Source organism: Thamnophis sirtalis, unplaced genomic scaffold (assembly GCF_051295495.1).
Source record: "Thamnophis sirtalis isolate CommonGarterSnake01/CBP01778 unplaced genomic scaffold, rThaSir2_p1.2 scaffold_11, whole genome shotgun sequence".
Classification (NCBI taxonomy): Eukaryota; Metazoa; Chordata; class Lepidosauria; order Squamata; family Natricidae; genus Thamnophis; species Thamnophis sirtalis.
Window position 1 is genome coordinate 25,844,174 of NW_028261391.1, and position 72,089 is coordinate 25,916,262.

At 40.6% G+C, this 72,089-nt stretch overlaps 3 protein-coding genes across 3 annotated transcripts; all 3 read right to left on the minus strand.

Moving 5' to 3' along the window:
* Window positions 1-5,181: 5,181 nt before the first annotated feature.
* On the minus strand, window positions 5,182-20,523 carry LOC148043568 (arylacetamide deacetylase-like). The gene is made up of 5 exons (XM_087725376.1): window positions 20,340-20,523; window positions 11,900-12,122; window positions 10,784-10,853; window positions 9,612-9,783; window positions 5,182-5,790 (listed from the first exon to the last, which is right to left on the minus strand). Exons 1-5 carry the CDS (start codon window positions 20,475-20,477, stop codon window positions 5,182-5,184), a joined length of 1,212 nt encoding a protein of 403 aa, XP_087581502.1. The 5' UTR covers window positions 20,478-20,523.
* Window positions 20,524-42,010: 21,487 nt separating this feature from the next.
* LOC148043569 (uncharacterized) lies at window positions 42,011-46,985 on the minus strand. Its single transcript, XM_087726071.1, has 7 exons — window positions 46,947-46,985; window positions 44,490-44,545; window positions 44,120-44,245; window positions 43,839-43,979; window positions 43,435-43,572; window positions 42,657-43,094; window positions 42,011-42,224 (listed from the first exon to the last, which is right to left on the minus strand). Exons 1-7 carry the CDS (start codon window positions 46,983-46,985, stop codon window positions 42,011-42,013), a joined length of 1,152 nt encoding a protein of 383 aa, XP_087582197.1.
* A 1,254-nt stretch (window positions 46,986-48,239) lies between these two features.
* LOC148043570 (arylacetamide deacetylase-like) lies at window positions 48,240-60,512 on the minus strand. The gene is made up of 5 exons (XM_087726141.1): window positions 60,375-60,512; window positions 53,284-53,506; window positions 52,114-52,183; window positions 50,739-50,910; window positions 48,240-49,320 (listed from the first exon to the last, which is right to left on the minus strand). Exons 1-5 carry the CDS (start codon window positions 60,510-60,512, stop codon window positions 48,712-48,714), a joined length of 1,212 nt encoding a protein of 403 aa, XP_087582267.1. The 3' UTR covers window positions 48,240-48,711.
* Window positions 60,513-72,089: the final 11,577 nt, after the last annotated feature.

Below are 72,089 nucleotides of genomic sequence, written 5' to 3' on the forward strand. Positions count from 1 at the left end.
GGTCAGGGCCTGTAACACCTTAGGCAAATCCCAGGTGGGATAGTGGTGTACCATAGGGGGGTGTAAGTTAGAGGCGCCCCTGAAAAAAGCTCTAGCCATAGGATGGAGAGCTAGAGAACTAAAACCTCCTATACTAAGAAGAGAGGCCAAGGCCACGACCAGTACATCTACCCGCAAGGCCAACGTGGGATCTACCTGCCCCTTCTGACACCAGGTACTAAATACCTTCGAAGTTCAATTGTAAATGTGGGTGGTAGAAGCTTCCTGAATGGTCCTTATGACCTTATTAGAAAACCTTTCTGTTTTCAGCAATTTCCACTCAACTGCGATACGGTCAAGCATAACCACTGGGGGTCTGGATGGGCAATGGGTCCCTGACTCTCTGGGGGAATTGTCCACAGTCTGGCCACTGACAGTCTGACCAAATCAGCAAGCCATGGTCGTCTGGGCTAATGGGGAGTCACCAACAAAACCTTTGCCCTCTCCCTCAATACCTCCCTGACTACAGCCAGGATCAGAGGCAGTGGGGTAAAGGCATAAAATAGATCTCTGGGCCATGAACATCAAAGACCATCTACTCCTACCAGTCTCAGAGCTGGAAACCTCGAGAAGAACCTGGAAAGGTGAGAATTCATTGGAGAGGTGAAGAGATCCAGGATGGGATTGCCAAATTGTTCTGACAGTTCCACAAAAAGATTGTGATGCAGATGCCACTCTGCCTTGTCTACTGTGGCCCTGCTCAACCAGTCTACCTGCATGTTGCATACCCCCACAATGTATTCTGCCCTGATCGAAAGCAGGTGAGTCTCCATCCACCAGCACAATGTTTCGGATTCTGTCATGAGGGACTTCGATCAAGTCCCTCCCTGGTGATTGATGTGAGCCTTCATTGCTACATTGTCTGTTAGGAGGAGGACACGGTGCTCAGACATCTGCTGGTGGAAAGCCCTGATGGCTAGCCCTGAAAAGCAGGTGATGATTATGGAAGAGATGCATGGAAATACTGTAACCAACTGACACACATTTCTACAATTTGTAATGGAAGATGTTTTTTTTCTAACTTTTATTTTTATGTTTGTTTGTTCAAAAACAAATAACAATTATTTTAAAAAAAGATTGAGAATTGCCCTCTACCCTCCTGAGGCCTTCAGTATTAGGAAGAGGATTGAATAGAATCCCTGTCCCCACTGTTCTAGCAGAACCAGTTGAATGGCCCAAATATCCAACAAATGTTGGATTGCCGATTCCATGAGTCCTCTTCTTTCTGGGTCCCCAGATACAGTGGAGGAAGAACCTCGGAGGAGGGGACCGAAATTCCAGGGAGAGACCTGATCTTACAATCTCCAGAATCCAGGTGTTGGTTGTGATCTACCCTCCTCTGTAAGAGAATCCCAGCTGACCCCCTATAGGACGGGAACCTTCCAAGTCATTTCTGACTTCTGTAGGGCTAATTGCTCCCGCCACGAAAGGGCCACTTGCCCTGTGACTACTGTCTACCTCTGGCCCCATTCCCAAATCCATATCTATCAGACTGGTAATTAGAGTGTCCAAGAAATGGTCGCTGGCAGGTAAAATTAGATCCCACTCTGTCGAAAGGAAGACTGCCTAAAGTACATTGAGGGATGAAAATCTGCCCTCCTGCCCTGAGAAGGAAACATCTTTATCTTATCCTTGGTCTCAATCAGGAAGGGTGCAAAATAATCACCAAAAAGTTGTCCTCCCACAAAAGGAGAAGATGCCAGCTTCCACTTATGCATAGCATCCGTACACCAATGATACAGCCAGAGAATGCAATGGGTCGTAACGTTTGAAACCATGGCTCTAGCTGCAAACTTAGCTGTATTCAGCGATGCATCTGCAGTGAACTCTGCAGCAGCCATTATTTTAGAAATGTCCTGGTGTGCATCAATGTTGTCTACTAGAATCCTGCCTTGAAGCTGCTGGTGCCAATGCAAAGATACCCTGGTAAAAAAAAGAAGCAGCAGTAGTGGTCCGAATGGCCCAGCAATCAGTCTGATGGGTCTGTGCAAAGCAATTTCCTCTGTTCCCCTTTCAGCCTTCAAGGCATCCTCAGCATGCCTTGTGGGGTGGGGGCAGCACAGAAGATAAAGTCAAAGCAGCCACTGGGGCATCCAACTTAGGTACCTGCGCTAGAGTCAAAAGGTCAGATTCAATTGAAGAGAGAGAGTTTTCAAAAGTACTGGGCCTAGAAAGGGTAGCCAGAGCAATCCACTGTCTCTTAATCACATCCAGGAACATTCCTGGTATGGAAATATTATCAGCTGAGGCCATCTTTTCCATGAAAAGAAAGTCGTCTTCTACCAACAAACCTTGGGTAAAATCTGGAACAGCTGAGTCCTTCCATAGGCAGGCAGTTGTCTTCACCTTTGACAGCAGGAATTTAAAGAGAGAAGGATTAAACAGACCCTTAAAGACTGGCAAGGCTGGCTGTTCTTCTTCAGAAAACTCACCTCCCCCAGAATTTTCTCTTCAGATAAAGGAGATTGACTCTGAGCCGAAGGCCCAGGAGAAGATGGTTCAAGCCATGGTCTCTGGTAACCTGTGGGATGCCCCCCCCCCAACATGGTGCATGCTATCCTGCTGCAGATCTTGACTAGTCTGAGGCCCAGACTCCTGAGTTTGATGGAATTCAGCCATCTCTTGCCTAATCGCCTGAGAAATCTATCTCCTGAAACAGACAGGCATCTCCTGCTCTGCTAGGTCCACTGGAGGGGTCCCTGCCTCAGTGGGAATAAATATTGTCTCCTGTGGTCTAACAGAATCTTGTGAAGTAGATGAGATAACCAGTCTAATCATCACTATGTTCTCTCCCTGCTCACTAAGAGTCTCAGGTGATGAAGCTCTAGGTTCAGAACAGGATCCTAAAGATCTTGAAGGACCAGCATTGTCAGTTACTACACTTAACAGAGATTCATCTGATATCTTAGGTTTAGATCACTTATGACTACCAAATTGTTTGCTGGCCCGAGTAATTTCCTGATCTAATGTTTTCTGTCTCTGTTTGGCCACTTTTTCCTCGGCTCGAGAAGCCTTCTTCTGAGCCCTAGTCTTGGCCTTAATTTTCGCTGTCACTGCTAGGCTAGTTGATCTAGCATTACTAAGCCCCCTGATATTATATTCAGACCCCAGAGGTGGTGACTCAGTCTGGGCTGGGCCTGAAACAGTACTGTTCTCCGCCAGATCATTACCAATCAGTCAGCCAGATAAAGGTAAGTGTAGCTGTCAACAGCAATCAGGCAAAGTTATGATGCTGATGGCAGACAGCAATTCAGCAAAAATGAGGCAGTTTTTGTCACTGCAATGCTCCTGAGGCAATTCACAATACAGGTTAGGCCCAGATGACCTGAAAGACTGTAAGCCAGCGGTGATTACAAAACACAGGGCTGGCCCAGATGACCCTTTCCCCATGTTTATTCAGACTCGAATAAATCCTGTGGAAAGTAGAAACAGTGCTGATACAATTTTAAATGGTTCTGTCTAGCCGACGTGAACAAAATGGCCACCGCTGTTGTCAGGATTCTGAGGCAACAGTCTGCATCCCAAAATGAAGTGGTGGGAGAAACCTTTGGGACAATGGAAGTCAATGGAACCCTTAGAGTCACACTTTACAGGAGTGGTGAGCCTGCAAATGGTCAAATTTATCACTGGACTCCTAAGCCTCGCTGCCACCTATGTTAAAAAAAAAATGCCGAAACTGCTAATTTGAAAAGCGAGTAGAGCTGTCAAAAGAGAAAGTTTGCTTTAATGACTGCTTCATTGCCACATTCCTAAAAAAGTGGTGCACATTGTCTCCAGAGCCCAATAGACCTACGGTTGAAATTGAAACTGCAATGATTTATCTGCCACAACTATATTCAGCTGCTACCTCTGGTAATAACTAAGGAGGGAAAGTCTGGAGCTCAAACAGAGCGAAGCCTTGGAGTGCTAGAAACTGGGCTAATGGAGCCCCACAGAAGCTCCCGCAGTGCTAAACTCACAGTGCAGTATAAGGTACCTTATACTGTCTTCCTTACCAAAGCCAAAAAAAAACCCACAATCCTGATAATATTACAACAAATCTTTCAAACTCTGAGCTGGGAGCTCAAGAGAAACCAGTCTTGTGAGCTGAGACTGAATTGAAAGACTGAGAACCGTTACCAAGGAGGCGTGTCTTCAGACTTTCAATTCAGTTAATGAGCTAGCAGGCTAGAATAACCCCATCTTGGACTCTCACATCGATACCATGAAGAATAGGAAGCACACATATTTGTCTTACACATCCAAAGTCCAGCACTTCTATTTATCATTCTTCAGTTTGGGTCAATCTAATTGAATATGGTTTAAAAAGGAATCTTTAACACATATCCAAGTCAGAAACCTGTCTGAAATGGATCTAGATAATCTAATTTCCCTATAGTGCTCTAGATGCAGTCACACCATTTTTGGATTGTCTCTCCTAAAAAGGGAAAATTGGAGATTTATTAAATAAGTTGAATCAAAGGAATCCTCCTCAGGAGCATATATACCTAACTAATTCAGAAGCTCACTATAGGAAGTAGTTTGGATATATACATTTGTGGCATAATATATCTCATAGAACATTTTATTTATTTATTTTTCTGAATCAACAAGTCAACCTGAATCAAAGATGAATTTATAGGCACTATTATACCCATTTCCTTTGACACAATCCATGCAAAATCCAATCAAGAGAAACCAAGAGGTTTTATTCATGAAATCCTAATCAAAACTTACAATAATCTGTAGCCGGATATTCATACTGGCTGCTTCCCAAAAGGAACAAGTTACCTTAAAAATCCCACTGGAACACATTTCACTGGTACCAAAAGTGTATGGAAATGAATCATGACTTTTAAAGCAATCCTAAATAAAATCAAGATTCAAGTCTATAAATTCACATGAAATAGTCAAAAGAAGCTTTATTTTTCATTTTAAATTATTAATCATTTAATGGCTATACAACTCCCCAAATATTCTACCAAGCTTCTCATACTTATTCAAACAGCAGGAAACAAGAGATTCTATATCAAGTATAATAACTGCAGACTTGGAGTCTCAACTTTATTCACCAAAAGGATAATGTCCCTGAAACAAATAATATAAATTGAATAAAACCGAATGAATCCAAAGCAACCATCTTCAGGTGGTATAGGTGTGTTTTCACAGGTTCTTATTTAGCCACTCAATGTAGTTGTTAGCCATTCTTTGTGCTATATTTAAGGCAAAGGGGCCTGTAATAAATGATACAACACCATGAAAAAAATTGTCAACATGTTCATGTGTTACCTCAACTCCTGCTTCCCTAAGACGGGAAACATAAATGATTCCATCATCCCTCAAGACATCATATTGACAAGTGAGGACATATGTAAGTGGTAAGCCCCGAAGCTTAATGTCCTCAACTAAAAGTGGTGCCAGCTTTGGATCCAGTACACCTGGATATTTGTGCCCAGTTTTGGAATTTCTATGTGATGGGTCAGTATAAACGTGACCTTTTTTAAATCTTTCAGGTAGCCACTTACTCCAGTTTACAAATTTAAACAAATGGTTGAGCTCTGTAGGAACATGTTGGTTAGTCTCTAAAGCTTCGGAAAAAAAGTCATCTGATGGAAAATATTCACTGAGGAATCTGATTAGTATTGCTTTAGACAGAAATGGCATGTTTTTATTATCCTGATAGGATGGCAATTCGGCATCAATAGTCTGAAGACCAGGGTACAATAAAGCTTGAATCTTGAATTTAGCTTTGAGGTCGCGGTCATCTAGAATCTAGAAAAGAAAAGTATTTATTAGAAATATTTTTTTTCCTATGAAAGATGGACTATTTAATATGTTTCATATTTTTTAATGTAAGCCATTAAAATTTCAAAGCTTATACATTTTATATCTCTTTTATTCAAAATTGTAAGGGAAGAACCTTAACTGAAACGTTTTTCACAGTATTTGTTATCTGGCAATTTTCTGCACTAATGAGTTTTGAAGAAAATTGCAAATAAAATACTGAAAGATATCTCATTACACTTGCTACCAAAAGATATCTTGAAAACTTCAGTATGTTCCAACCTTATTCATCAATGGCTATAATTTAACTATTCTTTATTATTACTCTGTATAGTTTAAATGCTTTAGGAATTATTTGATTTTTTTCCAATTCATTTTTATAGTCAAAATAGGCTGGATAGAGAAAAAGAGCAGAGTGAGGGAAGATTTAAAATTCTTCTCCGTGTAAAGTACAGGTCATGTCCGACTCGGTATACTAACATTGTCCCAAAAAGTGACCTTTTATTCCCCGAAAATTATTTCCTCTTGATAAATTTTTGGGTTTTTGTCTTCTGTCATGCACAGCTGACATGTAGGTGTTAAATTTACTTTGATAGTGTTATTAAGCTTGCTTTATTCTTGAAATGGGGCTGAAGTTACATTTTTCACAATGAAATAATCATCGACAAGTAGCTATCTAGTGAATTTCCTCCTGAATCAATTGTCGTCTTGGGCTTCATTGCAAACATGGTAGATGGCCTGCATGCCACTTCTTGCTCTGGACTAATCAGCAAACTAAAAATCTAGGGCGTCTAGGTTCAATTAGCATGCATAATTCTATGATTCTCCATTTTGGACTCCTTAGAAGATCCTGCATCTTTCAGCAGGGGTGGGTTCCTCCCGGTTCGCACCGGTTCTTGCGATACGGTTCATCAGTGAACCCGGAAGTAATTAACTTCCGGGTTCCTAGCTCCTAGCCCCTGTCGCTGGGTGCCTGCAGGGTTTTTCTTTTTAAAAAATGCCTCTCCGGAGAGGAAGCCTTGTCAAAGCGCACCTTTCCCACCTCGGCGGCTGCAGGGACCACCCCCCCGCTTTATCTTCCTTCTCCTCCTCCTCCCCTTCTGCCCTGAGTAGCAGCAATGGCAGCTGAGCCGGGAAAGGGGCGCTTTGGCAGGGCTGTGGAAGCCCTGTCAAAGCGCACCTTTCCCACCTCGGCGGCTGCAGGGACCACCCCCCCCGCTTTATCTTCCTTCTCCTCCTCCTCCCCTTCTGCCCTGAGTAGCAGCAATGGCAGCTGAGCCGGGAAAGGGGCGCTTTGGCAGGGCTGTGGAAGCTCTGTCAAAGCGCACCTTTCCCGCCTTGGCGGCTGCAGGAACCTCCTCCTCCCCTTCCGCCCTCAGCAGAGCCGGGAAAGGGGAGCTTTGGCAGGGCTGTGGAAGCTCTTTCAAAGCGCACCTTTCCCGCCTTGGCGGCTGCAGGAACCACCCTGCCGCTTTATCTTCCTTCTCCTCCTCCTCCCCTTCTGCCCTGAGTAGCAGCAATGGCAGCTGAGCCGGGAAAGGGGCGCTTTGGCAGGGCTGTGGAAGCTCTGTCAAAGCGCACCTTTCCCGCCTTGGCGGCTGCAGGGACCACCCCACCGCTTTATCTTCCTCCTCCTCCTCCTCCCCTTCTGCCCTGAGCAGCAGCAACGGCAGCCAAGCCGGGAAAGGGACGCTTTGGCAGGGCTGTGGAAGCTCTGTCAAAGTGCACCTTTCCCGCCTTGGCGGCTGCAGGGACCCCCCCCCCCGCTTTATCTTCCTTCTCCTCCTCCTCCCCTTCTGCCCTGAGTAGCAGCAATGGCAGCTGAGCCGGGAAAGGGGCGCTTTGGCAGGGCTGTGGAAGCTCTGTCAAAGCGCACCTTTCCCGCCTTGGCGGCTGCAGGAACCTCCTCCTCCCCTTCCGCCCTCAGCAGAGCCGGGAAAGGGGAGCTTTGGCAGGGCTTCCGTTGTGCCCCCAAGGACCGCTGACCTCACGCCGCCACTTCTTCTTCTTCCCCGGCCTTCCCAGTTAGCTTGCTTGAAGCTCCGAGGAGGCGGGAGGAGGGTCGCAGGAGTGGAAGTGGTGGGAGGTCTCCCTGGCCGGGAAGAGCTGAGAGGCTGCCGGCCCCTTTCGCAGGAAAGTTAACTTTTCTTGGCGAAATCCTGCCCCCCCCCCCCGTGTGGGTGAGTGGTCGGCTGTCCTCTTCCCATAAGCCGCCCGGAGTTACCTGTGTGTGAGGTGGGCTGCCCTATGCATTTGCGTGTGTGTGCTGGAAAGAGAGTGAAAAAGAGAGGGAGAAATAATTATATTAATTAGATAGATCAGTCTTTCTCCACCTTGGAGACTTGAAAATGTGTGGACTTCAACTCCCTGAAAGGGAGTTGGGAGAAAGGGAGAAAGGAGGAGAGAATGAAAGGAAGATGGGGAAAGAAGAAAGAGGTAAGGAGAGGAGGATGGAAATGAGAGAAAGAGGGGGAGAGAGGGTAGAAAGGGGAAGAGGAAGAGCAGGAGTAGGAGAAAGGTAAGGGAAGAAGGAAGGGGAAGGAGAGCAGGAAGGAAGAAAGTAGAGAAGGGAGGAAGGGAGAAAAGAAAGGGAAAATAAGGTGGTGTTATAACAGGAGAAAGGGATGGTAAACAAAGCAACCCAAACTGTATATTATAACCTATTAAATGAAATAATAAATGTATAAGAATGATAAATGTTAAAACACTTGTAACCAAACGACATGCTATATGTGATGATGGGTTTTTTTCTTTTTGTTTTGTTTTGTTTTTATTGTTGTGGGTATGTGTCGTCTATGTAACAAAAAATAAATTAAAAAAATTATTTTTATAAAAAGGTGGAGAAACACTGAGATAGATGATAATGAGATGAGGGAGGGAGAGGGAGAGAGAGGGAGAGACCATAACTAGATAGACAGATAGGCAGGCAGATAGATGGATGGATAGAGAGAAAGAGAGAGAGATAGGTAGGCAAGCAGATAGATGGATGGAGAAAGAGAGGGGGAAAGAGGGAGAGGGATACCATAACTAGATAGGCAGGCAGATAGACAGACAGATGGATGGATAGAGAGAGAGAGGATGTATATAATTAAGGTGACCAGACGTCCCTAGCGAGGTCGCGGGCTGGCAGTAACTGCCGCGGCCTAGCTCCCCACCCTAGGTCAATGGTGTCCCTCTTTACCAATCTGAAAATCTGGTCACCTTACTTGTTTAGGTAATTCTGAGGTGGTTGATGGTTCTGTGAGTGCCTGTCCTTTATAATTTTCCACATTGCCTTGATGGTTTTTATTCCAGTGACTTTGTCTTTCCTGTTCTTAGGCTTAGGAAAAAAAAACTGGTTTCATTGGCAGTCTTTTTTTTTTGGGGGGGGGGGATTTTATTTTTTTGGTGTTTTCCTAGCACTGTCATAGTTTGTGGGTGTGGGTGGGTGTGTAATGTCCCACAGTTATCTATGCATTAATAATGATCTAGTAATATTAATAATATCTAGTAATTAGTAATATCTAGTAATAACATCATCTTGGCCACTCCCACCAGGTCACATGGGTGGCAGGCCACTCCCATCCAGTCACATGGGCAGCAAGCCACTCCCACAAAGGAGGCCACGCCCACAGACTAGGTTCGAACAATTTTTGAAGCCCACCCCTGTCTTTCAGGGTAATTAAAAATTATGACTTCCTATTCTTAGGTATCCATTGTGAAAAGTCCCAAGGTAACTAAACTAGTATCAGGAGAGCTTCAGATAACAGAGATCAGTAACATGTATAAATCCATTTTGGATGTATTACTCTCAAATGGGTAATTCTTACCTGCTGGGTTACAGCTGCAGCTAAGTTACCTCCTGCGCTGTCTCCTGCAATGGCGATGCGGCTTGGGTCTACATTATATTTCTCCAGAATGCTGCTTTGTAGAAAGTATTTTGATACTGAGTACACATCTTCAAATGCAACTGGGAACCGATATTTTGGAGCTAGTCTGTAACTTTTGGAATTAATTAAAAACACAATGAAAGAAATATATAAATTACTTTGGTTGGTAAAACAAAATTAATTTATCACTCGATTTACACTATTGGTACTAGATTTTAAAAGATGATTTTCTTCTATATAGAATTTGCTTAATTTTTTTTAATTCCTGACTTACTTGTGTGCTAAATGATCAATAATTTTTTTTCCATTTTACCAACTAATTCTAATATGGTCTGTTTTGTCAATATAATAATTAAGCTTCATAGGAAGATATGCTTTATGGAAGCTATGAATTATATGGAATAAACTGAGACAGAATAATCTTTTACTTTGAAAAATACCATTAGCTTTTTTTAAAGCAACAGGTAAGCAAGACTGATGTAATAATATGTGGAAATATCCTTAAGGAAGAGAAGGAAGAACCACAGACCACAGATAAGAGATAGGAGACATCTCAGTCACAAAAGGAATTGGGGTGTGGAAAGCATCTCAGAAGGGACCATGCTGGTTCCTTAGAAAGTAAAGGAAACGGGGCGAAAAAAGAAAAAAAATTTTATTATAACTTTGCAATAAAGGTAGCGTTACTACCAATAGTGTTGGGTAGTTTCCATATAAGAAACAATAGTTTGTCTGGATTACCACAAATCGCTGACAATCTTTACATTTTTATATTTTGAAATGAAGTTTTTAGTCTTTTGAAATAATTTGTGCATTTCAGTTTATTTATTTAAATATTATTACATCATCTTCCAATCATATTCTATTTGTTTACAATTTGCAAAAAGTATAAAAGACAGTAAATATAAAACTACATTAGCTATCCATTATAAATACGAAATAATACTTATAGCACAGTATCTGCAAGGAAGTATAATTTAGCAACCAATAACAATATATATGGCTTCAATGTGCCAGCATGTGCTATTAATAATCATTAATTAATTTTTCATTTACGGAAAAAGATTAGGAAAAGATTAATGAATGAAAATGTCTCCTTCAAACCCCATTCTTACTCGACTGACACCACAACAGCATTTAGTCTTTCTGATGTCCATCTTGATAAGAGGTCATAGGCTTTCATGCCTGTGAAAAATAAGTGGCAAAACATGTTTTATTACTCTTGCAATACCAATACACAGTACATGCGTTAAAAACAATATGGGACAAGTCTTTAGACTACCACAAGAGTGAGACTAGCATGTTACCATAGAAAGCTAAGAAACATCAAGCTCATTTTATTAATAGCAGAAATCTTCCTGCCTTGTGTTCATGTGAAGTTTGAAGTCCTAAGCCTACAAATTCTAATGAGCTGTTTACAGTTTCTTTTGGGAGGGACTTTCTGGAAACTTTCCATGAATCGCTAATCCAACGTTTCCCAATCTTGGCAACTTCAAGATTTGTAGATGCCAGTTCCCAAAATTCTACTGGCTGAGGATTTCTGGGAGTGGATATTAATGTTGGGAGCATCATAACATTATTGAGGAAGGGATAAACAGCTCTAATCTCTACCATTCAGGGATTCCTTGGAATGATACGGCTCCTGATGAGGCTGCCAAGAAAGACTACCAAAGAAGAAAAGCAAGTAGTCAACAGGATGTGAAGATCTTTTAAAATGGGTTTTGAACATTCCCATCTTTAAATTGGAGTAGGAATACTTTTTTATTGATTAAGTACAGTTTTAGTGTGCCTGGGTATGTCTTCCTTCATCTTTGTGAAGTTCAATGATCTATCTGATTTGAAAGAAGTAGGATTTTTTGTTTTTTCTAATGGGAAACTAACATGCTACAAAAAGCTAATGGGATGGCGGCAAGTTAGTACTTCATTTTCCCCTACTGCTCAGATTACATTGTAAATTAAAATTGGCAAGCAGATAAACTGGCAAGAGCTGGAGAGGTTAGGAGGCACAACCTCATCAATTTGCCTTTTGACAATTGTGTATCTTGTACCTTCTATGTGATTCATTTTGTGAGAATCATCAGGATGGTTTTAAAAAATTAATTAATTAACCACCAACTCAAGAACATTGGCTATCACTGTTTTAACTCAATGAAAGCCCTGGGACATCAGAATAAATAGCCACATTTATATATTTGAGACCCACAGTAGTGGAATAAAATACTTATGCTTACTTGCTGATGCTGAACACCATCCACCTCCATGGATGAAAATCACTGCTCTTTTCAAGACATCTGACTGCTTTGTAGGAATGTAAAGACGTACTGGAACATGGCTAAATTCTGTGTCTGCTACAATAACTTTTTCGTCAGATGTAGGTGCTGTATATCCAGTCATCATGTACAGATTTATAACATCTATATAGCGTCCAAGACCCAACTTCTCCACAATTGTGGCCTGCAAAACAAATGTTAACATCCTTTTTTTTTTTTTTTTGCTTCAAAGAAATATCAGCATCTGTTGCCTTGGAGATACTCCATGAGATATTCCAAGGACATTCTGAAAGAAATTCATGGTTACAGAGCCCATCATTTCAGGTACCTGCAGATATTAGAAATAGCAAGCAAGAGACTCTGTAAAGGGAGAGAAAACAGGGAGGTAATAAAGTAATAAAGACGTAAATAATATGAAATATAAAAGGAAGACCTTAGACAGAGAAGGATTCAAAGTTAAAAGTTAAAAGCTAACGATACAAATTGTAATTATATCAAAATTTAATAGGATAGAGAAGGAATTAAAAATATAACTGTTCAGTGATTCATGGTCTAATGACCACAGGGGGTCAATAGAAGATTAATAATTTACTCTATTATACTGATTTGCCATCACTTTCCCTATTCTTTGTCAAAGAAATTGCTAACATTTTTGAGTATTCCTATGATAGGATATTGTTAACCAAGTGCTACCATTTGCCTTTCCTAATAAAATATTATAATAGTAAAACTTGTTTTACTAATCCTGGCTTAGGTGAGGTTTCCACACAGGAATTCTGAATACTATTTAAACTGAGATTGCCCCTGTGGAAAAGGGGCTATTGAAACTATAGCTGAAATCCTGCTATACAGCATCTTCTACATGTAATCAAATTATAACACCTTACTGAATAAAATATCTGCAACTACTGTTATCAGATCAATATGAAGTAGCTTCTCTGAATGTGGCCAAATTCTACTATCCTGTATGTAAAATTAGGCAAATTGTTCACTGTTAATCCAGCACCAATCTAATATATTATTCTGTCTGCCTATATTTTTATTTTTTACTATTATTGTTGTTGTTTTTAATGCTCATCTGTGACCATAGTAAAAATTGATTTAATACTTTGGAATGCTGACAAGCACACTCAAAACCTTTGGACCTCCAAGAGTTATTACATTTTTAATTCAGGGGTGTTTCAAGAGTGAGTGATTGGTTATGATGTGACCTCCATAGACAAGTGGAATTTTGAATATTATCTAAATCTATCACCTTAACTTTAGCTGACTTTTGGACCTTAGAAGGTAGGTATACACTATAGTACTAAGCACTGGGATAATCACCAATAGCACAGCTGCCCCAAGCATATAGAATATTTTTAACTAGGTGCTACCGTTTGCCTTTCCTAATAAAATATTATAATAGTAAAACCTGTTTTACTAATCCTGGCTTAGGGGTGTTTCCCTCTTGTCCCTACTTATGTTATCCTCACAACAACACTCTGAATTAAGGGGGAGTGATTGGTTATGACGTGACCTCCATGGACAAGTGGGATTTTGAATATTGTCTAAATCTATCTAATCCTGGCTTAGGTCAGGTTTCCACACTTAGGAATTCTGGCTGAAAATGATTTGAGTTGGGACTGCTCTATGGACAAGGGGCCATTGAAACTGTAGTTCAAGTCTACTATATGGCATATTCTACAAGGACTCAATTTATAACACCTTAGCTAATAAAGTATCTGGGAAATACTGATCTTTTTCAAGTGCAACTACGGTTGTCAATATAAAGTAGTGTCTCTTAACATGGCCAAATTGTCTCAGTCACTTGGGGAGATGCCACCCTGAGACACAGTTGGCCCACCCAACTGTGACCAATGCTGGCCTCACTAATATGACAGCTGGTGGAATTGGAATAGGATCCAGGAGGGGATGACAGAAAAGGGCTTCAGCTTTAAACCTTACATGGGACTTTCACCACCCAGAGGACACTTTTCAATCAAAGCCACTGGGGCACCTATCTGCTGAATAAGTAAAGATGCTCAGGGCAGTTGGAATAGGGGGCTGGCCCCATCAAACCTTACATACCCACTCTGGGGGCCTGGCTGGGAGAGCTGGAGAAACCTTGTCAAAGATGCTCGCCCATCAGGTGGTCAACCTATGTGCCCCATGCACCTTTGCTGCACATTGGCTGAGCCCAGCCCCCACTTAAGGAGGGTCTTCCCACTCATGCTTCCCCTTCTGGCCCACCAGAGCCAGCCAGCCAGGGGATTATGAGAGGAGAAGAAGGGCCATCTTTGGGGAAGCCTCTGCCGGAGCTTGCACTCATTCCTTAGTCCTCAGCCAGCCAGGATTTCCAAAAGTTGCCAAGAAGGAAGAAAAGGAGCAGCGAAGAACCCCAAGGACAGCTTGATCAGTTCGCCCAGTCTCGGCTTTCTGAGAGAGAGAGAACAGAGAGAGAGAGAAAAATAACAGAGAGAGAGAGAGAGAGAAAGAGAGGAAGAGAGATAAAGAAAAAAGGGGGAGAAGAGAGATAGAGAGGGAAAGGGGGAAAGAGAGACATAGAGAGACATAGAAAGAGGAGGAGAAAGAGACAGAGAGAAAGAGACAGTGGTGGGTTCCCACCAGTTTGGACGAGTTTGGCTGAACCAGTAGTAGTTTGGCATCCTGGGCCGCTGGAACCTGCAGTGACCCAGGCCTGCCATTCCCCAAACTGGTTCTCCCAGCAGTGCCTATGGCACTGCAATCTTGTTTTTTGCTTCTGCACATGTGCAGAGCAATTTTTATTGTACAGCACGCAACAAGTGTGCATCAAGCGCACATCAATCATGCATCTCATGGCCATGAGCAAACAAACAGTAGTGGCTGCCCTAACCCACCCCTGGAAAAACACATAGAGAAATAGAGAGAAGGTACAGACAGAGTAGAGAGAGGGGGACAAGAGAAAGACATAGAGATACAGAGACATATATACAGAGAGAGGGGAGAGGGAGGGACAGAGGGAGAGGGAGGGAAGGAGAGATATATACAGAGAGAGGGGGAGAGAGAGGGAAGAGAGAGAAATTCATAGACATACAGAGAGAGATATTCACAGAGATGGGGAGAGAGGGGGAGGGGGGGAGAGAGAGAGATGTCAAAAAGGTTTTGTGGTTCCCAGAGTTTTTTTTAATGAGAATTTTAAAAAACTTTTACAAATATTTACTTCCCTCCCCCGCCCAACCTCCCCCCCCACCCGACTTCCCAGAACCAATACAGGGTATAGATCTTGACAAAAATCTAAAATACACTTAAAAAGAAAAAAAGATAGTTGATAACATCTTTCAATTGAACTTTAGCTCATTTCATTTCATTTCATTTTATTGACATTTATAGGCCGCCCTTTTCCCTAAGGGGACTCAGGGCGGCTTACATTTCATAGGAGGGAAGTGTAAGACAGGACACAAAAGAAATGTGAATAAAGGAAAATAACCAATAAAACACAACATTCATTCGGCATTCGGGTGGGGCGAGATTAGGATCTTATCCCCAGGCCTGACGGGATAGCCAGATCTTGAGGGCTGTGCGGAAGGTCTGGACGGTGGTGAGGGTGCGAATCTTCACGGGGAGATCGTTCCAAAGAGTCGGAGCTGCAACTGAGAAGGCTCTCCTCCGCATAGTCGCCAGTCGGCACTGACTGGCGGATGGAATTCGGAGGAGGCCTACTCTATGCGATCTGATGGGACGAAGGGAGGTAATTGGCAGAAGGCGGTCTCTCAAATAGTCAGATCCACTACCATGAAGGGCTTTATGAATGGTGAGTAGCACCTTGAAGCGCACCCGGAGATCAACAGGTAGCCAGCGCAGCTCACGGAGGATCAGTGTTATGTGGACGAACCGCGGTGCGCCCACAATCACTCGCGCGGCTGCATTCTGGACTAGCTGAAGTTGCCGGATGCTCTTCAAGGGCAGCCCCATGTAGAGCACATTGCAGTATTCCAGCCTAGAGATCACAAGGGCTCGAGTGACTGTTACCTAGACCCATTCCAGTCCGGCTTCAGACCTGGTTACAGCACAGAAACCGCTTTGGTCACATTGACCAATGATCTCTGGAGAGCCAGGGATGGAGGCCACGCCTCCATCTTAGTTCTCCTTGACCTCTCGGCGGCTTTCGATACCATCGACCATGGTATCTTTCTGCGACGACTGCAGAGGTGGGAGTGGGAGGCACTGTTTTGCAGTGGTTCTCCTCCTACCTCTCGGACAGGTCGCAGTCGGTGTTGGTCGGGGGGCAGAGATCGACCCCTAGGCCCCTAACATATGGGGTGCTGCAGGGGTCGGTCCTGTCCCCCCTACTATTTAACATCTACATGAAACCGCTGGGCGAGATCATTCGGAGGCATGGGATAAGATATCACCAATACGCGGACGATACGCAGTTGTATCTGTCTGCCCCATGCCAACTCAATGAAGTGGTGGACGTGATGAACCGGGGTCTGGAAGCCGTTAGGGACTGGATGAGGGCTAACAAGCTTGTACTCAACCCGGAAAAGACCGAGTGGCTGTTGTGTTTTCCTCCCAATAATTTGGCCAGTGTTCCATCACTCAGGCTGGGGGGTCAAATATTACACCCCTCAGACAGGGTTCGCAACTTGGGAGTCCTTCTGGATCCACAGCTGACTTTTGATTACCACCTGTCGGCTGTGACCAGGGGGGCATTTGCCCAGGTTCGCCTGGTGCGCCAGTTGCGACCCTACCTGAACTGGGAGGCTCTCACAACAGTCACTCTGGCCCTTGTGACCTCTAGGCTGGAATACTGCAATGTGCTCTACATGGGGCTGCCCTTGAAGAGCATCCGGCGACTTCAGCTAGTCCAGAATGCGGCCGCGCGAGTGATTGTGGGTGCACCTCGGTTCGCCCACATAACACCTATCCTCCGTGAGCTGCGCTGGCTACCTGTTGATCTCTGGGTGCGCTTCAAGGTGCTACTTACCACCTACAAAGCCCTTCATGGTAGTGGATCTAGGTACTTGAGAGACCGCCTCCTGCCAATTACCTCCTCACGACCCATTAGATCGCATAGATTGGGCCTCCTCCGAGTTCCATCTGCCAGTCAGTGTCGACTGGCAACTACGCGGAGGAGAGCCTTTTCAGTAGCAGCTCCAACCCTTTGGAACGATATCCCCGTGGAGATTCGTACCCTCACCACCCTCCAGACCTTCCGCACAGCCCTCAAGACCTGGCTATCCCGTCAGGCCTGGGGTTAAAGATTATAATCCATCCCCGCCCAAATGTTGAATGAATGTTGCTTTACTCTTTTAATTATGTATTGTCCTATATGTCATTGTATGTTTCCCCTTCCTATATAAGTTGTAAGCCGCCCTGAGTCCCCTCAGGGAAAAGGGCGGCCTATAAATAAACTTAAAATCAAAATCAAATCAAATCAAATTTGAATATTTTGCCGAAAAGCCTTCTTATCTTTCTTGGTATCCATAACGCCATTGCAATCACCCAGTAATATGCAGTATCTATAGTCCCAAGGTACTTACTTAGCATGAAGCATTTTATAAAATTTGTCTTGTTGTTGAGTGGGAGCATATATTCCCAATAGCAGTATCCTTTTCCCTTCTAATACCAGATCTATTGCAATATATCTTCCTTGTTTTTTAACAACCAGTTTTCAAAGACGCTCACCCATCAGCTGGTCAACCCATGTGCCCCATGCACCTTTGCTGCACATTGGCTGAGCCCAGCCCCCACTTAAGGAGGGTCTTCCCACTCATGCTCAATCTTCTGGCCCACCATAGCCAGCCATGAGAGTGAAGAAGGACCATCTTTGGGGAAGCCTCTGCCAGAGCTTGCGCTCATTCCTTATTCCTCAGCCAGCCCAGATTTCCAAAAGTTGCCAAGAAGAAAGAAAAGGAGCAGCAAAGAGCCCCAAGGACAGCTGGGGTTGGCCCTATCTTGGCTTTCTGAGAGAGAGGGGGGGAGAGGGAGAGAAAGTGAGAGAACACACACACAGAGAGGGAGAGAGATACAGAAAGAGGGGGAGAGGCAGGATAGAGAGGGAGAGGGGGAAAGAGAGACATAGAGAGACATAGAAAGAGGGGGAGATAGAGAGGGAAAGAGGGGAGATAGGGAAAGAGAGACATAGAGAGACACAGAGAGAGATTCAGAGGGGAAGAGAGGGGAGAGAGAGAAGGGGAGAGAGAGGGACAGAGATATAGAAAGATACAGAGAGAGGGTCAGAGAGAGGGAGAGAGAGACATAGAGAAACAGAAGGGGGAGAGTCAGAGAGATACAGAAAAAGATACAGACAGAAGAGAGGGAGACAGAGATACAGACAAACAGAGAGAGGGAAGGGTAGTGGGGAGAGATAGGGAGGGGGAGAGAGAGACATAGAGAGAGACACAGAGAGTGAAGAGAGAGAGAGACAGAAGCAGAGTAGGGTAGATAGAGAGGGAGAGGGTGGAGGGAGAGAGACAGTGAAACAGAGAGGCACAGAGAGAGGGGGACAAAGAGACTGAGAGAAAGAGACAGTGGTGGGTTCCTACCAGTTTGGACCAGTTTGATTGAACCAGTAGTAATTTGGCAGCCTGGGTCTCCGGAACCGGCAGTGACCCTGGCCTTCCATTCCCCCCAAACTGGTTCTCCCAGCAGTGCCTACGACAGTGCCATATTATTTTTTGCTTCTGCGCATGTGAAGAGCAATTTTATTGTAAAGCGAGAGAGAGATGGGAGAAAGAGAGAGACATAGAGAGGGGTGAGGGAGAGAGGGAGAGGGAAGGAGAGAGAGAGAGATGTCAAAAAGGTTTTGCGGTTCCCAGTGTTTTTTAACAACCAGTTTTCTGCCATAATAACCTGTTGGGTAGGCATGGCTAGGGAGTCATGTGACTCGATGAGGGTGAGTGATGTCGGTGTTTTCTGTGGGAAATGTGTCCAAATTGCTCTTGGAGTTTTTAAGTTTGCAGATCCCTGGCCTAGTAAAATTACTTCAACTTGTACTTAAAAAGCACTGACCTAGTCAGAAAAAAAGCACAAATGTAGAAAAAGGTTTTGTAGTTGGATAAAGCAGAAGTGAACTCTCAAGAAAGATTATGAAAAGATGGAAGAAGCCCTGCAGAACTAATGATTTGTCAAGAGCCAAGGTGGCGCAGTGGTTAAATGCAGCACTGCAGGCTACTGCTAGATCAGCAGTTCAGCGGTTCAAATCTCACCGGCTCAGGGTTGACTCAGCCTTCCATCCTTCCGAGGTGGGTAAAATGGGGACCCAGATTGTTGGGGGCAATATGCTGACTCTCTGTAAACTGCTTAGAGAGGCCTGAAAGGCCTATGAAGCGGTATATAAGTCTACTGCTATTGCTATTTACTAATACTATATCTTCTACTAATAGATAAGGCAAATAGTACTCTGGGTAGGACCAAGGGGAGGGTATTATTGCTGTGGGACATTGTTATTAGACTACCCTTGTAACATTACTCTATAAATTGCACTTACCAAAAAGGTAGAATAAACTTGGCTCAAATCAAATCACTCACTGAAAAGAGCAAGGTACTTGTTTTATTTCCCTTTGCAAGCACCCACAGGCAGATGAAAACTGATATGCCCCAGATTCAGTTCCAGCAAAGATGTTTGCACACCTGAACACAAACACAGAAGGCTGCTCATGCAGCAGCATTCAAAAAGACTAATCCGTTTCAGGGCATTGGGTGGACGTGAACAGCTAAAATGCAGAAACAATGTGTATTAAACAATGAGTATTTACTCCAAGATTTGCCTATTTGGGAGGGCTTGTGGAAGCCAATAAAATGCAAATAAGGGTTTTCCTTTCTGCATGCAGGCACAAAATAAAATGCACAAACAAAATACATTACCTGCATTACTAGTTAAGCATTGCAATCTGGAAAAAATGAGACAGTGAGAAAAAAAAAGTGCAAGAATTTACTCAGTTCAGCAGACAGATACAGACAGTAAGAAGTATCTTTCCTTCCTTCTTTCTTTCTTTCTATCTTTTTTCCCCTAGCATTTTCTCTCAGGTGCAGTGTCTGTTCTTTTTTTTTTGGATCAACCAAGAATTGATCCATTTAGTTACAGCAGGAATTGATCGCACAACTGGCTTTCATGCCTAAGGCTGGTCTAGAATTCACTCTCCCGGTTTCTATAGAAAGGAGGTTGCTCCTGATTTTATTATACTTTTAATATATGAGTTTATATCCAGAAAAGGTGTACAAAAATACATAAATTACACTTATCCCATTCCCCCCACCCCCCAATAATATTCAGTATTTGCTTTTAGTATGAGGAGTCTTCACTTTACAGATTGTTAGTGTTCTTATTTCTTGGTTGTTGTTTTCCATGGCATTATCTTGTTTCCCTAAAAGCACAACTTTCACCTTCAAGCATTCTCAGGCATAAGCACGGGAAATAAATGTCTCAACTTACTGCATGGTTTAGGCTTCTAATGCTAGCTTCTAAAAGGGTCAGCTTCCAGGGCTCCTCCACATTCTCTGGTAAAGGCTGGTAGATGTAGTAGGCTATCAAAGTTGAAGCTACCAGAAGGCAGAAGAATTTTCTTCCCATCTTTTACTTTGTCTGCTTTATTCAACTCTAGCTTTTACTGACTAACCTCAAGAGGATTGAAATACTGACAAGTCAGCTGATCAAGCATTTCACTTGATCTCAATAGTAAAATTAGTGCCAGAGGCATTTTGTTAAATATTCACAAATTTCCAGTTGATAGAACCTATTTTGCTTTGTTAATTACAGGGTCAGGCAGTTCCTCACAGGTAATCTTTTTCTATATTCAAATCTTTAAGGATTGCAACACACTTTCTGCGCTTTGCCTTGGAAATTACCTTCGAATTGCAGAACTGAAATTATAAGTGGCATAATTGCTGGAGAGAAAGTAGAATTGCTGGATTTACAGAAGATAAAACAATAGAAAAATCATATTATTCAGATTAATAAAATAAAAATGCCATTACACTTCTCTTGCCTTTAATTTGTATTTATTTGTATTTATTAGTTTTGTATGCCACCCACTTTGGGAAGACTCCGGGCGGCTTACAATAAAAAAGGGAGGGGGAATATATAAGACAATACAACAATTTAAAATTACAGCAACATTCATACTTGAAGTGGGGCTGGATACTTCAACAGCCCCAGGCCTGCCGGAACAGCCAGGTCTTAGTGGTTCTGCTTTACGGAAGGTCAGAAGGGTAGTAAGGGTCCGGATCTCAACAGGGAGATCGTTCCAGAGGGCCGGAGCTGCAACAGAGAAGGCCCTCCCCCAGGGGGAGTCGCCAGCCAACATTGGCTGGCAGATGGAATCCGGAGAAAGCCTAGTCTGTGCAATCTAATTGGTCTTTGGGAGGTAATTATATACAGTGTGTGTGTGTGTGTGTGTGTGTGTGTGTGTGTGTGTGTTTCTGTTTGTGTTGCATTTGTGCTGATAAATAAATAAATGGAGACTAGTGTAGATTATTTCAAGCTATTTAGCTCTCATCAGCTAGCCATACCCTTACTGGGAATCGAACCTAGGCTGTATTACATATCAGGCAGTTGTATAAGCCACTAAGTCACAGGCTCTCCTCCTTTATCAGCTAAGCCAGGGAAATAGGTATGTATTGTGTCACACCCCTGATATGCCCAAATGTGGGAAGAAGCATACTGCTTCCCTTTTTCTGTCTTTCAGCTTACCTTAGGAGCCATCCAGGCAAATGTTGCCTTTATTACATTTGTGTTGTATTTGTGCTGATAAATAAATAAAAGGAGACTAGTATAGATCTATTTCAAGCTATTTAGATCTCATCAGGTAGCCATACCCTTACTAGGAATTGAGCCTGGGCTGTATTACACGTATACATAAACATATGTATACCTATACATATGTATGTATACACATACATGCATACATATACAAACGTATTAATCTCCAACGGATTCCAAAGAAAAACAATCACCAACCAAATCCAACTGAATCCTACACCATTTCTGACAAATGGCAGTCCAATCTCTTCTTGAAAGTCTCAAGTGATGAAGCCCCCACAACTTCAGAAGGCAAGCTCTTCCATTAGTTGATTGTTCTCCCTGTCAAAAAATTCCTCCTTTTTTCTAGGTTGAATCTCTCATTGGTCAGTTTCCATCCATTATTCCTTGTCTGGCCTTCAGCTTGGCAGTCCCTCAAATATTGGAACACTGTTATTATATCTCCCCTGGTCTTCTCTTTACTACACTAGCCATGCCCAATTCCTGTAACAGTTCTTCATATGTTTTAGTCTCCAGTCCCCTTGCCATCTTGGTTGTTCTCTTTTGCACTTTTTCTAGAGTCTCAACATCTTTTTTACATAAATTATATGATAAAAACTTAAGAGTTTTACTCATCAACTGCAAACCTTTTTATTCTCCTTGGGAGTTTTTCTCATTTATCCTAATTGCCGTGTTTGTGCCTCCACAAGCTTGTGTAAAGAGGCATTATGAACTAGATGATCAGATTATAGAGGCTGAAACCAAATACCAATATTCACTGGCCATTAATCTAGGTGATTTCAACAAAGGTAACATAAGGAAAGAGCTTTCAAAATATTTTCATCATGTCAATGCTTGCCAAAGATACTTTAAACCATTGCTACACAACACTAAAAGCTGTGGGACATTATGATCATTGCATGATTGATCTTGTACCTACCTACAGACAAAGACTTAATAATATCATATGTCAGCTTTGTGAAGACCTATGTGTACCGAACAGGAACTTTTGAACATACAGTAACAATAAATCTTGGTTCACAGCTAAACTTAAGCAGCTGCGTCATTCCAAAGAGGAAGCCTACAGAAAAGGCTGTAGAATACTGTACAATCAGGCCAGAAATGTATTAACAAGGAAGATCAGAGCAGCAAAAAGAATCTACTCTGAAAAGCTAAGGAATCAGTTCTCAACAAATGAACCAGCGAACATGTGGAAAACTATTAAAAATATCACCGGTTATAGCAAACCTCCTTCCCAGGCTGAAGGAAATCAACAACTGGCAGATGTCCTAAACGTGTTTTACTGCAGGTTTGAAAGGAAACTACAGCTACCTATCGCCACAATCCCCATCCCATACACACCAACAACACCCAAACCTTCTACAACTCCTACAACTAACCTCATCCCATTGGCTTCACAACCCCTGGTGATCACAGAACAGGAAGTCCAAGATCTATTTCACAGACAGAAGCCAGGAAAAGCACCAGGCCCAGATAAGATAACTCCTTGCTTAAAAGTCTGCACTGATCAATTGGCCCCCATTTTCACCCAAATCTTCAACAAATCACTAGAGATGTGTCATGTTCCTTTTTGCTTCAAATGCTCCACTATCATCCCAGTGCCAAAGAAGCCCTCCATTAAGGAACTGAATGACTACAGACTAGTTACTGTAACATTTGTAGCTATGAAAACCTTTGAAAGGCTAGTGATGTCCCACTTGAAAGACGTCACAGATCCACTGTTAGACTTCCTGCAATTTGCATATCGAGCAAATAGATCAACAGATGGTTCTGCACGACACCCTACAACATCTTGAATCTCCAAAGACCTATGCAGGGGTCCTCTTTGTAGACTTTAGTTCAGCATTCAACACCATCATACTGGACATTTTTCTAACTAAACTAAATCAGCTAGTGGTACCTGAAAACACTTGTAAGTGGATCACAAGCATCCTAAAAGACAGGAAGTAGCAGATGAAGCTATGCAAAATCACATCAGATATCTGTACAATTAGCACAGTGGCCCCCAGGGCTGCGTGCTCTCTCCACTTCTCTTCTCTCTATACACCAATGACGGCATCTCAAACAATCCATCTGTTAAACTACTGAAGTTTGCAGATGATACAATAGTGATTGGTCTTATTCAAGACAACAATGAGACAGGAGATTGTTCCTGGTGTGACAGGAACAATCTGGAACTGAACACAATCAAAACCGTAGAAATGGTAGTAGACTTTAGGAGAAACTCTACCATACTACCTTCTCTTACAATACTAGACAGTATCAACAGTAGATGCCTTCAAATTTCTAGGTGCTATCATATTTCAAGACCTAAAATAGACACCCAACATTGAAAATGTCATCAAAAAAGCACATCAAAGAATGTTCTTTCTGAGCCAACTCAGGAACTCAAACTGCCAAGGAGCTGCTGATACAGTTCTACCGAGGAATTATTGAGTCTGTCATCTGCACCTCTATAACTGTCTGGTTTGGTTCTTCAAACCAACAAGACAGACATAGACTTCAGAGGATAACCAGAACTGCAGAAGAAACAATTATTGCCAACCTGCCATTGAGGACCCGTACACTGTATGAGTCAAAAAGAGGGGCAGAAAATATTTCCAGACCCCTAGCATTCTAGACATAAACTGTTTCAACTCCTACCCTCAAAACGATGCTATACAGCATTGCACACCAAGACAACTAGACACAAGAAGGTTTTTTCCCCAATGCCATCACTATGCTAAACAAATAATTCCCTTACCACTGTCAAGCAATTCACTAAGGCTGCATTACTATTACTATTAGTCTTTTCATCATTCCTATCAACCATCTCCTCCCACTTATGACTGCAGGACTGTAAGTTTGTTGCTTGTATTCTTACAATTTATATTGATTATTTCCTGATTACGTATTTGGCTATTATTAAGTGCTTTACCTTATGATTCTTGACAAATATATGTGTCTCTTTATTTACACTGAGAGTATATGCACCAAAGACAAATTCCTTGTGTGTCCAATCACACTTGGCCAATAAAGAATTCTATTCTATTCTAGTGTGGTGACCAAAACTGGATGCATTATTCTAGGTGTTGTCTTACTAGGGTTTTATAGAGTAGTATTAATACCTCACTTGATCTTGATTGTATCCCTCTGTTAATGCAACTTAGGATTGCATTGGGTTTTTTGGCTGCTGCTGCACACTGCTAGCTTATATTTAACTGGATGTCCACCAAGATCCCTCCCACAATCACTGCTATTAAGACTGGTTTCACTCAGTTTATATGTGTACTTTTGATTTTTCTTACCTAAGTGTAAGACTTTACTTTTCTCTTTTCTCTATGAGCCAAGGTGGCGCAGTGGTTAAATGCAGCACTGCAGGCTACTGCTAGATCAGCAGGTCAGCGGTTCAAATCTCACCGGCTCAGGGTTGACTCAGCCTTCCATCCTTCCGAGGTGGGTAAAATGAGGACCCAGATTGTTGGGGGCAATATGCTGACTCTCTGTAAACCGCTTAGAGAGGCCTGAAAGGCCTATGAAGCGGTATATAAGTCTACTGCTATTGCTATTGCTATATTGAATTTCATTTTGTTAGATAGGTCCCAATGTTCAAGTCTGTCAAGATCCCACCCACCTGTGCATCCGCAACAGACCATCCTGTGCGTATGCAAACTAACCCCACACACATGTGCGTGCAACTTCTGCATGGGGGAATTTTCATTTTCCCTAGGCTTCAGGAAAGCCTCCGGAGCCAGGTGAGAGTGAAAAACAGGGTCAATGGGCCAACCAGAAGTTTTAAAACAAAATTCCAGTTTGCCCTTTGAACCATTTTTCAACCTCTCTAGCTTCCAGGGGCTTTCCTGAAGCCTGGGGAGGGTGAAAATGGCCTCCCCCTGCCCTGCAGAAGGCTGAAAATCAACTGAGGAGCTGAGGGTGGCCGAGGGCTGCCGAGGGCTGCCATAGTGGCAAATATGGCTCCGCATACCGTAGGTTCACCATCACAGTTCTAGGGTGTTAGCGATTCCTGTCAGCTTAGTATCATCTGCAAACCCTAACCCTAACCTTAACCCTAACCCTAACCATAACCCTCATCTAAGTTGTTTATGAAGATATTGAAGAGCACTCGGCCTAAGATGGAACCTTGTGGTACCCTTCTTCTTATTTCTCTCCATGTAGACATAGACCCATTAAGAACTACAGGTTGAGTATAGTTTGTCAGCCAGTTGCAAATTCATCTGGTAGTGAATCTATCTATCCCACTTTTTTCTAGCTTACGACGCAGTAGATTGTGGTCTACTTTGTCCAATGCCTTGCTGAAGTCTATGAATATTATGTCCACAGTATTTTAATGGTCTACTAATTTAGTCACTATGTTGAAGAATGAAATAAGATTGATTCAGCATGATCTGTTTTTAACAAACCCATGCTGGCTGCTAGTTATTACTTTACTTGTTTCTAGGTGTTGGCAAATAAGTTTTTTTTATTATCTTTTCCAGTATATTGATCTTAGGCTGATTGGTCTGTAATTTCCTGGATCTGGGTTGTTGTTGTTTTAAGATGGGACTCACATCAGTTCTTTTCCAGTCCTCTGGTAGATCCCTGGTGTTCCAGGATTTTTAAAAGATGTGGTGCAGTGGTTCTGAGACAACATCTGCCAGCTCCTTTAGAACTTTCGGATCCTGGTGATTTATACTCATCAAGATCAGACAGGTGTTCTCTTACTGTTTTTGTTGTTGTTGTTGCTTATATTAACTTTTATTTCCAGTCTGGTTTTTTTACAGTTATGTTTCTGGTAGGTTGGGCCACAGTTTCTTTTTGTGTGAAGACTGATGGAAATAATGAGTTAAGCAGTTCTGCTTTCTCTCGGTTTGCCTGTTACTTCCTGGCCATCTTCTCACTTTACTTGAGCAACTGTTTCCTTGATTTCTTTTTCTTGTTATTTATATATTGGAAGAAACTTTGGACACAAGGAAAATCTTGCTTTGGAAAAAAACTGGCCAATAAAATATCAATTTTATTAAAACGTGATCTCAATTTTACTCAGTCTTCATTTTAGATGGCAAATTTACTACACTCCTTTTGTTTTTAGTCTTGCATCTGTCAGTTTTATTCTATGCTGTCATATGTTAGTTCTTAATGAATTTTACAATTATAGAATATCCTCATTTAATGACCACTTCTTTAGCTACAGTTTGAAATTACAGCAGTGCTGAATGAGTGGTACTCCCATGGTGACAATTGTCATTTACAACCTTTACAATCAGAATGCCTAGATCTCTAGACTGACTAGTAGACATTGCCATGTTTCTCACTTTTTTTTAATCTTGCTCCTAAGAATATGCAAGCTCACTGATTCAGGAGTGGAATGTTCAATGGATTTTTATCTCACCTTTAATATTTTATAAGTAATTTCAACTTTCCATCTTTCATGCCTAAAGTGGGATTAGAACTAACAGTCTCTTGGTTTCTAGACCAACATCTTAACCACTACATTAAATGTCCAGAAAAGCCTACGATATTCCATTCCCTTTCATGTCTAGGACAGTACAAACCACCTCAAGTTCAGAGGATTTACTTCTGGAAGCTGTAAGGTACAGCATAGTCTCTCTAAAAAACACCATCATCCGGGGAAGGTTGTGATATGATGTATATGTCCAGTAAGAGTGTCTATAAGTGCTCTTAAGTGCACCTGTCTGGTGGCAAAGAGGTCGAGAACCAGTCTCCAGCTTTAGACTCAGCCAGGATTGGACTAGACGTATAGATGAATTTCTCTGACTAATTTGTTCTTAATTACTAATTGGCTATTGCTAAAAATTTAATAATTCACTCACTCCCCTGTAAAGGGGACTAGATGACATTTGTCCAGATTTACAAAAAAACTATGGTCTCTTAGAACCGGAAGGGTGGTATGATGATTGCTATCTGCCTGCCGGCAGGATGATACCTAAATCAATATGTTCTCTAGGTAATGCTGGATTTGGATGGGCAATGTCCAACGGTAGTGCTGCAAGAACTTTGGTGAAGATCCTTGGGGATGACGCAAGGCCAAATGGAAGGGCTGCGTATTGAAAATGTTGACCATTGTAACAGAATCTCAAATACTGTCTGTGACTTGGATGTATAGGAATATGGAGGTAAGCCTCCATAACATCTACTGAAATCAAAAGGTGCCCGTGCCATATTCCCACCAGAATAGACTGAAGGGAAGGATCGTTGTCTTACCTGAATGGTAGTTCTCTGTGCACTGCAGAAGAATCCAAGCATGGGTTCAACTTCAGTTTGTCTGCCTGGTGATCCCTAGAGTTAATTTTAGAGTCTTTTAGCCACCTCCCAGCTTGACTGCTTCAGTTTTCAATGAAGACTTCAACCACAAGAAGATTTGGATGATGCTGTGTGCTTTGACTTGGTCATCTTCATATAATCTGGATGTGGACCTGGACTTTCGGATGGGATTGGAGTTTCCCACAGTGCATAGAAAACTAACGTTCAGGTAAGAAAACGGTCCTTCTCCCGTGCACTGATTGGAAAATCCAAGCATGGGATATACCAAGCTTAATGTCACATGGGCAGGAAGACGGATTGTCAGTTCTACCACAAAACCGCGGATGGCAAAATCGCGGTCGACGAAAGCGCGTATGTGACATCATCACAGCGCGATGAAAAAGATCGAAAAAGATCGAAAAATGTAAAAATAAAGCTAAAACCTTCCCCTAACCCCCCCAAACCTAACCCTAAACCTAACCCTAAACCTAACCCTTAACCTAACCCTAAACCTAATCCTAAACCTAACCCTTAATGTAACGAAAAACCTAACGCTAACCCTTAACCTAACGCTAAACGTAACGCTAACGCTCTAACCCTAACCCTAACCCTTAACCTAACCCTTACCTTTATGTGAATCGGCTTGCTGTAATTTAATTTTTATTTCAATTTTTCGATCTTTTTTGTCGCGTTGTGATGACGTCACATATGCGATTTCGTCGACCGCGCTTTTGTGGAACGCGCTTTTGACGGGTCACTGAATAGTCTGGGGCCCTGTCAGCTTCATGGATCATCTGTAGAGCCCCCTGCCCATCGTGGAAACGATACTTGGCTGAGGCAAATGAGTCAAGTTTATAATTTATAATGAATGGCAATGGGGGGGGACCATGTGGCTGCCCTACATATTTTCTCCACTGAAGCTTGCATAGCCCAGGCTGCTGTGGTGGCTGCGCTGTGAGTGGAGTGGGCCATGATATGACCTGGAGGTTGTTAGATTGGTGTTCGTAGGACAGCGCAATGCATATCTGCCTATCTTCCTCAACTATCTGAAGGTCCAGGAGAAGATAGTTCAAGCCATGGTCTCTGGTAACCTGTGGAATCTCCCCCCCCCAATATGGTACATGCTATCCTGCTGCAGATCTCGACTAGTCTGAGGCCTAGACACCTGACTCTTGTGGAATCTGTCTATTTCCTGTCTAATCACCTGAGAAATCCATCTCCTGAAACAGGCAGGCATCTTCTCCTCCACCAGGTTCACTGGATGGGTCCCCACATCAGTGGGAATAAAGATTGTCTCCTGTGGTCTGAGAGAATCTTGTGAAGTAGATGGGGAAACTGGTCTAGTCAGCACTACGTTCTCTCCCTGCTCACTAAGAGCCTCAGGTGACCAAGCTCTAGATGTAGGACAGGATCTTAAAGATCTCGAAGGACCAGCGTTGTCAGGTACGCCTAACAAAGATTCACCTGATGTCTTAGATTAGATCACTTATGACTGCCAGATTTTTTTGCTGGCCCAAGTAATTTCCTGATATAATGCTTTCTGTCTCTGTTTGGCCATTTTTTTCCTCGGCTTGAGAAGCCTTCTTGTGAGCCCTAGTCTTGGCCTTAATTTTGGCTGCCACTGCTAGGATAATTAATCTAGGCTTACTAAGACACCCGATATTAGATTTGGACCCCAGAGGTGATGACTCAGTCAGGGCTGGGTCCAAAACAATACTGTTCTCCACCATATCATTACCAATAAGTCAGCTGGATAAAGGTAAGTGTAGTTGTCAACAGCAATCAGGCAAAGTTATGCTGTTAAATGGCAGTCAGCAATGAGGCAGTTTTTGTTGCTAAAATGCTCCTGAGGCAATTCACAATACAGGTTAGGCTCAGATGACCCAAAAGCGCTATAAGCCGGCGGTAATCACAAAACACAGGGCTGGCCCAGATGACCTTTTCCCTGTGTTTACTCAGAGTCCGATAAGTCCTGTGGAAAGCTAATATAATTTTAAATGGTTCTGTCTAGCTGACGTAAACAAAATGGCTTCTGGAGGAAAACAAAATGGCCACCGCTGTTGTCAGGACTCTGAGGCAACCATCTGCATGCCAAAATGAAGAGATGGAAAAAAACCATTGGGACAGTGTAAGTCAATGAAGCCCTCATGCTTTAGGAGTGGTGAGCCTGCAAACAGTCAAATTCATCACTAGACTCCTAAGCCTCACCACCACCTATGTTTAAAAAATGCTGAAACTGCCAATTTGAAAAGTGGCTAGAGCTGTCAAAAGGGAAACATTGCTTCAATGACTGTCCCGTTGCCACGCTCCTAAAAAAGTGGCGCACACTGTCTCCAGAGCCCAATGGACCCGCAATTGAAATTGAAATTACAATGGTTCATCTGCCACAGCTATAATCAGCTGCTCTCTCTGGTAATCATTAGAGAGGCAAAATCCAGAACTCAAATGGCAAGAAGCCTTGGCTCGCTAGAAACTGGGCTAATGGAGCCCTACAGAAGCACCCACAGTGCTAAACTAAAAATGCAATTAAGGTACTTTGTATTGTCTTTCTTACCAAAACCAAAAAAAACCACAATCCAGATAATATTAGAATAAATCTTTAAACCCCTGAGCTGGGAGCTCAAGAGAAACCAGTCCTGCGGGCTGAGACTGAATTGAAAAACTGAGTACCTTTATCAAGGAGGTGTGTCTTCAGACTTTCAATTCAGCCATTGAGCTAGTAGGCTAGAATAACCCCATCCCAGACCAGTGACGTGCAGTGAGGTTTATGGCAGGTGAGGCACTGATGTCATCACAATCATATTTGCAAACATTAAAATCCTACAAATTATCTTATCCAATATTTGATTGGCAGCAGTTAACGGATTATGTTTAAAGTCTCATATCAGCATTCTTTACACATACTCAACTTACAACTGTTCATTTGGTGACTACTCAAAGTTACACCACTGAAAAATGTGACTTAAGACCGTTGTTCACTTATGACCATTGCAGCATCCCCATGGTCACATGATCAAAATTCAGATGCTTGACAACTGGTTCATATTTATGATGGTTGCAGTGTCCTGGAATCACGTGATTACTTTGTGCAGCCATCTGACATTTTGCAACCTTCTGACAGTAGACAAGCAAAGTCAATGGAGGAAGCCAGATTCACTTAACAACCGTGTTAGTAACTTAACACCTGTAGTGATTCACTTAACAATTGCAACAAGAAAAGTCGTAGAGTGGGGCAAAATTCATTTAGCTGTCTTACTGTGCAAAATAAAACTTTAGGTTCAATTGTGGTCATAGGTTCAGGACTACCTGTCTCCTATTAAAACACGAACACAAATGATCATCATGAATTGCATAGAAAATGGGGAGAATTAATATTCTACTTCAGTTCTTCTTGGAAATAAACAGCTATCAGTAATAAAATTTAGCAGGGAATGGCATACACTGTTGAAAACATATCGTCCCCTACAACCCTGGATAGAAGTTTTGGAAAATATTAATAATTAATTTAATATATGTTGTCTGCACTGGATGTTTGCATAAGCCCTTGAATAAGGAACATTTCTAATACAGAAGTATATATGTTGACCTGCAAAAGTTGCTTCAGGTGAAGTTTTCTGCATATTTAATTCGGAATGGAGGAGGAGGAAGAGGAGGAGGAGGAGGAGGGGGGGGAGGAGGAGAAGGAGAGATGAAAGGCAAAGGGGGAGGAGGAATTCCTACTCTTTCCCCGTGTATCCCTCAGCAGCATACTTAAGGTGACCAGATTTTCAGATTGGTAAAGAGGGACACCTTTGACCAGGGGGGGGGGGGGCTTGATTAAAAATTTTATACAGAGCAACAAAATTTTTCATATAACACAAAAATAGTATTGTAATTTTTTTATTTCAACATAACTACAATTTACAAATATAAATTGTAACTGTTGCCAAACATCAAAATTTTGATCACATGACCATGAGGATGCAGCAATGGTCACTAAGTGTGAAAATGGTCGCTAAGTGTGAAAAATGGTCATCAATCACTTTTTTCAATGCCATTGTAACTTTGGTCACTATACCACCTTTCTTTCCACAGTTCTTAAGTGAATAACTGCAGCTGGTATTTTGGATAGAATCTTTTTTTAAATAGTCTAAGACAATTTAAAAAAAGAATCCACACAGAATAAATTGAAGTAAAATTATTTTTAAAAATTCTATGCACAATATATTTCAAAGTATTGTGCATAGAATTTTTTAAAATGGTTTCACTTCAATTTATTTTGGATAGAATCTTTTTTTAAAATAGTCTAAGACAATTTAAAAAAGAATCCACACAGAATAAAACTATTTTAAAAAATCCTATGCACAATAAATAAAATATTATTTTAAAATACATTAAAAAATAAAAGAAAAAAACCCAGCTCACTTACCAGCAGGCACAAGTGAGCACTCCAAGTCAATCCAGAATGATATAGATGTTAATACAAAGAACTGAGCAAATTAAAATGGTGAAATTAGTCCCAGGGAAATATTTTTCAAAGAAACTTTGCCACCATTTTTCCCACATCAGCCGACCTCCAACCTCCGTGCCCCTCCCCTCCGGGAAATCTAGGAAGGAACACTCGCTACCTCTCTTGCCAAGTATTTCCTGCAGCTCTATGGTACTTGGTCATTTTTTCTTATAAAATGAGGTAAAAGGGGCACGGGGGGTCCGTTTTCTTGCTTTAACATTTTAATATTTTCAATGAATGTACTGAGACAGAGAGAGGGTTTAGACAGAGTGTCTTTTGTCTTGACCCAGTTAGGATTTCTTAAGCAAATCCACTGGGCTTTCAACATGAAGCCAGAAAATCGGGACTTTTTTAAAACGCCCCGGGACATGGGACAAATTGTTAGAAATCATGACTGTCCCGCTGAAATTGGAACATCTGGTCATCTTACCATAGTATAGTGTGCAAGAGATCAGGTAGATTTCCTTAAGGTTCCCAGACAAGAAGAATTCTGTGGTATTTTGTCAGCTGGAGGTATTTAATACTTATCTGAGTGCATGTAAGGAAAGAAGTATGATAACAATCAGAGCAAGCTCATACTCTTATCAACCAATAAGCAACCTCTTATTTGCTAGCAGGCATTGTTGCATTATTAGTTGTGGGTGTTGAAGTTCAACAAAGACATTCCAAGGAACTATTTTTATGACTTTTTTTATTTCCAAAAATTGTTTTAATTTTGTTTCCCATTTCACAATCAGGAAAGATTGTGAGATGTAGTTTAATGATAGCCCCAAAAAGCAATTATCCAGAGTATTGTACCTCATTACATTGATTAAATTACTATCCTTTACATCACAATAAAAGCCTTTGGAAATTAGATAAAACAGTTAAAACAAGAAAAGCAAAGAGGATGAAAGAAAAGTGGAAATAATAACATTAGTGGTAATAATAGTAACGATTAAAAAGAGCAAACAGATTCATACGCTAGTAGGGAACCCTTTGAGTCAGATTCCATGTCTTCTGATTGCATTTGGCTGTGGCACAACATTTTGCATCATTCAGAGATAAAAGACAAATGGGCAGGAAGGATTTGTTTACTATGCTCTCTTCATTCCAGTGCTTTGCCCATAACAGGCTAGTGCTAGCCAGAAATAAATAGAAACTAAATGCAAAGTTATAAAAGACATATAAAAGACAAATAAAATATAAAATAAAAGAGTGGTATGAAAGGGAAGAAACAGAAAACAGAATAACAGAGTTGGAAGGGATCCTGGAAGTCTTCTAGTCCAACCCCCTGCTTAGGCAGGAAACCTTACACCACTTCAGACACTTTTAACCACTTCTGGTTATCCAATCTCTTCTTAAAACTTCCAGTGTTGGAGCATGTACAATTTCTGGAGGCAAGTTGTTCCACTGATTAATGAAACTGTTTGGAAATTTCTCCTTAGTTCTAAGTTGCTTTTCTCCTTGATAATTTTCCACTCGCTGCTTCTTGTCCTACCCTTGGGTGCTTTGGAGAAAATAGCTTGACTCCCTGTTCTTTGTGGCAACCTCTGAGATATTGGAACACTGCTATCATGTCTGCCCTGGTCCTTCTTTTCATTAAACTAGACATACCCAGTTCCTGCAGCCGTTCTTCATGTTTTAGCCTCCAGTCCCCTAATCGTCTTTGTTGAAACCTTATGGGGGATACCCATAACACAACCATTTGAACATGGATCTCCACCTACATGAATATTTTACAATTAGCTACTGCAGTTTTACAAGAAGCAATATTTTTTACAGAAAACTTTGGAAGAGATTTAAGATTTAATGATTTAAGATTAAGATTTAATGGATTTGTATGCCGCCCAATCCCGAAGGAGATGCTAATTCCAAAGCAAGAACTAGCCAAATTAAGTGAACTTAACTCTAAACCACCATATATATTGATGCTACATTTGATCATGTCTTGAATATGCATCCTATGCTATAAGCTGATATACTAGAAAGACAAGTCCCTTCTTTGAGTAGTTGACAGTCTACTTTGAACGATCTACCCATAGAGGTCCGGACCCTTACCACCACCACCCAGCCTTCCGTAAAGCCACCAAGACCTGACTGTTCCGACAGGCCTGGGGCTGTTGACTAATCCAGCCCCACTTAGACGGAATGCATGATGTGGAATTTTAATAATTGTATCTTTTTATGTTTAATTTTTTTCTATGTTCTTTTACCCTGCTTGTAAGCCGCACAGAGTCCCAAGGGATTGGGCGGCATACAAATTTATTAAAATTAAACTAAACTAAACTTTGTGTGACAAGAAGCACATAGCAACAAGGTGTAGATAGAAGGTTTCTCTTTTTAAAAAAAAAAGGGGGGGGGAAGCTAATGCACTTGCCATATATTTGTGGTTTCATTTTGGTAGGTGGATAAAGGCATAAGGAATGGGCCAAAAGATTTTAGTGGGAAAATAACAAGTATGTTTAATTGACTGGAGCTAAAATCAATTGAGCTTAAAAGTGGTTTGCTTTAGCTACATCTTGTCTCACATTCATTAAAGGCATTATTTGGGGGAACTGAAGAGTTTAGTTACTGTAGAGGACAGTTATCATGTACAGATGTACTTCCCAACCTCTTCCCTTGGGGATCGTTGCACATCTGCCAGGTAGTAGATGATTTGCAAATTATTATAATTTCCAGTTCTGCTCATGACATGTGTAAATTAACTTAGAAATTACATGCTTAGTACTTTACTTCTGTTCCCCATTAATATTTTTTTTAAAGAACCTTTCTGCAATATGCTACCGCAACTTGTCCTTTTCTGTCTTCCTTTACAAACAAAGTTTCCTTCTGTTAATCTAATTTGGGGGTGAGATGAGAGTCAAACACACAGAATTAACTTCCCAATGCTGCCTTTGGAGACTGTTTTTTAGAACTTCCCAGGTTAACCTTGAGATTTCCACCTAGCAATAGCACTTAAGAGTTATATACTGCTTTACAGTGCTTTATATCCCTCTCTAAGTGGTTTATAGAGTCAGCATATTGCCCCCTACAATCCGGGTCTTCATTTTACCAACCTCTGAAGGATGGAAGGCTGACTCAACCTTGAGCCTGGTGAGATTTGAACCACCAAATTGCAATCAGCCAGCAGTCAGCAGAAGTAGCCTGCAGTACTACACTCTAACCACTGCGCCAGCACAGCTCTAAGTATTGATCAGGCTCAAATTTGCTTACTCTATTTATGAATATCCATGCGCTCTACATGGGGATACCCTTGAAAAGTGTTTGGAGACTACAGCTAGTCCAGAATGTAGCCATGCGAGCGATATTGGGTGTACCGAGATACACCCATATTACACCTATCCTCCGCGAGCTGCACTGGCTGCCAATTGGTCTCCGAACGCAATTCCAGGTGTTGGTCATTACCTTTAAAGCCCTACATGGCTCAGGACCAGCGTATTTGCGAGACCGCCTACTGCCACATACCTTCCAACGGCCGATAAGATCCCACAGGGTGGGCCTCCTTAGGACGCCATCAGCTGGACAGTGTCGGCTGGTGGGGCCTTGGAGGAGAGCCCTCTCTGTGGCTGCTCCAACCCTGTGGAATCAGCTACCCCCAGAGGTCTGGACTTCACCTACCCTCATGGCCTTCAGAAAAGTTGTTAAGACCTGGCTGTTCCGGCAGGCCTGGGGCTGTTGATCTTATTATGTAGGGTCCAGCCCCAATCAGAACGTATGCGTGTTGAAGAATTTTTATTTTTTTATTTTTATTTTTATTTTGTTTGTTTTTCTTTTCTTGTTCTGTGTAAGCCGGCCGGAGTCCTCTGGGATTGGGCAGCCTATAAATCTAATGAATTAAATTGAATTGAATTGAATAGCCAGAATAGAAGTCTATTTATTAACTGAATGAGACATTTTGAGACTCCCACATTTTATCTTAAACACATACACACACATCTGAAATAGATCTGTCTGTCTAATCCATTATATCACAATTAAGTGTATTAAGTCATTGTGATGACGGATCCTACAAATTAGCTCATCGGTTAGCAATCTATTAAAGAAATGGACTGGTAAATACAAATGAAAAAATATGTGCCACAAAAGTATTAACCTTCTGAATTTTTATGGGACAGATTGAAATACCCTTTCCAAATTAACACCTTTCCCGAAAAAAAGAAAACAAAACAATGGAAAGATGTAAATATTAAGTTCTTATAATGATGGGCAAAAACCTGTCTCTAAATAACATCTGCCAGCCAAAACTGAGGGCTTTATAAAAGCATGCAACCTGGACTGCGCCAGTTTATAAAATCATGCTATGCTTCAGGGGTTTTGTACAAGAATTCACTTCCAGTTCTAAAGATGGTGATGTATATTTTACAACAGCCACTACAGGAAGATGGTCCTTTTCCTCTTCCAGTCACAGCTACCATAGGTCAATGGCAACATGTAGGTTAGGGCTAGTGGATTGGGAGATTAATCAATAAAAATAGCACTTAGACTTATATACTGCTTCACGGTGTTTTACAGCCCTCTCTAAGCAGTTTACAGAGTCAACATATTTCCCCCAACAATCTGGGTCCTCCTTTTACTGACCTTGGAAGGACGGAAGGCTGAGTCAACCTTGATTCAGTGTTATAGCAATAACACTTAAGCTTATAACACTAACAATTGCAATAGCACTTATGCTTATATACCACTTTATAGTGCTTTTATAGCCCTCTCCAAGTAGGTTAGAACAGGGGTGTCAAACTCATATTATTGCGACATCATCGTGTGATGTATTATGACTTTTTTCCTCCTCGCTAAACCAGCATGAACATAGCCAGCATGTAATCCGGCCCGCGGGCTGCAAGTTTGACATCCCTGGTTTAGAGAGTCAGCATATTGCCTCTAACAATCTAGGTCCTCATTTTACCAACCCCGGAAAAATCGAAGACTTGAGCTGGTCAGGATCAAACTCCTGGCAGTCAGCAGAGTTAGCCTGCAATACTGCAATCTAACCATATGCTACCACAGCTTTTAATAAACAGGAGGAATGCATTGCCTTCCTTTTGTAAATAGCTGAGATATTTTACTGTATATCAGTAATGGGATTCAGCCAGTTCACACCTATTTGGGAGAACCGGTTGTTAACTTTCTAAGCAGTTCGGAGAACCGATTGTTGGAAGAAATCTTACTTTCGTTTTTTCCGCTTTACAGGGCTAATCCTGTAAGGAAGGCAGGAAGGAAACATTCTGGTGTTGTTTCTAGCCTAATCTTTATTGCCCTGCTTACAGAAACTGCCTCTCCAGTTAACCCTTATGACATTGTAACAGCTAAGGTGAAGAGCCCATCAACGTGAATGATGTTGAGCTGGCCATGCCCACCTAGTCACATGACCACCGAGCCACGCCTACCCAGCTGGTCATTAGGGCAGAGAACCGGTTGTTAAATTATTTGAATCCACCACTGCTGTATATGTTGAGAAATAGATGGGATTCATCTGTGTGATCCCCATTCATGGTAGTGTGATATGTAATGTATTTAGCTCATGTGTATTTAAATTTTGAGGGATCTTTGAGCAAGTAGCCCTCCACAGCCTTCTCTTATTTAATTAATCACAACTTTGTCTTGCAATTGTTACCATTTTGCACTCACTTATTTTCCTCTCCAGGGTCTAGTCTAGTCATCCATCAGCAGGAGATGATTAGATGAGCAAAACAACATACACAAGTGGAAGACGCAAGCAATTCCACGGGTAACTCATTGAATCTGATACTCCAGAGAGGGAGACTGAAAAATACTTTGAACAGTACTGAAAAATAAACACCAAAGAAAATCAATTCCTATAAAATAATAAAATGCCCAAACTGTTTCCCATTGGCAAAAACCTTCTTTGGAGAAAACATGTTTCTCTCTTGTTATGCTTCGAAGTTAATCCTCCTCTATATCATTTGATTTCATATCATAGATCTCTAGCAGAGGTGGGTTCCTACTGGTTCGGACTGGTTCAGCCAAACTGGTGCCCAAATACTAGCTGTCTTTTCTGTGGAATCAGCAAGCAAACACAGAACACTGGTTTCTAGAAAAACATCTTGGGAGAAAGGCTACACCTGGCATGGAGACGGTGCACTCTGTTTCACGTGGGGAGAGCAGAGCCTGGGTTCTTCCCTCACAGACCAAGTGGCAAGGGGCTTGTGCTCCTCTCCAGCATCTTTCCTCAGACAGGGAGGTCACTGGGCAGAAAACCAAGCAACGCTTCCTATCCTTGGCATATGCCATAGTGTGACTTGATGGTTCGGGAGTGCTGCTTCGGGCTGCCAACACAAGGCCAGACCCATTCTGATGGTCCGCCCCAGATACCATATGGGTACAGTTGATTTCTGGTGAGAAACTGTTTTACCAGAGATCCTAGTCTCTTGCCACAATTGCTTCTGAAAGTTTGTCAGGTTTTCTTTGTTTGATTGTAAATTTACTTTGTTATTGAAAGAAAATACATTTGATATGATAAATCAGATATGTTTATGTGTCTGTCTGTGTGTTTTTCACCAAGTATCAGGCAATGGCCCAGGGGCCGGATAAATGAGATAAGATATCCAAACACAATGAACACACCAGTTAATGAGGTGATTTCAGGCTTTATTAAGTACCTGCAGAAGGCAAATTAAATAGAAGAACGAATCAAGTCTTAGAAGATGTTTCCCTTCTCATCCAAAAAGCTCCTTTAGCTCTGATTGGATGGTGGGAATGAGAGGATTGATATTCCTTGCAGACAGCTGGTCATTGGCATTCTTTTAGAGAGTTGTTGAGATGTTTGCCTGATCCTCAGGATCATCTGAGTAGTGCCAACGAGGGTGCAGCCTTTTTGGAACTGCTGAAAGGATTCCCGTAGTCTGCAATTTTTCTGGAAATCCATTCATGCTGCCACACCTTCAGGTCCCATGATCTCCGTCCAGCTGCTGGGAACCCCATAAGTTACTCCCCTGTAGTAATGATGATACTCAAAGGCCCTGAGTGTATAGCCCACACTGTGGACCAGACCATGGTCTGTAACTGTCTGACGGGCATGGAAGTCTTGATAGGTTTCCTGATAATGCACCTCTTCCCTTCCCCATAAGATGAATCGTTATGCCAGCGATTCTGCAGTCAAGGGACCCTTCTGATTTGGGTTGATTCCTTTTCACTTTCAAAGCTTTGTTTCTCTGTGCTCTACCGTTGTCTATCCATTCTTGGCATTTTGGCATAAATTGTGCTTGTTCTTTGGCCCTTATTTCCTTTCCTTCCTATAGCAATAGCAATAGCAGTAAGACTTATATACCGCTTCATAGGGCTTTCAGCCTCTCTAAGCAGTTTACAGAGTCAGCATATTGCCCCCACAGTCTGGGTCTTCATTTTACTCACCTTGGAAAGATGGAAGGCTGAGTCAACCTTGAGCCGGTGAGATTTGAACAGCCAAACTGCAGAACTGCAGTCAGCTGAAGTGGCTTGAAGTACTGCACTCTAACCACTGCGCCACCTCGGCTCCATATCAATCTCTCCATATTTCCTTTCCCTTTCTCCCTCCACTCTCTTTATTTTATCCTCCCACCCAACTTAAGGCAGCATCTAGATAATCAAAATTCTTGATTACAAGGGTTCATTGGTTATGAGCCGAGGTGGCGCAGTGGTTAAATGCAGCACTGCAGGCTACTTCAGCTGACTACAGTTCTGCAGTTCTGCTGTTCAAATCCCACCGGCTCAGGGTTGACTCAGCTTTCCATCTTTCTGAGGTGGGTAAAATGAGGACCCGGATTGTTGTTGGGGGCAATATGCTGACTCTGCAAACCGCTTAGATAGGGCTGAAAGCCCTATGAAGCGGTATATAAGTCTATTTTTTTAAAAAAAAACAAAAGAATAAATACTTGCTGATACATTTCCAGTTTGTTCATTTAGTCATCTTGATCACAATAACACTAGAAGCAGCAGAAATGAGAGACAAGTATATATCAAGATGGAATGGATGGGGAGTTTCAGGCCCTCCATCATGGAAGTCATTTAAGGGCATCTCAAGCTACTCATTCACCTATTGCTTGGATTCTTCAGGACATTTTCTCTGGATTCCTAGAGCCATTCCTCCAGATAGTTTCTGGCTTCTTCTGGGGATTCTTGATTGAGTTTTTGCAGAGATGTTTGTAGCTATGCTTGCATATCTGTTTTGGATGCAGTAGAACCAGGCTGCCTGGAACTTGTTAAACATGTTTGAAGCCATCCACCCATTCTTCAGTTTCTTTCAGAGCAAGCAAGTTCTACCAAATCACTCTCTCCTTCGTCTTTCCCCTGCTTGTTTTTGATTCCTTAGATTATTTGAGATCCTGGATGTCCTTAATAGATGCTTCAAGCCATTCCTGAGGACCTACATGGGATGCTTTACAGTCTTGCCTCTTTGAAGCTGTTTACAGATACTTCAAGCCATTTTTGGTTTTCTCAAGACTCTGACTGGACTTTTGCCACCAAAAAACAAGTAGATTAAAAAGGGGAAACAAAAAGAAGGCCTTCCAGAAGTTGTTTTCCTTTCACTTTCTTTCTCTTCTTATCATTCCTGACTTTTCTTTTCTTTTTTGTCATATCAACTCATTTCTTTTCAAGGTTCTTTCCAACCATATAATAATACAGTATCTTCTTTGGCCAGTAGATGGGGTCTCAACTGTTATTTTGGGTACCAGGATGAGGGAGACCTCTAACAGCTGATTATCAAAGTTCAACAAAAAGAAAAAAAACATTCTTTTTACAATTTCTTCCAACAGTCAAACAATATTGCAGGCAAATCAAAGTCACTTTTAACAGCAACAAAATTCCAGTTCACTCTTTTTTATCGTAAAACTTCATATTTTTCCTCTAAAATGTGATTTCTCTTTTGGGTCTTATAATTTATCTCCGTGTATTAAGTTGCCACTTTCTGCACTTTGGAGACTTTTAAAACTTCTTTTATTTAGGTGGGTCTCTAATTTGAAAATCTTCTCACCCAGTTCCAATCCTCTTTTCACACACCACTCCAGCTCAGTTGCTCCAGCTTTATTCCAGTCATAATGGCTGTCCCTCTTCTCCACCGGTTGGGAGGGCTCCTGGGATCAAGCAGGAGAGCTGCTTTTCTCCTGGAATCAACAAGTAATCCCTCGCTTCTTTGCCACCTCTCCAGGGTGACCATAAAGACCTCCTATCAGAGTAGAATCAGCCGGGATATGTGGAACACCCAAATGTAAGTACACAATAGTTAAAATTGTTGATGACAAGGGTTCATCCTTCAGTTTCTTTCAGAGCAAGCAGGTTCTACCCAAATCACTCTCTCCTTCATCTTTCCCATGCTTGTTTTTGATTCCTTAGATTATTTCAGATCCTGGATGTACTTAATAGATGCTTCAAGCCATTCCTGAGGACCACATGGGATGCTTCACGGTCCTTCCTCGTTGAAGCTGTTTAGAGATTCTTCAAGCCATTGTTGGCATCTTGTTTGTATGTTGCAGGACCTTTTCCAAGTTTTTCAGGGATTGCTGAAGCCATTTTTGAAGAAGTGGTATAGGTTCTTCAGAAAATGCAAAGCTTTCTAAGGATCCTTGAAGCCACTGAAACATATTTTCCACGGTTCCTTCAGAACATTGCTTCTTGAGGTTCTCTATTGATTTTTCAAACCTTCTCATCTGGACTTTTGTAGATCGCAAATGCTTTTAATAGAGGCTTCAAGGCATTCCTGAGTATCTAGGAGTGGCGTTTTAGGTCCTTCTTCCTCAAGATTCTTTATAGCTATTTCAAGCCATTTGTTGGCATCTTGTTTAGATACTTCAGGACCTTCCTCTTTCAGGTTTTTCAAGGATTGTGGAAGACATTTTTCAAGAACTGGTCTAGGTTCTCTAGAAAGGAACAGCCTTTCTAAGGATCCTCGAAGTCATTTTAACATATTCTTCAGATCCTTCAGGACATTACTTCTTCAGGTTTTCTATTGATTCTTCAAGCCATCCCTTTTTTTCCCGGCTTCCACAAGACTCTGACTTGAACTTTTGTAGGATATCTCCTTGTCTGTTTAGGGGGGTTTCTCCTATCCGTGGGGGGATTTGCCTTATCACCCCAGCATCTACAGAGTATCCCCTTTAATCTGTTGACCCCTTCAGGATCAACAGTGCTCAAAAAAGAGCCAAAACAAAGGAGTTAGAGTTAGAAGTTAGGAGAGCTTCCTTCCCTCCACTCTAAGCACGGTGACGTCACCACAGGAAGTCCCCTTCTTCGGGTTTTCTATTGATTCAGCAAGCCATCCCTTTCTTTTCTGGCTTCCACGAGACTCTGACTTGAACTTTTGAAGATGTTGAATGCCTATAATAGATGCTTGAAGCCATCCCTCCACATCTAACTCGCACGTTTCTGGCCCTTTTTCCTGGAGATGATTTATTGATTCTTCTAGCCAATCATTCACATCCTCCCTGGCTGCCTTAGCACATTCCTCTGGGAGGTTGGTGGCAGATGCTTTAAGCCATTCTGGCAAGGTGTGTTTTGACTGTTCAGAGTAATCCTCTTTTAGGAGTTTTAGAGATTTCTGCAGCCACCTCAGAATATTTGACCCGGGTCCCTTAGATTTTTTAATTTTGTCTACCGAAGCTTTAAGCCATTTCGGATTCAATTGATATTCCACCATCTGAGGCTTCATTTTCTCTTGAGCTTCTGTCTTGTCTTCCATCTGGTCTCTGTGTGTCAATAAGGTGCAGCGGCTTATCTTCTGTAGTTCCTCTCTGGGAAAAAAATCAGAATGTTAGCTGTGAATCTGGGCCAACAACAAAGTCTTCTTAGTTAAAATAACGGGAACTTCTTTGATGTCAGGAAACTCTCACTCTGAAAGTTTATGAATATTGTTGGGCACCAGGGAATGCAGATTGAAAAGTCTCTTCTATACCTATCTTCCCATTCCATGACTCCTAGATTTGTATATGTAAAAGTATAAGAGCCATAGTTTGTTAATTTCTTTCTAAAGTAAGGAGAATGTCAGGTTTTTCCAAGCTTTCTAAGATAAGGAGACCCTAATATGAAATTCTGGAAGAAATAGTTTGTGGTGTCTATCTAAAAATTTATCACCTGCACAGTATTTCTTCATACGCCCTGAAGATCTCCTCTTTCTCATTGGTAAGTTCGATATTTTTAAACGTCAGAATCTCTGTTTTGTTTCGGAGCTCTTCACTTTCTACGGCCAGTTTTGACATCACTGCTCTCTTTCTGTAAATTATGAGGACCAGAGAGATATTAGCCCTCTTAATTTATTACTTGAATTACTAATTATTATTGCATTCTATTATAACTATTGATCTTCTCTTACTCAGTTATACATACATACATACATACATACATACATACATACATACATACATACATACATACATACATGGAATACTTCTTTTATCCAGTATATCTGGCCTAAGGGATCTAATAAATAAATCTAAATTTGAAAGAAAAAGTCAAATCGCTATCTAAATATTTCTCACCTATTAAGTTCTTCTTTGAGATCATTATTCTCACGTAGGAGCTCTGCTTTCTCCGCAGCTTCTTTCTGAGCCTTGCAGCGGAGTCTCTCGTTCTCTTGCCTCAGTTTCTCCAGCTGCCCAAGTGCCTCTGAACCGATTTTTCTGTAAAATATCAAGAGCAAAGTGTAATTAGCTCCCTTAGGTTTTTTTTATTTGAATTCTAAAACTTGTTTACAATTAAAACTAATTGAAATAGCTGAGAAAGGAAGAGAAAGTCAGGGTGGCTATCTAAATCTTTTAACCTGCTCAACTTTTCTTTATACTCTTTATACTCTTCGGCCAGCTGGTGGTTTTTCTGTATAAGGCCTTGAATTTGAACTTTGAGCTCCTCTTTTTCTGCCAGAAGTTTCAAGATTTCCACTGTCTTTCTGCAAATTATGAAGACCAGAGAGAAATTAGGCCCTTGTTTTTTTTTACTTGAATTATCAACTTTTTGATACAATTACAACACATTCCACCCTTTTTTCCCAAGCTTTAATAGAATATAATTTTCCATCACTTGTTTCATAAAATGGCCAGTCCCATTGCCAATGGACAAATGATGAATGTTGTATTGAAAGTGTGAACTGAATAGGGTTATAAAATGATGTGATGAACTATGCAAAGACTTACGCATAACTCTGTTCCGTTGTTCTCTTCAGATCTCCTTCAAGTTTTTCTGTTTTTGTCTGAAAAACCATGAGAAGAATTACATGAATTTGTTTTCCATAAATTCTCTCATGTCAGCGTAAAGAAGATATTCGTTGAAACATCCTCTTTAGGGAAAAAAAATCTGGTGTGTAGACAAGCATATTTGTGCATATTAAAACCATGCATGTCATGGTTTTAGTGGTTTTGAATTTGATGGGTGATCTGAATTCAGCCTATTCCAGAAATTCCAAATCAATTAATCAGTGGAACGCTTTGTCTCCAGAAGTTGTGGCTGCACCATCACTGGTGGTTTTTAAGAAGAGATTGGACAGCCAGTTATGGTGTAGAGTAAGGTGACCAGATTTTCAGATTGGTAAAGAGGGACACCTTTGACTGGGGGGGGGGGGGTTGATTAAAAATTTTATACGGAGCAACAAAAATTTTCATACAATGCAAAAATAGTATTGTAATGTTTTTTTTTATTTCAACATAACTACAATTTACAAATATAAATTGTAACTGTTGCCAAACATCTGAATTTTGATCACGTGACCATGAGGATGCTGCAACGGTCGCTAAGTGTGAAAATGGTCGCTAAGTCTGAAAAATGGTCATCAGTCACTTTTTTCAATGCCATTGTAACTTTGGTTACTACACCACCTTTCTTGCCACAGTTCTTAAGTGAATCTTAAGTGAAGATGTTATATCTTAAATGAATCTTAAGTCTTAAGTGAAGATGTTATACAGTAGAACCTCTGGTCACGAACGCTTCTGACCAAAATATTCACATTCTCTCCCCCCCCCCCCCCCCCCGCTGCTGATTTCCCCTTCTGCACCATTTTTTTTGTAAGCGCCAAATTTCCAAAATTAGGTTTGATTCATGACCAAATCAGTTTGCAACCAATGTTATGGAACGAATTATGGTTGTGACCAGAGGTTCTACTGTATTCATGCCTTTACATACTCTATATCACCTCAAAATGTTGCACAGCCTTCATAAGTTTCTAATACAGATAAAATTAAATACAACATCAAAACCATAAAAAAGTAAAATTAACCTGGCTGGAAAATCCTATGCCTGTCTTGCTATTATTACTGACACACTTGCTGCAGTATTTGATGGCTAAAAGAAAAAAAAAATTGTTAAAGTGTGTATTATGTTCACTCCCATGTCTTGTCTGCTGCGTTGATTTGGAATTCATTAAGAGCTTATTTTACATCAAATCCCTCTCATATTATTCTCCTATGTTCAATAAGCCCTAAGAGACAGCATACTATACATGAAATTCCTGTAACTGTATATTTAGTAAATTGTGGAGCTGAGTTTATCCAATTACCTCAATTTTTGGACTTGAGTAATCACATACAATAAAGGAAATAAAACTATTTAGAATGAAGTGTAGTTGGCTATTTGTGATTAAGGGTGTCATGCAGAAACAATTATAGTTTTGATCAGGAAAATACCCTTAAAAAACCCTTTTGTTCTTTCATGGTTTTTTTTTAATGATTTTTCCATGGCACATCACATATTGCATTAAAAAAGAAAAGAAAAAAACCAGCACATTTACCAGCAGGCAGAAACTCCAAGTCAATTTCAAAGAAACTTTCCCACCATTTTGGAGTCCTCCAACCTCCGTGCCCCTCCCCTCCGGAAAATCCAGGAAGTGACACTGGCGACCTCTCTAGCCATTTCCTGCAGCTCTATGGTACTAGATCATTTTTTTTCTTATAAAATGAGGTAAACGCGACTGGGGGGGGGAGGTCCGTTTTGTTGCTTTAACACTTTAATATCTTCAATGAAAGTACTGAGACACAGAGAGAGAGATTAGTTAGACAGGGTGTCTTTTATCTTGTCCCGGTTAGGATTTCTTAAGCAAATCCACTGGGCTTTCAAAATGAAGCCAGAAAATCAGGACTTTTTTAAAAGGCGGAGGGACGTGGGAAAAATTGTTAGGCGTGCTTGTCATGCTGAAATCGGTACGTCTGGTCACCCTAAGTATACTTAAAGCCCTCAATTGCAGGTAACTGTAATTCACGTCCAGGTCTGCTCAACTATCCTGCTTTGCACCCCAGGTATTATTTAGTTAGGGGTGGATAGAAAACAATGAAGAATAAATGTGTTCCTCCTGGAGCTTGGGGGGGGGCAGCCATCTCCGCCTGTTACCAAAGGAACCTCAGGCCGTTAAAAGGGAATAAGTGCAGCCATAGCTCAGCAGAAATGACTGGATTCTATTATTAGCCCACCTCGGATAATAAAGCGCTATTGCTATCCATGCTCCAGCAGGCGGGGAGGGGGGGGGAATTTCCAACAAAACGCAGCAACCGGAGAAAAGCACCTAGGGGCGAAGAAGCTTGTCTGGGGAGAGCCACATGTTGCTTTTGCCTTAGATTCCTTTCCTCCACATGCGCACCTTTCCTCCCGGGCTCTCTCCCAGCTACCTCGCCAGCTGCTTCTTTTGCCATGCCATTTCCCGGCATGGCAAAAGACTTTCTTTTCCCTTCACCTTCCAGCCCACCAAGAAGCACCAGATCTGAGCCAATCCACCATTGCAGCTTGGCCCAGGCCGCAGGGAAACCTCACTAGTGGAAAGAGCTTTCTTTCGCCCACGGTGGGGCTCAGGCACTTTGTCCTCTCCCCCAACACCCCACTGACTAACCTACCTATTTGTTGGAAGCTTTGGTAGGCTCACATTCCCCCCACCCCCGAATCTTCCTCCTTTTGCAATTCATGTAAGGTTAACTCAACAGAGAAGACTTAATCCAAGTGGCAACTGACATTGCATTTATTAAAGAAAAAAGAAAAAAGGAAATCTGAAGGAAAAGAGGGATCGTGGGGTGGGGTAGATGGGGGCATCAGAAACAGAGAAAGAGAGAAGGAAGAGTGGGCGCATCACTGCAGCTTTAAACAGAATGAAAGAGTTGGAAGGGACCAATGACTGCACTGGACTCATCACTTACTCTGCTGCCACTAAGTCAAAGGAAGAACTAGCGCCCTCTACTGTGAGGCAGGAGAATTGCATTTCTCACCTTCCTCTGGACTTTTTAGGCTTTTAACCCTTGCTTAACTCTGCTCAAACAATCATGAAACACCTAAAAAGTCAGACTAGATGAAGCACACAGTGCTTCACAGTAGAGTGTGCTTTTTATAGGCTTTTTTAAACAATTAAGCAGAGACATCCACGGTGAGGCAGCAGCTAGCTAGCCTCACCTCAGCACTCGCCTTTTTCCATTTACATTTTTTTTTCTCTTCATGAAAAAAAGGCTATGCCTCATCTGCCTCATCTGACTACACTTCACTGTCCAGGACTCTCTCGTTGATACCATGGAGAATAGGAAGCACACATATATTTGCAAGTCTTACACATCCAAAGTCCAGAACTTTTTTATCTCTCTTGAATTTGGGTCAATCTAACTGAATGTGATTTAAAAAAGAATCTTTAACACATACCCAAGTCAGAAATCTGGCTGAAATGGATCTAGATAATCTAACTCCCCTACAGTGCTCTAATTCAGTACCACCATTTTTGGATTGTCTATCGTAAACAGAGAAAATTGGAGATTGATTAAATAAGCTGGATCTAAGGAAGCCTTCTTAGGAGCATATCTACCTAACTGATTCAGCAGCTCACCATGGGAAGTAGTGTAGGATACACAAGTCAACCTGAAGCCCAGATGAATTTATAGGAACGATTGCACCCATTCCCTTTGACATTATCCATGCAAACTCCAATCAAGAGAAAACAAAAGGTTTTATTCATGAAATGCTACTCAAAAACTTACAATGGTCTGCAGCCAGATATTCATACTGGTTGCTTCCCAAAAGGAAAAAGTTACTTTAAAAAGCCCAATGTAACACATTTCACTGGTGCCAAAAGTGTATAGAAATGAATTATGACTTTTAAAGTAATCCTGAATAACATCAAGATCCAAGTCTATAATTTTACACATGAAATGGTCAAAAGCTTTATTTTTCACATTAAATTATTAATCATTTAATGGTTATAGAAGTCCCCCACATATTCTACCAAGCTTCACACTTTTTCAAACAGCAGGAAACAAGAGATTCTATATCAAGTATAATAACTGCAGAATTATAATGTCAAATTTATTGACCAAAAGGATAATGTCCCTGAAAAAAATAATATTAATTGAATGAAACCAAATGAATCCAGGTCAACCATCTTCAGGTGGTATAGGTGTGTTTTCACAGGTTCTTATTCAGCCACTCAATGTAGTTGTTAGCAATTCTTTGTGCTATATTTAAGGCAAAAGGGCCTGTAATAAATGATAGAACACCATGAAAAAAATTGTCAACATGTTCATGTGCTACTTGAACTCCTGCTTCCCTAAGACGGGAAACATACATGATTCCATCATCCCTCAAGACATCATATTGACAAGTGAGGACATATGTAAGTGGTAAGCCCCGAAGCTTAATGTCCTCAACTAAAAGTGGTGCCCTCCTTGGATCCAGTACACCTGGATATTTGTGTCCAGTTTTGGAATTTCTATGTGATGGGTCAGTGTAAACGTGGCCTCTTTTAAATCTTTCAGGTAGCCACTTACTCCAGTTTGCAAATTTAAACAAATGGTTGAACTCTGCAGGAATAGGTTGGTTGGTCTGTAAAGCTTTGGAAAAAGAGTCATTTGATGGAAAATATTCACTGAAGAATCTGATTACTAATGTTTTAGACAGAATTGGCATGTTTTTATTATCCTGATAGGATGGTAATTCCAGATCAATACTCTGAAGACCAGGGTACAACAAAGCTTGAATCTTGAATTTAGTTTTGACATCAAGATCATCTAGAATCTAGAAAAGAAAAGTATTTATTAGAAATATTTTTCCTATGAAAGATGGACTATTTAATATATTTCACATTTCATAATGTAAGCAAAACAATCATTAAAATGTAGGAGGAAAACCTTAACTGATTGTTTTTCACAGTATTTGTAATCTGGCAATTTGACTTTTGAGGAAAATAGCAAATAAAATACTGGAAGATAATCTTACTACACTTACTATCACAAAATATTTTGAAAATTTCAGTTATGTTCCAAACGTATTCATAAATGACTATAATTTAACTATTCTTTATTATTGCTCTGTGGAGTTTGGATGTTTAGGAGTTATTTGATTTTTTTCCAATTCTTTTTCATAGTCAAAATAGGCTGGATAGGGAAAAAGAGCAGAGTGAGGGAAGATTTAAAATTCTTCTCCTTGTAAAGTAAAGGTCATGTCCGACTCGGTATACTAACATTGTCCCAAAAAGAGACCTCTTATTGCTCCCAAATTATTTCCTCTTGATAATTTTTTGTTTGTCTGTCTTCTGTCATTCACCATTTACATGAACATGTTAAATTTACTTTGATGGTGTTGTTGAGCTTGCTTTAGTCTTGCAATGGGGGTGAAGTTACATCTTTCCTTTATATTTATGCCTCTATAGCTTCTTAATATGGAAATGCTCCATGAGAAAGTATACAGGTAGTCCTCGACTTAAAACAGTTTGTTTAGTGACTGCACAAAATTACAATGGAATTGAAAAAAGTGACTTATGACTTATCATAATAAATCAAACACCTAATGAGCAAATATATCAAATAAAACAAGAATCAGAATTGTTTGTTTATCTTATGTCATTCACAGCTCACATGTTAAATTTACTTTGATGGAGTTGTTGAGCTCGCTTTATTCTTGAAATGGGGGTGAGGTTACATTTTTCACAATGAAATAACCATTGACAGGGTGCTATGTAGTGGATTTCCTCCTGAATCAGTTGTCTTCTTGAGCTTCATTGCAGCCATGGTAGATGGCCTGCATGCCATTTCTTGCTCTGGGCCAATCAACAAGCTAAAAATCTAGGACTTTCTTTTAAAATGGTAGAAACCCAGTATTACACCTCTGTGAAAATGTGAAAAGTCCCAGCAGTTGCCCTGATTGTTAATTGCTGCAGCTATTTCTTATTTATACCCCAAATATTATGTGGAAGGATGATTTCATACAGTTGGGGTTCAATTAACATCCATAATTCTATGATCCCCCATTTTGGACTCCTTAGATGAGTCTAAATCTTTCAGAGTAATTAAAAATTATGACTTTCTATTGTTAGGTATCCAGTGTGAAAAGCCCCAAGGTAATTAAACTAATATTAGGATAGCTTTAGATAACAGAGATTAATAACATTTATAATTCCATTTTGGATTTATTACTTTCAAATGGGTAATTCCTACCTGCTGGGTTACAACTGCAGCTAAGTTACCTCCTGCGCTGTCTCCTGCAATGCCAATGCGGCTTGGGTCTACATTATATTTCTCCAGAATGCTGCTTTGTAGAAAGTATTTTGATACTGAGTACACATCTTCAAAGGCAACTGGGAACCGATATTTTGGAGCAAGTCTATAACTTTTTGTAAGTGATTAAAAAAGACAATGACAGAAATATATAAATTCCCTGTGTTAGTAAAACAAAATTAATTTATCACTCGATTTACACTATTGATACCTGCTTTTAAAAGGTGATTTTCTTCTATGTAGAATTTGCTTAATTTGGGGGGGATTCCTGACTCATTTGTGTGCTAAATAATCAATAAAATTTATTTCCCTTTTACCGACTAAGCTGGTCTCTTTTGCCAGTAGAATAAGTACGTTTCATAGGAAGTTATGCTTTATGGAGTTATATGGAATATTCTGAGATAGAATAATTTTTAACTTTGAAAAATACCATTGGCTTTTTTAAAAGCAGCTGCTAAGCAAGACTGATGTAATAATTGTGGAAATGCCCTTAAGAAAAAGAACGAAGAACCACACCCCACAGATAGGAGATGAGACATCTCAGCCCACAAAAGGAATGGTGTGTGGAAAGCATCTCAGAAGGGACCATCCTGCCATTGAAAGTAAAGGCAACAGGGGGAAAAATGCAAAATTGTGTTCCTATAACCTTGCAATAATGGTAGTGCTACTACTCAAAGTGTTGGTTTCTGAGCTGTGGTGGCACAATAGTTAGAGTGCAGGGTATTTCTGCCGACTGCTGGCTGCCAGCAATATGGCAGTTCAAATCTCACCAGTTTCAAGGTTGACTCAGCATTCCATCCTTCTGAGGTGTGTAAAATGAGGACCTAGATTGTTGAGGGCAATATGCTGACTCTGTAAACCTTGTAGAGAGGGCTGAAAAGCACTGTATAGCAGTATATAAGTATCAGTGCTTTGCTATTTCTTGTCTAGATTACCACAAAAGGCTGACAATCATTATATTTTTATATTGTGAAATGTAGATTTTAATCTTTTGAAATGATTTGTGCATTTCATTTTATGTATTTAAATATTATTATACTGTCTTCCAATCATATTCTGTTTCTTCATACTTTGCAAAAAGTATAAAAGACAGTAAATGTAAAACTACATTAGCTATCCATTATAAATACAAAATAATACTTATAGCACAGCATATGCAAGGAATTATAATTTAACAACCAATAATAATATACAGTATATGGGGCTTTAATGCGCCAGTTTGTGCTATTAGTATCATTAAATAATTTTTTGCTTATAGAAAAAGATTAGGAAAAGATTAATGAACAAAAATGTCTCCTTCAAACCCCATTCTTACTCCACTGACACCACAACAGCATTTAGTCTTTCTGATGTCCATCTTGATAAGAGGTCATAGGATTTCATGGCTGTGAAAAATAAGTGGCAAAACATGTTTTATTTCTCTTGCAATACCAATACACAGTACATGTGTCAAAAACAATATGGGACAAGGTCTTTAGACTACCACAAGCATGAGCCTAGCATGTTACCATAGAAAGCTAAGAAACATCAAGCTCATTTTATTAATAGCAGAAATGTTCCTGCCTCATGTTCCTGTGGGGTTTGAAGTCGTAGCCTACAAATTTTAATGAGCTGTTTTTGGTTTCTTTCGGGAAATTTTCCATGAATCTCTAATTCCATTTTTCCCAGTCTTGACAACTTCAAGATTTGTAGATGCCAGTTTCCAAAATTCTACTGGCTGAAGAATTCTGGGAATGGAAATTAATGTTGGGAGCATCATAACATTATTGAGGAAGGGATAAACGGCTCTAATCTCTACCATTCAGGGATTCCTTGGAATGATACGGCTCCTGATGAGGCTGCCAAGAAAGACTACCAAAGAAGAAAAGCAAGTAGTCAACAGGATGTGAAGATCTTTTAAAATGGGTTTTGAACATTCCCATCTTTAAATTGGAGTAGGAATACTTTTTTATTGATTAAGCACATTTAGTGTGCCTGGGTTTATCTTCATCTTTGTGAAGTTCAGTGATCTATCTGATTTGAAAGAAGTAGGATTTTTTTGTTTTTTCTAATGGGAAACTAACATGCTACAAAAAGGTAACAACCTCCTTTATGTCTAAGAATGCTGCTTGGTCCTACATCCCATAAATATATCTAGGAAATGAAAATAATGGGATGGCGGCAAGTTAGTACTTAATTTTCCCCTACTGCTCAGATTACATTGTAAATTAAAATTGGCAAGCAGATAAACTGGCAAAAGCTAGAGAAGTTGGGAGGCACAACCTCATCAATTTGCCTTTTGACAATTGTGTATCTTTTACCTTCTATGTGATTCATTTTGTGAGAATCATCAGGATGGCTTTAAAAAATCAATTAATTAACCACCAACTCAAGAAGGTTGATATCTCTGTTATACGTACTTCAATGAAAGCCCTGGGACATCAGAAGAAATAGATACATTTTTTATTTGAGACCCACAGTAGTGGAATAAAATATTTATGCTTACTTGCTGATCCTGTACACCATCCACCTCCATGGATGAAAATCACTGCTCTTTTCAAGACATCTGACTGCTTTGTAGGAATGTAAAGACGTACTGGAACGTGACTAAATTCTGTGTCTGTTACAATGACTTTTTCATCAGATGTAGGAGGTGTATATGTAGCAATTGTGTACAGATTTAGAACATCCGTAAAGTGTCCAAGACCCAACTTCTCCACAATTGTGGCCTGCAAAATAAATGTTAACATACTTTTTTTTTTTGCTTGAAAGAAATATCAGCATCTGTTGCCTTGGAGATACTCCATGAGATACTCCAAGGACATTCTGAGAGAAATTCATGGTTACAGAGCCCATCATTTCAGGTACCTGCAGATATTAGAAATAGCAAGCAAGACACTCTGTAAAGGGAGAGAAAACAGGGAGGTAATAAAGTAATAAAGACGTAAATAATATGAAATATGGAAGGAAGACCTGAGACAGAGAAGGATTCAAAGTTAAAAGTTAAAAGCTAACTATACAAATTGTAATTATATCAAAATTTAATAGGTTAGAGAAGGAATTAAAAATATAACTGTTCAGTGATTCATGGTCTAATGACCACAGGGGGTCAATAGAAGATTAATAATTTATTATACTGATTTGCCATCACTTTCCTTATTCTTTGTCAAAGAAATTGCTAACATTTTTGAGTATTCCTATGATAGGATATGGTTAACCAAGTGCTACCATTTGCCTTTCCTAATAATATATTATAAAAGTAAAACTTGCTTTACTAATCCTGGCTTTGGTGAGGTTTCCACACAGGAATTCTGGCTGAATACCATTTAAGCTGAGATTGCCCCTGTGGAAAAGGGCCTATTGAAACTATAGCTGAAATCCTGCTATACAGCATCTTCTACATGGAATCAAATTATAACACCTTACCGAATAAAATATATGAGAAATAATGATCTTTTTCAAGTGCAACTAATGTTATCAGATCAATATGAAGTAGCTTCTCTGAATGTGGCGAAATTCTACTATCCTGTATGTAAAATTAGGCAAATTGTTCACTGTTAATCCAGCACCAATCTAATATATTATTCTGTCTGCCTATATTTTTATTTTTTACTATTGTTTTTTTTAAAGCTCATCTGTGACCATAGTAAAAATTGATTTAATACTTTGGAATGCTGACAAGTACACACAAAACCTTTGGACCTGCAAGAGTTATTACATTTTTAATTCAGGGGTGTTTCAAGAGGGAGTAATTGGTTATGATGTGACCTCCATGGACAAGTCGTATTTTGAATATTATCTAAATCTATCACCTTAACTTTAGCTGACTTTTGGAATTTAGAAGGTAGGTATACACTATAATACTAAGCACTGGGATAATCACCAATAGCACAGCTGCCACAAGCATATAGAATATTTTTAACTAGGTGCTACCATTTGCCTTTCCTAATAAAATATTATAATAGTAAAACCTGTTTTACTAATCCTGGCTTAGAGGTGTTTCCCCCTTGTCCCTCCTTGTGTTATCCTCACAACAACTCTCTGAATTAAGAGGGAGTGATTGGTTATGACGTGATTTCCATGGACAAGCGGGATTTTGAATATTGTCTAAATCTATCACCTTAACTTTAGCTGACTTTTGAACTTAGAAGGTAGGTATACACTATAGTACTAAGCACTGGGATAATCGATTGAATACTTAGGAATGCTGACAAGCACACACAGAACATTTGGGCCTCCAAGAGTTATTACATTTTTATTTCAGGTTTTGTTTCCCCTAAAAGGTGACTAACATGGGTCTTCCTCTTTGTGTTATCCTCACAACAACTCTCTGAATTAAGAGTGAGTGACTGGTTATGACTTTCCTGCCCCAAACATCAGTGGTGGGATTCAGCCAGTTCGCACCTATTCGGGAGAACCGTTTCTTAACTTTCTAAGAGGTTCAGAGAACCAGTTGTTGGAAGAAATCTTTTGGTTTTTTCCCCGCTTTATAGGGTAATCCTGTAAGGAAGGCAGGAAGGAAACATTCTGGTGTTGTTTCTAGCTTAATCTTTATTGCCCTGCTTACAGAAACTGCCTCTCCGGTTAACCCTTATAACCCTTGTAACAGCTAAAGCGAAGCGTCCATCAACCTGAGTAATGTTGAGTTAGCCATGCCCACACGGTCACATGACCACTAAGTCCCGCCTACCCACTTGGTCATTAGGACATAGAACCAGTTGTTAAATTATTTGAATCCCACCACTGCCAGGCATATAATATATATTCATTCAACTTATCCACAAACAACTTTCTCCTGATTTTAATCATTTTAATCCTCAAGAGTTTGTGTGCATCTCTTGGCACAAACTACTTTACTTAACTCTATTCCCACCTAGTCTCACTTTGAATGGCATCTTTCTTCCCTGCACTGCCATTGACTCTATTCTAGTTTTTCTCCTGGCTTCCTTTTATGCCTTATTCTCATGATCTCCTGCAACATGACAGGTGTTTCACGTAAAGGAGAAACACTGACCTGAGTGGTAGCTTGGCCTAGTACTGGTGTTGGTAACCCATGGCTCTGGAGCTGCATGAGGTTCTTTTGCCCTTCTGCTGTGGCTCCCTGTCAGTTGATCCCACCACTGACTGGTCCTGCCTCTCACCTACCCCTCCCAGTCACTCCTCGCCTGGCTTGAGAAGGTAAGGGTGATGGCGGGGGATGGAGACATGGTCGGGGCTGATTCTCCAACACCTTATCTCTGGCTGGTACTTCTTCTGGCCCTTGTTGGTGCTGGGTGTGTCTCAGTCATTTGGGGAGATGTGAAATCTTCTCTCACTCTGAGACACCAGCCCGACTCAACCATGACCGATGCTGGCCTTGCTAACATGAAGGCTGGTGGAGTGGGAATGTGATCCAGGAAAGGATGACGGAAAGGGGGATGGGCCTACAGAGCCCAGCTATAGTTTAAACCTTGCACAGGGGACTTTTGCCACCTGGAGACACTTTTCAATCAAAGTCGCTGGGGGCACTGCTCCACTGAAGAAGTAAAGATGCTCAGGGCAGTTGGAAAAGTGGGCTGGCCCATCAAACCTTACACGCCTAACCCTGGGGCCAGGCTGGGAGAAAGTTGGAGCACCCTTGGCAAAGATGCTCACCTGTCAGCTGGTCAACCCATGCACCTTTGCTGAACTTTGGCTGAGCCCAGCCATTACTTTAAGGAAAATATGCCCACTCATGTACACCTTCCTGGCCCACCCCAGCCAGCCTGGGGGTCACAAGAGGAGAAGGAGGGTCATCTTTGGGCAGTGACGTGCGGTGAAGCTTCTGGCTGGTGAGGCAAAAAGAAAAAAGCGGCTTTTGGCCCCCCCTCCCCAGCAGGCTGGAGCGAGAGCCGCAGAGGCGAAAGGCGAAGAGGGGTGGGGGTGGGGTGTTCCAAGAGGCCTCCTCCCCTTTTGGCACTCCGCAAGCCAGGCCCACAGTGGCAAGAGGATTCACTCCGCTTCTATCGCCCCCCCCTCCGCTCCAGAGAAGCCGGCTGCGAGCGAGTCTCCACAAGCCCCGGTTCCCTCTCCCAGCAGCCCCAGGAGGAAACGGGCCAGCCCCACTTCCCTCCCCAGACTTTCCGGCAATAGAGGACAGCATTCCGCTCCCGCTGCTTTCTCCCAGAGCTCCGGCAGGCCTGCCGAGGAGGAACCCAGACAAGGCTGGAGCGAGAGCCATGGAAGCAAAAGGCTGGCCACTTGGGGCTTGGAAGAGGGAGCAGAATTCTGTTCTCCACTGCCAGAAAGTCTGGGGAGGGAAATGGGGCTGGCCCGTTTCCTCCTGGGGCTGCTGTGGGACGGAACTGGGGCTGCAGAGACTTGCCCGGCCGGCTTCTCTGGAGCAGGGGGGGGGGGCGATAGAAGCAGAGCAGATCCTCTTGCCGCTGCGGGCCTGGCTTGCGGAGTGCCAAAGGGGGACGGGGCCTCTTGGAACACCCCCCCACCCCTCTTCGCCGTTTCCTCCTGGGGCTGCTGGGAGACGGAACCAGGGCTGCAAACACGCCCCCCACCCCTCTTCACCTTTCACCTCTGCGGTTCCTCCTCGCCCCCACCTCCTCCATCCCCACCTCTGTGTCCGCCAGGCGTCTCACGTTTATGCCCGCCATAAACGCGAGATGCCTGGCGGACACAGCGGGGGGACGGAGGAGGCGGGGGGTGAGGTGGCAGCCGGCAAAGAAAGGGGAGAGGAGGAGGAGGAAAGGAAGAGGGGAGCAGGATGGGGGGAGAGGGCTGCCCCTCTCTTCTCAAACAAACAAGGCTCCCCTCCCTGCGTCTGCTCCTTCCCTCTCTTCTCAAGCAAACTCTCTCTCAAATTACGAGAGTTTGTTTGAGTGAAGTTAAGAAAGAAACACACACACACACAATAAAAACAAATTACAATTACTTAAATTACAAATGAATTGAATTTCTCCCCCCTGCCCCCTCCCTTTGACCAACATACCTTCCAGCTATGCCAAAATTCCAGATTCGGTCTAGCTAGGCTCCAGGGCCAGGCAGGCTAGGATAGTGGCTCCTAGAGCCACCACGTGCCCCCTGCAGGAGGAGGCCCGAGAACTATGGACTTCATTTGCATACTATTTTTTTTGCTTTTTAACCCTTGGTTAACCCTTAAAAGGCAAAAAAAATCCTTATGCAAAGGAGGCCCCAAGTTCTCTAGCCTCCTCCTATACTTAAACACTATGTACACTCCAAATCACTGTGAGTTGAAGTCTGGTAGCAACTAGCTTGGCCTTAATTATTTAAAAAAAAATCTTTAAAATTCCTTCCTTTCCTGGTGAGGCTCCGCCTCCCCTGCCTCTAGTGAGTGAAGGTCCCTGTCTTGGGGAATCTTCCACTGCAGCTTGCGCTCATTCCTCATTCTTCAGCTAGCCCGGATATCCAAAAAGTTGCCCAAAAGAAAGAAAAGGAGTAGCGATGAGCCCCAAGGAAACTCACTAGGTTGGCCCATTCTCAGCTTTCTGAGAAGAGTCACAGAGATAGAGACAGAGAGAAATACAGAGAGAGAGGGGGGCGGGGGAGAGATAGAGACGGAGAAGGAAAAGAGAGATAGATAGAGAGAGACAGAGAAAGGAAGAGAAACAGAAAGGGGGTGAGAGATGGGGTGAGAGAGAGACAGAGAGAGACACAGAGGGGAAGAGGGGGGAGATAGAGAAGGAGAGAGAGGGACATAGAGAGAGATACAGAGAGAGGGGCAGAGAGAGAGGGAGAATGAGACATAGAGAAACAGAGGGGGGAGAGGCAGAGAGATATAGAGAAAGAAACAGAGAGAGGGAGTGGGAGAGGAGAGAGAGGGAAACAGAGATAGAGAAAGAGAGGGAGAGTGGGGAGAGAGAGATGGGGAGAGAGACAGAGAGAAACAGAGAGAGACACAGAGATTGGGGAGAGAGAGACAAAAGCAGAGAAGGGTAGCTAGAGAGGGGGAGGGAGAGAGACAGAGAGAGAGAGGAGAGAGGAGGAGAGACAGGGAAGAGAGAAAGACAGAAAGAGATCAGAGAAGGGGGAGAGAGAGGGAGGGAGAGGGAGAGAGGAGGCAAGAGAGAAAGACAGAAAGAGAAATAGAGTATAGAGAGAGGGAGAGAAGGAGGGAGAGAGAGAGAGAGAGATCTCAAAAGGGTTTTGTGGTTCACAGTGTTTTTTAACAGCCAGTTCTCCGCTCTAATAAGCCACAGGGTAGGTATGGCTAGGGAGTCCTGTGTCTGGATGGGAGTGAGTGATGTCAATTTTTCTGTGGGAAATGAGTCCAAATTGCTCTTTGAGTGTTTACAGTTTTGAGTGTTTACGGTTTCAGATCCCTGGCCTAGTAAATTGGCTTCAGCTTGTACTTAAAAAGCACTGACCTGGTTGGAAAAAAGCACAAATTTAGGTAATGGTTTTGCAGTTGGCTAAAGCAGAAGTGAAATCTCAAGAAAGATTTGAAAAAAATTGATACGAATACTATATCTGCTACTATTAGATAATGCAAAGAGTACTCTGGGTGGGACAAAGGGGAAGATATTGTTTCTATGGGACATTGTTATTTGACTACATTTGTAACATTACTCTATAAATTGCATTTGTCAAATAGGTAGAACCTTGTGCTCTCTCTCAAGCAGTTAGAATAAACCAGGTGTGAAATCAGATCAGTTCAGACCAGTTCAGGAGAACTGGTAGAGGACATTGGGCCTGGGTCGCCAACCAGGTAGGGACCTCAGGCTGGCCATGCCCCCAAACCAGTCCTCTGGTTGTTGTTCGTTCTTTCAGACCCACCCCTACTCCCTTCCCTGCGGCCTGCAGCCCTGCCATGCTTGCCTGTCTTCCATGTGGCCTTCCTGGAGTCCTGGTGGCCACCTTGAGAAGGCAGTCAAGCAGAAGGCTGCGTGGAGGTCAGGGAAGCATGTCGGGGCCAGCCGACTGCAGGGAAGGGACCCAGCAGCACATTCCCCTCCCCGCAGCTCTGCCATACTTTCCTGCCTTCCATTGACTCAGTTCAGCAGGCAGATACATAAGATAAGAAGTGAAAGAAGTATCTTTCTTTTTTTCCCCATAGCATCTCCCCTCAAGTGCAGAGTCTGTTTTTTTCTGGATCAACCAAAAATTGATCCATTTAGTTACAGCAGGAATTGATCGCACAGCTGGCTTTCATGCCTAAGGCTGGTTTAGAATTCACTGTCCTGGTTTCTAGCTTAGTCCCTTAACTACTAGACCAAACTGGCTCTCTTGAAGGTCTGAAACATACATTATATCCAATATAAAAAAAGCATCCTGCTCAGTCTAATGTTCGGAAAGAAAATATTTTAAATGATAAGTTTCTAAAATATAGAAAGAAAGTTGTTCCTGGTTTATTATATTTTTAATATATGAGATTATATCCAGAAAAGGTGTACAAAAATACATACATTCCATATATCTTCTCCCTCTCCCTCCCCCAATAATATTCAGTATCTGCTTTCAGTATGACTAGCCTTCATTTTACAAATTGTTAGTTTTCTTCATTCTTGGTTGTTGTTTTCTCCGACATTATCTTATTTCCCTAAAAGCACAACTTTCACCTTCAAGCATGCTCAGAAATAAGCACAGGAAATAAATGTCTTAATTTACCACATGAATTAGGGTTCTAAAGCTTGCATCTAAAAGGGTCAGCTTCCAGGGTTCCTCCACATTCTCTGGTAAAGGCCGGTAGATGTAGTAGGCTATCAAAGTTGATGCTACCAGAAGGCAGAATAATTTTCCTCCCATCTTTTACTCTGCCTACTTCATTCAACTCTTGCTTTCACTAACTAATCTCAGGAGGATTACAATACTGATAAGGTCAGCTGATCAAGCATTTCACTTGACCTCAATAGTAATGTCAGGGCAAAAAGCACTTTGTTAAATATTCACCAATTTTCAGTTGATAGAACCTATTTGGTAATTACAGGGTGAGACAGTTATTGATTATTAAAAAACCTATCCTGACACCAGGTTTTTCAGGGAAATTATTTCTATATTCAAATATTTAAGGATTGCAACACACTTTCTTCACTTTGCCTTGTAAAGTTCCTTTGAATGCAGAACTGAAATTATAAGTGGCAAATCTGGAGAGTAAATAGAATTGCTGGATTTACAGAATATAAATCAACAGAAAAATCCTACGGTTCATATTAATAAAATAAAGATGCTATCACACTGAGCAGTTTTCTTGGTTACAGAAGTGATTAGTTACTGCCTTCTTCTGGGCTGTTATCTTGCCTTTAATAAATAATATTTAAAATTTAATAAAACATATTCATTATTAAAATAAATAAATTATCCTAAATATATTTAATAATATGTTTTAGCATATCCTCTGCATTCTGCTAACTAAGTAAGACTAGTTAAGATCAAATTTACTTTAGTTGAATGATGATGATAATTCAAAGTTATGTGAAATCACCACTAATAGTTCTTTAGCTGCTGTTGATCTTTATTTTTATTGACTTGTTCCCAAGAACCTAGGAAGTCAATACGTATTAGCATAGTATATGTATGATTCAAGCAAAGTTCTTTTTGTGATTGACATAAATTTTGTCAAATGTACAGATTTTCTAATTGCCACCCAAGGCTTTCTGGTATGCCATTTAAAAAACTCCACATATTGATAAACTTTGATTTGATTGAATCTTGATTAACATTACTATTAGTTTTTTTCAATTCCCTGTCACTCTGGGTGGTTTACAAATTGTTTAAAATGTTATAAATAAGCAAAGAGCAAAAGATAAAAAATGCAGGAAAAAGCTGCCAAGAATGACAAAATTCAATGAAAACAAAGAAAACTCTAAAGGAGATTCAGTGACGCTTCCAAAGAGTCAAATCCTCAAAGACCTTTGAAACCCCAGTAGAACGGGACATGTTCAAACCTCAGGGTGAATGTGAACTCTGAGCATTGCTACAGAGAAGGCAGAATTCTGGATTCTGGAAATATGACATTGTTTAGTCAAAGGAACCTGGAGTGAACCAACCCTGCCAGACAGCATTGGGTACTTTCTATGGAAGGCAAATAGTGCCTGGGTGGCATATACATTGTGTGATATAAGTCACACAAGGAAACAAGCTGATTAGTACAACTCACAAAGGAGGGGTGTAGTATGGGCACACTGAGGTCTATGCTGCTGCATTCTAGACCAGTTGAATCTTGCCAGTAGTCTTCAAAGAAAGCCTCATTGCAGTATTTCAGATCAGAAGAGATATGAGTGATTATATGAAGCATCCCCTAATCTAAGAAATGTTGTTTGGTATGATGGCAGTTATTGATTATATGCAGTGAATGCAATTTCCTGCATTTGCACAACACTTCAAAAATTAACCACTAAGCTTGGATTTGAACAATGTCGTTCCTAATTATTCATTCTGCATATTCCTTAATTAAATAAGGTGTCCGTATACAATATTGGCATGCATGCTCCTTTCCCAAATAAAAAATTTGAGCCATTGACATATCTTTATTTCATTTTTATTTGTAGCTTCATAGATTAAAATTAAAAGATTGCCTTAAATTGGCAAATGAGAGCACTTTCTTTCAAGGAAACCCCATAGACATTCATAAAAAAATTCATAACCAATATTGTAAGAATGCTGCTGATAATGATCCAATGAATTGTGGGAGTAACGATTAAATGAAAGGGGATTTTTTTTAGGCAAGAGCAGATTAATTGGTGAGAAATGAAATAATGTTAGCAAGCTCATTTCTTCTTGGCAATGAATCATAAAGGAAAATATTAAAATTAAATATGCATATTGGTCTTTTCTAAAGCTTGAAGGCTGTGACTGAAGTACATACCACCTATTGAACCACAGAGAGTAATTTGAATATATTGTACCCCCAATCTTAACATTTCCCAAACCGACACAGGATCAAAAGGGTCTGGTGCTCTTCCAGTGAGTTTTTGGATGAAAGCCATTGATTTCAAAATGAATACATTTGCTGTATAGCCAGCCAGATGATAAATAAAATATTAGTCTTACTGATATTTGCCTTGTGTGGATGCTGTAGCCCTGGCTGATATCTACTTATGAAAAGAAAAGTTTAATACTCTATCTTAAAAAAAACACCCAATAGAAGAAAAGCTTTTGAAATGCACTAAGACAGAAGCACAGGTGTTGGAAGTACTTATAATGGGAAATGCTTCCTTGCTACTCAAAATTTTAAAAAAACATATTGTCCCTAATTTAATTTAAAAAAAAAATTTCAACCTCCAAGACCCAGCATAATATTAGACATAACAAGTTTCCCTTAACTGAAGTACAGGTATTTTTTTTCAAGTGTATTAATACTTCATTAAATAGTCTGTCAACAAACTTGATGATTTTAGATAGCTGGTTAAATCCCTCAACATATATTTTGAAGCTAACCTTGAACAGCAGAGGCTGTGGAGAAGAAAAGAATGAAAAATGAACATCTTCTCCTAAATTGGAATAGGAAATCTTTAAGATAGCAGGAAGCAACCAAACACATAGGGACTTCTATATGCTATAAATAGTTAGAGGAAAAGTGACATTAAGGTTTTGACTTTATTTTATTATCTAGTTTTCTTCCAAAGCAAGGTTTTTCCTTACTTTGGAAGCAAGGAAAACCTTGCTTTGGAAGAAAACTGGGCAATAAAATCTCAATTTTACTCAGTTTTAATTTTAGATGGTATACCTATTGTTCCTTTATTGCACTTCTTTTCTTTTCAGTCTACTGTGTGTCAGTTTTATTGTATGCTATCATATGTTAGTTCTTAATGAAGTCTACAATTATAGATAATCCTCATTTAATGACCACTTCTTCAGCAACAGTTTGAAATCACAGCAGTGCTAAACAAGTGGTACTTATGACTGGTCCCATGTGACAATTGCCATTTACAATCTTTCTGCTATCTTCCTACAAGCAAAGCCAATAAGTTGCTTGCACTCTGCCATGTTCAGCAGTAGCTATTCCCAGTTATGGGGGACTCTCATATATGTTCTTCCTGTGTCTTGGCACTTGAACTCTGAGAACATATCAGAACACCTAGACTCTCGACTGATAGAAGAGCAATAGCAATAGCAATAGCAGTTAGATTTATATACCGCTTCATAGGGCTTTCAGCCCTCTCTAAGCAGTTTACAGAGTCAGCATATTGCCCCCAACAACAATCCGGGTTCTCATTTTACCCACCTCGGAAGGATGGAAGGCTGAGTCAACCCTGAGCCGGTGAGATTTGAACAGCCGAACTGCAGAACTGCAGTCAGCTGAAGTAGCCCGCAGTGCTGCATTTAACCACTGCGCCACCTCGGCTCTTCCCGTGTTTCTCACCTTCTTTTGATTTTGCTCCTAAGAATATGAAATCTCATGTTATCTCTTATCTCACCTTTAATATTTTATAAGTAACTTCAGCTTTCCATCTTTCATGCCTTAGAACTCACAGTCTCTTGGTTTATATACTAACATTTTGATCACTACATTACATGTCCAGAAAGGCTACAATATTCCATTCCTTTTCATGTCCAGAACAGCACAAATCATCTCCAGTTCAGAGGATTTACTTCTGGAAGCATAGTATCTCTAAGAAACAACATAATCCAGAGAAGGTTGTGATAGATGTCTAACAGATGATGGGAACATGGACACCATTTTAGAAGGAAGCACAGCTGTTACAGAAAAACTCTTTGCATTGCAGTTGGTTCCATTACTGAAGTTCTTTTATGTTAAGATTTTTTTCTTTAACATTTTATCAGAATTTTAGTTTCTCCAAATTAAGACCATTATACTGTAGTCTGTACTCTGAGATGATCGAGAAGTTATCTTGACCTTCTATGATACTTTAGCTATCTCAACATTCTACATCTCTAATCAGTTATTTTTCACAAATCAGAGTGGGGGGAAAAGGAAATGAAAAGGTGATAATTCATATAAAAATAAAATTACTGGTTATTCTTAAACAAGTTAAACAATCAGTCTTTAATTGCGTACAGAAAAAAAAGCTTTGCAGTAGTTACTATCTCTTTAAAAAGAAGCAAAATATCCCATTCTATCCTAGTTGCCATACAATTTTATCATGAGATATACTTTTAATTTTTCATTATTAAATGAGAGGTATAAAATAGCACTAAAGAACCAAGAACAAAAGCAAGCGTGCAATTTTTGCTTCAGTTGAAGAACCCTAATAGAGTTCTATTAAGTTAGAGTATAGACCATTATTAAAGATAGTTATCTATCCCTACCACAAACTTGGAACAAATTATGCTACTTCTTTGCCACGGGGGTCAATGTATTACTCTAATTTCAATCAAGTGAAAAGATGTGGCTTTCACAAGAGTTTCTGTTATAAAGCCATTCTGGATCCTGGTCTTCCATCTGTTTTTCATTATTGAATTATGAGCTATATAAATGGAAACAAATGTCTTCTCCAGTGCTGCCCTCATTTTCTATCTGCAAACAGCAGTATGCTGCAGAACTAAAGATAAATAAGCATTCAGTTAGCATGTGGCATTTCTTCATGTAAAGCCTACAAGATTATGTAAGTTGTTTGTGCATGCCGGAGTATGAGCACAAAGGCCTCAGGGTAATTCAAAGGTTTTTAAGAACTAAGTTAAGTAAACTAGTATTTAATACTATTATTGAGAGCCTTTTCTTATTTCAGCGAGCCATTTCCCTTGCTCCTCCCCCTTCCAGCAGTTTTGAGATATACTTCTCAAATATGAATATGTCCTGGATGATCAAGTGATGAAAGATGGCTTAGCTAATTTCCCACTCAGCTGATATATCATCTATATTTATTTATCTGTGTTTTAAGTGTGAAGTTTCAATTTGTTTGAAGTGTTACTACTATTATACACTCAGTGTTGAAAATAAAATATAAGATGAAATATAAAGGAAACCTTAAGAACATTTTTTCAAACCTGGCTGAAGTCATGTGTAAAAAAAAAGATGCTAATTTAAAAAGACCATTTGTAAAAGAATCTTCTAAGTACTTGGCAATTTTTTACATTCATGATTTATGAAAATTTTGTTCTGATACATCTGTTAAGTCTAAGCAAGCGATATTTCAAGAAATGAGCCTAATGAAATATAACTAATTTGCTACAAGAAAATTTAAGGATAAATTATGCATATAGTCCAGAGATGGTATTCAGCAGTTTCTGAGCAGTTGTGGAGAACCAGCGGAAATTCTGAATAGTTTGGAGAACTGGTAAATACCACCTCTGACTGGCAACACCCCCATCTTTTTTCTGCCTCCTGAGTCCCAGCTGATCGAGAGGAAATGGGCATTTTGCAGTAACCTTTCCCTGGAGTGGGGAGGGAATGAAGATTTTAGAGTATCCTTCCCCTGGAGTTTGGTGGGAATGGAGATTTTACAGTATCCTTCCCTTGCCATGGTCACCAAACCATCCCACATCCACAGAATCAGTAGTAAAAAAAATTTGAATCCCACCACTGATATAGTTCAATTGTTTCCAAGAAGAATGGCTTCCAACTACATAGGACATTAAAGGCATGTCTGGGGATTGGAGAAATGGCAGGTAAGATAAATATATTCTATCAAATTTCTGGAACTCACATCCCATGTATTTAAATGAACTTCTTTGCAACTTTAATAAGATTTGTATGCCGCCCACTCCCTAGGGACTCTGGGCAGCTAATGAATAGATAGATAGATAGATAGATAGATAGATAGATAGATAGATAGATAGATAGATAGATAGATAGATAGATAGATAGATGATAGATAGATAGATAGATAGATAGATAGATAGATAGATAGATAGAGATAGAGATAGAGAGATAGAGAGATAGAGAGATAGAGAGATAGAGAGATAGAGAGATAGAGAGATAGAGAGATAGAGAGATAGATAGATAGATAGATAGATAGATAGATAGATAGATAGATAGATAGATAGATAGATAGATAGATAGATAGATATGTTGTATTTGTGCTATACCGGGATCTATACTAGTCTCCCTTTATTTATTTATCAGCACAAATATAACACAAATATAACAAAGGCAACAGTAAAAATATTGGGTTTCTGTCGTGATGGACTCTTGTGACGAGCCGATTGACAGATAATGGAAGCAGTTAGCTCCCTCCAATAATTGGGGCTAATCCCTCCCATATGTTAAATCTATAATTTCCTTAAATTCCAGCCAGAAATAATTCAGATTTGAATGAAGCATATTTTGTTCTTTGACAGGCTTATCATAATTAACAACCACAGAGCAGATCAATACCATAGGATCTTCTTCATGCTGGAATAGTTTCATTAAATAAATAAAATAAAATACTTTTAAAAATAATGACTTACCAAAATGCACATTTTTCTTCTAAAGTGTATTTTTCAATAAAATATTTTCATACAGGATGCAGAATTTAATTTATCTTTAGTAGGCTTCAACATTTCCATTACCATATTTTATCTAAGGAACAAAAATATGTCTAAATAATAGATGAAACTTGCCAGGGTAAATATTATTTTTTTCATCACTACATCACTATGAAAAATTTAGTGAAATATGAAAGCATAAACAATTACACATCACATTATCACATTAGGATGAAGAATAGATTCCCTGTTCTGATATATTCCTCCTACCACAAATAATCAATGGTTATTTCACTGCAGGTTCATGAGATACTGTAAGGCAGGTGAAGCAAGAGGTTTCTTCAACAGAAGCCTATAAGAATATCATTGTAGAAATCCCACTCACTTTATTTTCTCTTGATTTTGTGATTTTGAACGTATCAACAGACAGAAATTAAGGCTAGGAAACTCTTTGTTCAGATTCAATTGATGTGTAGTGGCAGCCTTTATTTGAGTGGAGAACTCTAACAGATGCTTATAACCCAGTGGTAGGTTCCGGCAGCGTCCACATGGACATGCATCTTAGCACCTCTGCCATGCTCTCGCTGCTCCGCGGAGCATAGCGCAGGCACTGTATGTGCCATGCGCATGCATAGAAGCCTTAAAAGACAGGTAAGGAGCTCAGGCGGGCAGGTGGGCCCTCCTGAGCACCGTACCGGAATGGTATCCAGTGCTCCAGGCAGGCTCCGGTATGCCCGTACCAGGATGTACCGCCTACAACCCACCACTGTTAAAACCTTATCATCTTGCATTTTGACTATTACAGTCTGAATTGCATGGCCCTGAAAGGCTGGACATAGAAACAGTGCAGAAGGTTCAGCTGATACAAAAAAAATAGCTTCCTCCCTTCTGACAGATGAGACCCATTATGACAAGATAACCTTGAAGTAACATTTACAGTTCCATATTATCTCAAATAGATTTTTTTTATTTTTGAATAAACACAAACACAACACAAAGAATCCTCTTTCTTTACATACTATAGAAAGTGTGTCAATTAGTTACTAAAAGCTTTTGTCCATCTCTTCCACAGTCATCACCTATAATTCATATCAAATCATATATTTTAAATCAAATATATTTATAGATATTGCTATCATCATACCTCAATTTTCATTTAACTTTAAAGTTACACAGAATATATGTGCAGAGAATATTCTAAAGTTTAAAACATAATGGTATTTTGTTAGCTATTTCCAATATCATCCAATAACATTAAATCCTTATAACCTATTCTAAATAAAAATCAATAATATTTAGTAACCAAGTTTCTAGTCCTCCTTTCCAAATCACTGTTTACAATTTATATACAATTTCCTTTTATTAAGCCAATACACACACACACACACACACACACACACACACACACACACACACACACACACACACACACATATATATATATATATATATATATATATATATATATATATATATATATATATATATATATAATCATTATCAATCACTGTCCATTATCAAAACATTTTTGACCTAATATTCAAAGTTTAACTAGATTTAACTTAATTTTTTATTATTAGCTTTTATGTCATAACAAAATTTCTATTCTTCCTTTCATAGTCACCATTTACCATTCATATCCAATTAATTCTTATCAAACCACTACATATGTATCAGTGGTGGGTTTCAAATTTTTTTAGAACCTCTTCTGTAGATGTGGCCTGCTTTGTGGGAGTGGCTTGCCAGCCATGTGACTGAGTTGGAATGGCTTGGCAGTCATGTGACTGGATGGGCATGGCCAACTTGTAAAATGTTGTGAAACTCACTTAACAATGCTCTTGCTTAGCAACCAAAATGTTGGCTCAGAAACTGTGGCATTTGAAGCATGCAAGTCTTAAAGCTGTCAAGTTAGAAGACCCTTGCACCCCTAACCCTTTAGAAAAAAAAACCAGGGGTGTTCAAACTTGACAGCTTTAAGACTTGTGGACTTTAACTCCCAGAATTCCTCCTCCACTCATGTTGGCTCATGAACTCTGGCATTGAAATGTGCAAGTCTTGAAGCTGTCAAGATAACACATTGTCCAATGCAATCCAATGTAGCTTAAGAGCCGAGGTGACGCAGTGGTTAGGGTGCAGTACTGCAGGCCACTTCAGCTGACTGTTATTTGCAGTTCAGCGGTTCTAATCTCACCAGCTCAAGGTTGACTCAGCCTTCCATCCTTTCGAGGTGGGTGAAATGAGGACCCAGACTGTGGGGGCGATATGCTGACCCTGTAAACCGCTTAGAGAGGGCTGAAAGCCCTATGAAGCGGTATATGTCTAACTGCTATTGCTATTTCGCCGCTTATTTCTTCTGTTCTCAAATTTAATTTAGCTTTAAGTGTTTGGGGGGCAGTCTCTTTTAAAACAGTAAAATTTCCCCACAAGCTGTACACACTTTTGCTTTCCGTTTCCTTCCGTTCCGGAGCTGTCCCAACTTCATCAGTTTGTGGCTGCGCTTTTGTCGCTGGCTAGAAGAACTTCTCTTGGATCAATCAGGGACTTTGCGGGGTCCCTGAGATCAGCAAGATGTATTGTTCCCGATCACCATCTCTGCGGGACGGTTTAGGTCCAGCAACCGTTCAGCAGCAAAAGTATTGACTGTGGTCTCGGGACATCGAGATCGTAGGTCGTGTCATCGCAACGTCAGCTCCTCCTTTTTCATCTCAAGTAGGAACCCACAGGAAATATATTAGACTTATTCCAATGAATAGAAAGCTCTGAAAATTTAATTTAATTCTTATCAAACCACTATATATGTATCAGTGGTGGGTTTCAAAATTTTTTAGAACCTCTTCTAAAAATTTATTGGTGATGTACTTGTCCATACATTTTTATTAAAGAATGTTGTTACTGATGAATAAGACGTAAAATATCATCAGTTGAAGTTAGGATGGAATGATGACTGATCCTAACTTCAACCAATCCTAACTCTTCCTGAGTTTCATTTCGCAGAGAATTTTGGGATGGACAGAAATTAACAGGATCTTCCCATGTGGTAGCTCCTTAAATGTATCCCTTATGAATTCTTTAACCATGAAAGGAGGCATTTCTCAGGATATTTTGTCCATTTGGCCAAATCAAGCATTTAACCCCTTTAACCATATTTCCAGATGGATTACACATTTGAAAAATCTGTCCATATATGCCTGAAAAAGAGCTAACACCTATACAAATTTTGGCATTGGTGAAATGGGAAAGAGAAGCATAAGAGAATAGAAGAGAGAGAATGAGAAAACAAACACTTGCTTTATTTGACTTTGGGTTACTTTCAAAAGTCTTAGTTTCACTATTATTACTGGCTTTTATGCAAACATATTTCTTGTGAAGTCATTAATTACCCATAACTGGTTTTACTTATTTCTTCCAGCTTCCATCCCATTCATAGTTCACAAGGAATCCTATGCTAATTCTTGGACTAAGAATGTATCACAAGGTTATCTCATAAGATATACTGTAATCCTCAAGAGGGGGAAAAATCATCAGATGATTTAAGCAAATATTTTTTAGTTGTAATCATTTTTCTGGAAAGGGAACAAACAAGCAAAATACAGATAAGAAATATCAACAAGATCAGAGAAGTACAATTTATTGTTTGCTGAGATCTCAACTCTACTCCAACTGATATTAGTCACAGACCTTGCAATTGTCTCCCATTGAAACATGTTAACAAGTTAATTGCAACTGTGTCCAGAACATCTTAGATAGCAAATCTGCATATTAACTACTATGATACATATTATGACATCCTGGATTCTTGGAAAAACAGGATGCGAATAAAAGCCAACACCAATTAAAGGCCTGGCAGCTGTGACTTCACATTGTTGTGAACACATAGTAATAATAATTTGACCCCCCCCCCCAGTGAGGCATTATCTTATGAGGGCTTGTATGCTGTGAGGAAAATAAAACATGCATGCTAAGATTAGCTTCAAGAAAGCTAGAGCAGAGGGAAGAAAATAAGCTAAACAAGAAGGCCAAAGAATACATGATTAAAGGAGGTGGGATAACCTGGCATTCATTGGCACAGAGTTTAACAACATACAGCTGGGATGAGAAACTGAAGATTACTTAAAATCTGACAAACCCTACTTAATAAGGAAAGATCCAAGAAAAGGGGCAGCACTAGGCAACTACAGGCCAATTACTTGCTTACTAACAACTTTCAAATTCTAACTGGGATGGTAGCTGTTGTTAGTCTAACAGCCTAGTTGACCACAGTTGATAACAAGTTCTACATTCATATAGTGATGTTGACAAACTCTAGACACCAATGAATATAAATGAGTATGGATGTTACAGATATACCAGACAGTTGAAAAAAGGGCATTGGAAGAATATCTGAAGAACAGTGAAAGAAATGCAGTGAAGCTAGTATACTGTGAAGGTTTTCTTTCACATTGCTGTGTATATAATATTTTATTTAATTTATATGCTGCCCCACTTCCAGAGACTCTGGGTGATGAAAAATCTGAAACCTACTAAAGATATTATCATTCAGTGGTATTTAGTGACAGCTAACTTGATTGGAGTGGTAAATGTTATATGCATCTTTCACTGAAGACCCATTTCAATTCTAAGAAGTGACAGCTCTTTAAGTGTATGTAAGAAATTAATTTTGCTAAAAATAATAAATTTCTTCCTCAAACACATGCTATTTACTGAAGCTCTTTAGGAACAAAAATTTCTTCATTTGTTGCAATGGCTTTGACATCATCTAATCCTGTCTACCTAATCTTAAATCACATTGATTGATCTACAGCAGTAGACTATCAAAAATTCTTAGCTGATCTTGGTAGAACAAAAAAGACTATTACAAACAAACTTTTTCTCTTAAACATGCAATTCACATTGCATACCATACAGAAGCTATTACTACATGAACCCAATATATTAGACTTAGTTCAAGTTGACAGCTTTAGCTCCAAAAGTGAATGATAGCACTTTTTTTTCTTTTATGGCACCTTTCTCTCT

Bases quoted from the DNA above. Each gene is read 5' to 3' on its own strand.
- LOC148043568 (XM_087725376.1), bottom strand. From the start codon at position 20,477: ATGGGAAGAAAATTCTTCTGCCTTCTGGTAGCTTCAACTTTGATAGCC. The intron at 10,854-11,899 runs GTAAGCATAAGT...TATTTTTCACAG, and splicing joins ATGGTGTTCAGCATCAGCAA to GCATGAAAGCCTATGACCTC. The intron at 9,784-10,783 runs GTAAGAATGGGG...TAATTCCAAAAG, and splicing joins GCTGTTGTGGTGTCAGTCGA to TTACAGACTAGCTCCAAAAT.
- LOC148043569 (XM_087726071.1), bottom strand. From the start codon at position 46,985: ATGCCGGGAAATGGCATGGCAAAAGAAGCAGCTGGCGAG. The intron at 44,246-44,489 runs GTAAGTCTTTGC...CATAATTTGCAG, and splicing joins ACAACGGAACAGAGTTATGC to AAAGACAGTGGAAATCTTGA. The intron at 43,573-43,838 runs GTGAGAAATATT...CATAATTTACAG, and splicing joins CTCAAAGAAGAACTTAATAG to AAAGAGAGCAGTGATGTCAA.
- LOC148043570 (XM_087726141.1), bottom strand. From the start codon at position 60,512: ATGGGAGGAAAATTATTCTGCCTTCTGGTAGCATCAACTTTGATAGCC. The intron at 50,911-52,113 runs GTAAGAATGGGG...ACTTACAAAAAG, and splicing joins GCTGTTGTGGTGTCAGTGGA to TTATAGACTTGCTCCAAAAT. The intron at 49,321-50,738 runs GTAGGAATTACC...TTTCTTTTCTAG, and splicing joins CTGCAGTTGTAACCCAGCAG to ATTCTAGATGATCTTGATGT.